Source organism: Microcaecilia unicolor, chromosome 9, assembly GCF_901765095.1.
Source record: "Microcaecilia unicolor chromosome 9, aMicUni1.1, whole genome shotgun sequence".
In the NCBI taxonomy this organism is placed as follows: Eukaryota; Metazoa; Chordata; class Amphibia; order Gymnophiona; family Siphonopidae; genus Microcaecilia; species Microcaecilia unicolor.
Genome location: NC_044039.1, coordinates 7321412 through 7380576, shown reverse-complemented (window position 1 = coordinate 7380576; position 59165 = coordinate 7321412). Strand labels below are relative to the sequence as shown.

Sequence of the window (59165 nt, the reverse complement as noted above, 5' to 3'; positions counted from 1 at the left end):
TGCATGAGATAAATTTGCATACAGTTTGGACTGAGAAATTTAAAACCATTATAGAGTTGGAAAAATTGATTGATAAACGTAAGGGGAGATATAATCCAGAGGCTCCTGAATGGATTCATCTAACAGATATTGAGGGGGTTTACGGGGGTTTGGGCTGTTGGGGGAATAAGTTGTTGAGGGGTTCGTGAGGGGGGGGGAGGGTGAGAGGGGGACTCTGTAACTTGGAGGGGGGGGCGGACTCTGGAACTTGGAAGGCGGGCCAGGCAACTGGGAGGGAGGGGGAGAGGGGGGGGCAACGACCCAGGAACTGGATGGGTGGGTGGGTGGGGTGGGAGGGAGGACGGACTCTTGAACTTGGAAGGGGGGCTGGCCGGACACTGAAACTGGGAGGCAGGGAGGGAGGGGGCCCCTGGCACACACTCTCATTCTCACACACACTCGCATACAGTCTCACTCTCTCTGTCACACACACTCACACATTCACTCTCTCTCTATCACACACTCACTCTCACACACACTCCGAGGAAAACCTTGCTAGCGCCCGTTTCATTGGTGTCAGAAACGGGCCTTTTTTCCTAGTGTTAAAATAAAAATTCATTTGTTGCAATGTCATATGCTGGAGCCAATGGCTCATTATTATGTTTGAAATGTTATTTCAATAAAAATTCAAAGTTAAAAAAAAAATTTGCATACAGTGGAGGCAGTGCATGCAAATTTATCTCATCAACGTTCATCGTGGATATCTTGAAAACCAGGTGCCCAAGGACTGGGTTGAGAACCCCTAGTCTAGACCAGTGTTTCCCCAAAGTCCGGTTTTGGACTACCCCCTTGCCAGTCAGGTTTTCAGGATATCCACAATAATATGCATGAAAGAGATTTGCATATAATGGAGGTAGCGTATGTAAATCAAGTTCGTGCATATTCGTTGTGGACATCTTGAAACCCGACTGGCAAGGGACTTGGGGAAACACTGGTCTACAGCCAACAGAGGTCTGCCAAATTACTCTGGTCCAGGAGTGACGTGCTTGGCCAGTCCTGGCTTCAGACTTACATCCCACTGCCCTGTGGTGTTTGCAGTGCCTGACTGTATCCATGGACATCAGAGCTGCAAGTCTTATGGTTTATTGTGTAGGTTTTAAAAAAAAACAACCCTGCACCCTTCCTATAACTGTTACCAGTAGGCTGGATGAGTTGTAATCAATTGGCATTAAATTAGATTCTCACAGGGATGGGTGGAGACGGTTAGATTTTCTCAGGAATGAGTTAGATTTCTGTCCCGTGCAACTCTCTACCCTAGAGTAGAGGGGGTGGAGGAAGGGTGCAGATTTGACTGCATTCCCCCCCCCCCCCCCCAGTACCCAATTGCTGAGTTAGACTGTTGAGTTAAAAAAAGGGTGTTAAGTACAGAGTGAACAGAATAAACTCCCTCAATTGTGATACTTCTTCCTGGGGAACTAAACTGTTTTTTCTTTTTAGTCGGCATGTTTATGGACAGGAAATACTGTCTAATGAGCATGACGGGCCTGGAATCCCAGGTCCTAAGAAAGAAATGCAAACAGTAAAGAATACTTCCTTATTCTTCACTGCAGCCTCTTTGTACTTTATGAAATAATACAAAAATCCAACACATTTACAAATGGAGGGGGATGAATTTGTAGAGGATACCTGATCTGTTGTGCTCCCTAAAGACTGGGGCTGGAATACCTATGCATAAAGATATTTGACCTCCAGTTCAGATATCCACCTAAGTGTCCCTCTGGTGACAGTCACAGTGTAAAACAGTCAGTGAAGCCTGAAAAGAGAATGTGAGTCTTGGGCTGTTTATTTCTAGCTGATTACCAAAACACATCCTGAGCTTTTCATGCTGTATTCGCTGTGCAGCACTAGTGGGAAAAAAAATGGACAAAATTTTCCCAGTGTTAACTGAGTAGGTATGAATGACACAGGACTTGCATATCCCCTGGATAGGGCCTTCTGCATTTCCTAAAATACGCTTTCCCTTTGTAAATGTATATATAAGTTTGTTCTCAGAGCCAGACCTGGGCTCCTGGACGTATCCAGGCACTGCTCAAATTTTGAGCACTGCAGTCTGTTGGCCTCATTCACCATAAAACACGTGGGCCTCAGAGTCCCACAAAAAAACACAGTTGTAAAAACTTTGAAACAATCCATTCTGCAAGGGGAAAGGGGGGGATATTAACAGAATTATTTCAGCATTGAGAGAGAGACAGCTTGTTGCATGGTGCTTATCTACAAATCTTCATCATCAAAAGTTTCTGTACAACGCAGCATCACTGTCTCATAATCAAACTGAAGTCCCATGTCCTGTAAAACATCAGAAATGCATGTTATTTTGCACAGCTTCCTTTCTTTCCCGCTGTCCTGAGCCAAGAGCATTCTGGGGTCTGTAGTCTGTAACGCTTCCAGGGCCAGATTAAGACAGGCAAACTACGCATGTGTCTAGGACCCAAAGGTTTTGTGGGAAGGGGGGGGGGGGGGGGCTGTCAGATGTGCTCAGGACTCAGGAGGCTACGATTGACAATGTGTGAGTTTTTCAGATTTATAAATTAACTGACTCAAAACCAGAAGGATAGTTAAAAGTGTCTGGATATTTTTCAGAGTTTAGCCCTCTACAGCTGTCCAATCCTCTCCCTTCCAATGCAGAGACTGTGATAGGATAATGAAGGAGGGACTGAGCTACAAGTGTTGTTGGCGGGGAGGGGGAGTTCTGCTTGGGGCCCAGAGTGTCTTGGGGGAGAAGGAGGGGAGAGGGGAAGTTGAGAAGGAATAGGAATGTAAGCAGAGTGAGGAAAGATGCGAAGGGGCTGCTGCTGGCTGAGCAAAAGCTGGCAACCAATGCAAGAACTTTTATATGATGGTGGGCAGAGCTGGTTGGTTGGGTGGGGGGCACTGACCGAGGCACCGATGCACAATGAGCTGCAAGGATCCCCCTTTGTGCATTGCTAACTGTTTGAGAGTTCAAGCTGTCAAATAAATTTGACAGTTACAATGCACCGGACCCCAACCTCCCCCCCCCCCCCAGCACACCGACAAAATTCCCTGGTGGTCTAGTGGACCCCAATGCCTCCTGCCCCCCCCCCCCACCTTCTAATCCCCTCCGACAAATTTCCCTGGTGGGCCAGTGGACCGCACATCCCCCCGATGCCTCCCAAAACCCCCCTGACAAAACTTCCTGGTGGTCCAGTGGATCGCCCCCCCCCCCCCTAAAAAAGCAACTGACTCTGGTGGTCTAGCGACCCCCCCTCCCACCCCCGGTACCTTAAAATAGTTGGGCAGGAGAGCAGGAGCAACAGCTCCTCCCTCCTGCCTTGGTGCCCCCGCTTTCAAAATGGCGGCACCCAGTCCCTGCCCAGTGCATTCTGGGATGCAGCATGCAGGGATAATTAGTGTGTGGCCATTATTGCAAAAAAAAAAAAAAAATGGAAAATGCCTGCCATTTTACAGCCGTGCTCAAAGTGGCCTTAGTGTGTGGGAAACCCACGTTCTAGTCATAGCACAGGTAGGGTTACCATATTTGGTCCCCCAAAAAAGAGGACACATGCCCTGCCCCACCCCACCCCCTTTCACACCCTCGCACAGCCCCCTGTCATATAGTCCCCTCCCCCTGTCACACACCCTGTCACCTCCACTCCCCTCCCCGTCACCCCCGTTCCCTTACTCTACTGCCCTGGTGGTCTAGTGACCTCTTTGGGGCAGGAAAGAGCCCCCTCTTTGCTGCCCGGAGCGCTGCCCTGCACCCAAGCACCAAAGGGGATGTGGCCATGGGAGGGGCGTGGGCGGGTCAGGGGGGGCGTTCCAATGAATTACACACAGCTTTACAGAATTTGGAGGCCGTGCGCCCAAGTTGGGTGCCAGGACTTACATCAGGTTATCAGCTGGCATAAGTCCTCGCGGCCAAAACTGGGCACGCGAATGCCCCACTAGGCGCTATTCTAGAAAGGTGGCTCATAGAACAGCCCTGAGCGCTGACTTTTCCTGGAGCCATTCGCTGAATCCGGCGCTAAGTGCTTCCACACTAACGCAAGCCGAGTACAGCACGCGAATGGGCATTTCAATGTGGTAACTTAGGGTTTTAATTTCATGTTTCTCTATTTTATGATGATGTGATAGTTGTATGATTATTATGCTGTTTGTATGTGATTTCATTTGATTATTGTGTTTGTTTTTTTTGTAACCCGCCTATTAATGTTTTAAATAAATAAATAATTGCAGGTTACATGCTGGGCACCCCCCCCCCCCCCACCCAGGTACTGCATTAGTTTTTCCCTTGACATGCATTAATTTCCTGAATTAAAGCATGTTAAGTGCACAATCAAACTTGCTTTAGTAAAAGGGCCTTTGAGGGCAAAGCAATTTGTTTATGTGCCTTAAAGAAATGATAAAATGGTCATGGCTAGAAGATCTCTCTATATAAAAGGCAACACCAACGTTCTATGAAGCCTCCAGCCGGAAGTGTGAAGGGGGTGAGATATCCGGTTTCCCTATGAGTGTCTGCCCCGCCCTCTCTGTAACACAGTCAGTGAAGGAAAACAGCAGAGCAGGAAATCAAATCGCTGGCTCTGTAACAGTGAAGGACTCAGAGGGGGGAGAGGAGAGAGGCCAGAGGGCAGGGACACACACACTCCCACTTGCACACAGAAGAAAACATTGCTAGCCCCCCGTTTCATTTGCATCAGAAACGGGGCTTTTTTTACTAGTATTAAATAAAACCTCATGTAGCTAATTCAATCAATTCGACTGCCAATTACAAGTGATAGCCAAATAAAATTCCTCCCTGGTCACGACTAACCTGAGGAACTGCACAGAGGTGCGTGCTTAGGAAAGTGACGATCTGCCTGTACATGAAGCAGCCTTCCTTATGCATCTCCCACGTACAACCTTCGCACGCCGAGCTGGCAAAAGGATAGAAAACAATACACTCGCTAAAAAAATCCTTCCTGGTCCGTTTTCTGCTTTGACTTCTTACATTTCACAGTGTTATACGGTTGGCTGAATGCTAATGTTTTGAAAAATGAGGCTGACAAAATTAACAATTAATACCTTTTGCTAATTCACCCAGTCCTGACTTCCATCGCCTCTCGTCTTCCAGTAATGAGACCAACACAGGCCCCGATGTAATCAAGTTCAGAGCATACAAGACGTCATGCTGAGTCAGACCCAGGGTCCACTGTACCCAGCATCCTGCCTCCTACAGTAGCTATTGTGGATTGCAAGTACCCAGTGGATCCCAAAAACTAGAATTTCTTATAACTCATTTCTGAGAGTAAGAAATGGCTCTCCTGCATCTAAGCTAGTAATTCTTAAATAACTTTTCCTCCAGGAACTTGGCCAAACCTCTTTTGAACAAAGGGAAGGAGAAAGCACCTGGAATGAAAGTAGGGAAGGACCAAAGAACATCCAGTAATAAAAGGATCCAACAAGGGACTTATGTTCTTAAGGGACCGTGTTTCGGAGGAGAACCACCTGCCTCAGAGGTCACAAATGCTCTAAAACCAAACCAAATACTTAGAATTAAAAACAAATGAAACAACAATAAATATACAAAATTAAAAACAAATACACGTACATTCTATGATGCAAACATATACTATTTCAAAACAGGACAAAGTATAATTTATCCAAAAAAAAAATTTTAATATACAGAATTAAAAACAAATGAAACAACAATAAATATACAAAATTAAAAACAAATACACATACATTCTATGATGCAAACATATACTATTTGAAAACAGGACAAAGTATAATTTATCCAAAAAAATTTTTTAAATAAATACATAGAATTAAAAACAAATGAAACAACAATAAATATACAAAATTACAAACAATAGATACACAAAATTTAAAAAAAATACACGTACATTCTATGATGCAAACATATACTATTTGAAAACAGGACAAAGTATAATTTATCCAAAAAAATTTTTTAAATAAATACATAGAATTAAAAACAAATGAAACAACAATAAATATACAAAATTACAAACAATAGATACACAAAATTTAAAAAAAATACAAGTACATTCTATGATGCAAACATATACTATTTCAAAAAAGGACAAAGTATAATTTATCCACATTTTTTTTTAAGGGGGATAGATACATGCTAAACATGTGACAATATTTCATTAATACTAAAGGACCTTTGTGTCCCATGTAACTTTACGTGATGAGTTTCTGATTATACAAAAGTCTTTTATAAATACATTTAATTATTCACTCATGTATACATTCACATTATTTTAACGTGTCTTGTTTCCCTTGTAACATATTTATAGAAAAACTTGATTCATGCCTTGTCTTAAACATCCTTGAGAGCTATATTTAGCATGGCTTACAAGAAACAGTATAGAATACATAACAAAGAATAATGCATAAGAAAGTAATTTGTTGTAAAATTCTAATTTTACAATACAGTATCATAAACATACTGGGATAACTATGGATGTTTAACATTTAGAAAATGTGTTATGAATGAGAAATTGTACATGAAGCAAAGAGAAAGTTAATGGTAAATAGAGTAATAACCAATCCAGCATGTATGTTTTGTCCCCCTTAAAAAAAACAACAACTTTTGGATAAATTATACTTTGTCCTGTTTTGAAATTGTATACGTTTGCATCATAAAATGTACATCCCATGTCAGGTCCTTTTATTATTGGTGTTTTTGTCAATTATCAAGTTTTCTGGTCCTCCCCTACTTTCATTTCAGGAGATCAAAGCCCATAACAGAGTTTACTCCTGCCACACTCTTCCACTAATGCACAGACATTACCTGCTCTGAGCAGTGAAAACAGAACACATGCCCTATGCTCAAAATCCTATATTTTATTCAGCCAGGCTAGAGAGCATATAAAGGTGCTTATCTCTACTCAAATATCGAGACGCACTTGCCATTTCACTATCACTGCTGAACACAACTGTGACTGGCGACTGCTACAGCACTATCCATTCAAGAGTCGATACTTGAAAGTGATTTAACTGGGCAGGAGAAGTTCCAGTCCGGTTAAATCCCCTGGCAATATTGTGCAGTACTTAACCAGATAGCGTCAAATATCCCCTCCAACCAACTATGTTGTGAGCGGTCTGGGGACAGACTCAGCACTCTTATGTTTCAGTAACTGGACAAATTGGACTGCATAAAACAGCAGTCCTATCTTTGTCCAGTTGCAATTATCCAGTTAAGGGCAGTGTCGTAGCTAGGTGGGGTCACGGGGGCCTGGGCCCCCCCAAAAAAATTTCCCCTGGGCCCCTGGCTGGCTAGCGGGGGTCCCCAACCCCCACCAGCTGAAGACTTCGTCCAGCGCTGGTCTGTGGCGCCGACACATTGTCTACGTCGGGAACCCTCCTTTTAGTGAAATTGAGTGTGTTCAGTTTCACTAACAGGAACGTGCTGGGCATGAGGGGAAGAGAGAGCAGGGCAGGCAATGTGGCAGCGCCAGAGACCAGCGCTGGACGAAGTCTTCAGCTGGCAGGGACTGGGGACCCCCACCAGGCAAGGTATTTGCAGCGGCAGTAGGGGCAGCAGGGCAGTGACCGAAATGTGCCCCCCCCCCCACCTTGGGCTCTGGCCCCTTCCCACCTCGTGGTGTGGCTACGACCCTGGCTAACGGTTGAATATTGGCACGGATAGGTGCCGGCTAGTAATACCCAAATATTCGATGCCAGCACCTGGATATTGCCCTGCTAGTGGCTAAAACATCGTTCACCACCATCTGCCAGAAAAATGCATAATTTGATTTGAGTATCTGGCCCAATAGTTTCTACAAAATGGTTCAGGTTACACACCTGCTATCATTTTCCTCTTAACATTTGCTCTACTAGCGGAATTCTTAAAGCTCTGCACAGACAGTGGGTTGGTGGGTGTTTCAGAGCACCTGTGGGCCGGAAATAAAATACAACACTTCCTATGAGAATTACCTGGGACAGGACATTCCTTGCATCTCACCCCTGTCCAGGAAACCAGAAGCCAAATCAAAGGCATCCTCAAAAAGGATCTGCAACAGCAAAATGAAGCCAATGAAATGCAGGCAGGCGTCGCTAACAGGAGTTTATTGATAGCGCAGGGAGACTCTGAGAAACCTCAGACTTTAAACTAGAGAGCTCCCCTCTTCCTCAGAAATCAGAGACTTTCCCCCCTTCTCACAGGGCTATGACTTACCTCTTCAGAGGTAGAAGAGACCAGAGACCCACTGGCCTCCTGACTGTCAGCACCACTGTCTCTTACGCTTCCCTCGGCGCATTCTCCTTTTTGGTAAGACAGCAGGGGGCACGTCAGGGAGTTCTCCCTCTGGCTGCAGTACTGCAAGATGCTGGCTCTCCGCTCCTCGGGAAGTTCTTGCCACAGGTAAGAAATGGCTTTGGAGACAACAGGAAGGGTGACTTCTTCAGGAGACACGATGCGGTTCTCAACTAGCAGGTCCACTGTTTGTTTATAAAAATACAGGTATCTGTAACAGCAGAGCAAGATTAGACATTTAGTAAAGGCATCTCTTATCACTCATAAATATTGCCACACTGGGACAGACCAAAGGTCCATCAAGCCCAGCATCTCCAACAGTGGCCAATCCAGGTCACAAGCACCTGGCAAGATCCCAGAAAAGCTTAATGTTTCTAGGATAAGCATCATAAAATGTAAGCAGTGGATTTTCCCCAAGTCAATTTAATAATGGTCTATGGATTTTTCCTTAAGGAAGTCATCCAGACACCTATTTTAAACCCCGCTAAGCTAACCGCCTTTACCACATTCTCTGGCAACGAATTCCAGAGTTTAATTACACATTGAGTGAAGAAATTTTTTCTCCGATTTGTATTAAATTTACTACTTTGTCGCTTCATCGCATGCCCCCTAGTCCTAGTATTTTTGGAAGGAGTAAACAAACAATTCACGTCTACCCGTTCCACTCCACTCATTATTTTATAGAACTCTATCATACCTCTCCTCAGCCGTCTCTTCTCCAAGCTGAAGAGCCCTAGACGCTTCAGCCTCTCCTCATAGGGAAGTCGTCCCATCCCCTTTATCATTTTCGTCGCCCTTCTCTGTACCTTTTCTAATTCCACTATATCATCATGTGTCATTTGAATTGCCTTTTATAGGAAGTCAGTGACCACTTTGCTTGTTCCCCCATTCAATCAGAGAATCCTTCGTAAGGAGAGGCATGACCGCTTTAAACGTACCGTTCAAATTCCATCAGATCCGGAGAGGAAGTGACGGGAGACTGGACGGGTTCTGGTTTTGCATCCTCTTCCACCGAACCTCTCTCATATTCTTTAATCAAGTACCAGACTGCGGCATTGTTCTCACTCACAGGCTCCAAGGAGGGCACAGCACTAAAACAGACAGCAACACAGGACACCAAAACCAAGCAGAGGAGGAAAGACCAGTCAAGTTTCTCAGCATTAGCTCAGCTGTAACACCGAGCAGGTCAGCTTGGCCCTCATTTACTAAGCCGCTGAATCACAGTAACACATGTGATAGATCGATTAATTTGATTTACGTGGCTGTAACGCACATTTGGCTGGATTCAATAAATGCCAGCCAAAATTAGGTACCAATATGTGATCCTTTATAGAACAAAGCAGGGGCTTAGCCAGACCTCGCTGGGAGGCAGGGCCAGAACCTGAGGTGAGGGGGCACTGTTTAGCCGCCGACCTCCCCCCCCCCCCGCCACTGCTGCCACTTTGGACCCCCCTGCCAACGACCCTCTTGAACTCCCCTCCCGCCACCAACCCTCCCTCGCCGTCGCTGCCAGCCCCGCCGCCGCATCAGATACCTTGTTTTCTGGTGGGGGTCCCCAAACCCCGCCAGCTACATGCACGGTGCAGGACGTAAGGCGTCAGAAACAGCTGATCACACAACGAACTTCGTTGAACGAAGGCGCCGGAGTCTCTCTCCAGCGCTGAAGAAGACTCTTCGGCTGGCGGGGTTTGGGGACCCCCGCCAGCAAACAAGGTACCTGATGCGGCGGCGGGGCGGGTGGCGACGGCGGGTTGGTGGCGGGAGGGGTGTTCAAGAGGGTCATCAGCAGGGGGCCAGGGACGAATCTACGGGGGGCCAGGCCCCCCCAGGCCCCACGTACCTACGCCACTGGAACAAAGCTCAGAGCGGATTCCTGCATCCAAATTTGGGCAGGACGACCCTACACCTGCCACGATAGCAGCTGGGTGCGCAACAAGTATCCTATAACATGGCGCATAATTTCTGACAATGCCCCCTGACCTCGTTTGACTATGCCCCTCCCATGGCCACATCCCCTTTTGATTTGCACGCTATAATAGAATTCAGGCACAGATTTTTAAAATAGTGAACTAGGCCAAATGCGTGTGCAAATCTAAAGCGATACCAGTTAACTCCAATTATTGATTATTGACACTGTTCCCACTAAGCTGAGTTGGGAGACGTCCACTTCCAGTTTCTGCCAGTGGGGGGTGCTGTTTCACTATCTCATTTTAAATAGTGAGAGGGGACAGGCAAAGCTCTGCAGGACTCCAGGGAACCTGCCTGTCCCTAGCAAGATTGAAAACACAATATTGAAGCACTGTCCCTCCCCCCCCCCCCCCCCCCCGTCCCCCCACCAAACCCCCCACTGTTGGAAATAGGATACTGGGCTAGATGGACCATCAGTCTAACCCAGTATGGCTATTCTTATATTCAATATTATCTTCGCTCAGTTTTGACTCCTTATCAGCCATCTCGAGCACTGCGCTCTTCACAGGTTAACTTGCTGGTGGTCCCCTCAACTTCAAAGTCATGTCTAGATAGTTCTTACCATACTGCTTTCAGCTATGTAGCTCCTGTGTTCTGGAACACTCTCCCATTAGAACTTAGATTTGAGATCATAAAAAATACATGTAAGGTAGACCTTAAGACATGGGGGTCCTTTTATCAAGGGCGTAGCCAGACTTCGGCAGAAGGGGGATCCAGAGCCCGAGGTGAGGGGGCACATTTTAGCCCCCCCCCGGTGCCGCCGACCCCCCCCCCCACCATTGCCACCACACACCCCCCCCCCACGCCATTGCCGACCCCGCCGCCACCATCAATTTTGCCCCCCTCCCGCCATTGCCTACCTTTGCTGGTGGGGGACCCCAACCCCCGCCAGCCGAGGTCCTCTTCTTCCCGTGCAAGGCTTTCTTCTGCTTCTGACGTCCTGCACGTTGTACATGCAGGACGTCAGAAACAGAAGGAAGCCTTGCGCGGGAAGAAGAGGACTTCGGCTGGCGGGGGTTGGGGTCCCCCGCCGGCAAAGGTAGGCGATGGCGGGTTGGCGGGAGGGGAGGGTCGAGAGGGTCGTCGGCAGGGGGTCCAGGGCCAAATCTACGGGGGCCCAAGCCCCACGTATACAACAAAATAAACACATACATGGCTGGGGTTTGAGCGCTGAGGACAGGAAAGAGGTACTGCTAGAGGGCAAATGTATAGGCCTAGAAAGAAAGCAGAGCTTATGGGGGATGGGTAAATTGTGGGGAGGGTGAGAAAATTTGGAAGAGTATTCACTACCAGGTAAGACTGCTGCAGATTGGAGTTCTGGAAAGAGCCTTCTCACCACCATGGATTTCTTACCCCAGGGGAAGAAGGGAGATCTTTTTTGTTCAAGCCAAGTCCTTAAAAACCTAGGGCCCTGTTTACTAAGCTGCGTTATAGGCGCGTTAGCGTTTTTAACGAACGTTAACCGTGTATGCGCCTACAGTATCCATAAAGATGACTACATGGTTAGCGTGCGCTAATTGTAGGTACGTTAAAAACGCTAACGCTCCTTAGTAAACATCGCGACAGGAGCAGGAGGAAAAAAAACTCCGGCGCCGGGCCGCCCCCCCCCCCCCCCTTGGAGGCTGGGGAGGATCCGGAGATCCCTCCAGCGATGCTCTTCTGCACATTGCTGTGCGGCTGCTTTTCCTCTCAGGCGCACATGCTCGCTTTTGAAACCGAGCATGCCCCCAGAGAAAAAGCAGCCGCAGGGGCAGGCAGTCAGCGCTGGAGGAAGAAGACGTCTTCTGCTGACAGGGCCTCGGGATCCCCGCCAGCCAAGGTACTTCAACTCTGTTCCGGTGGCAGCTGCGATCAGGGAGAGGGGGGAGAGCGGACGACAATTTAGAGGGGGGCGGTAGCGGCCCTACCCCAGGCCCGGTTCAGTCTCTCAGCGGCCCTGCACATATTACTGTCCACATTTTACCACTCAGTGTCTCAATTTATCCAGCTGTTTTTTAAGCTAACGATATGGTTCCCTGATTCTCCAAGTCTTGCTTTACAAATCATATGTCACCTTTATTTTATATACTGCAATACAAACGTCTATGTGGATAAACACTGCTAATATACAAGTAGTCACCCCAGAGAGGGTTGCAGTAGATTTATAAATTATAATACACTAATATCCTACATATTCTAAACTCCTGATAAATAAACAAAGAGGGCAAATTTGAAATCTGCCCAGGGAAACTGCAGGTCCTTTGTAGCCACAGACCTAAAAGCTCATTTTCAGAGCGGCCAGAGAGCTGCTCCAGTCACTGATATGTCTTACTAACAGCATATTACCCATGACTGTTGCTGAACATGCTGATGTATTCCTCTTTCACTTCCTGTAAACTGGATGGGTTTCCATCATCTAGGTGAAAGGACTCTGAGTGGAGAAAGACGAATCATCAGAAAAGCAGTTACGCTCCATTTTGCTTCTATTCTGAACCTCTAGAGATGGGGGTTCCAATAAAGGAATGAGGAGCTTTACTGTAGGGATCTTTAAAACATTAAATTGCTGGTACCCCTTTAACCTTCAAGATGTACTGTTGCATGACCCCCCCCCCCCCCCCTATAGCTGTTAGCCATGTGCATTAATTTTTAACCCGAAAAGACGTGGAAAAAAAGTTTTCAGGATTTTTTCTTGTGTTGTCACTAATGTGCACCATAACTCACTAGCGTCAACCGCCAATAAGCACACAATTACAGAATAGTGCACACTGCTGCACAACAGAGAGCGGGTGTTGGGCAATAGGGCACATTACTGATCACAATGCCCTGAAATTAAAACAATTTTTTTAAACCTGCATGAAACACAAAATCCCATTAAAGACATGGAAAACTAAACAAAATTAAATTTTGGTCCTGCACATCCCTAATAGTTATAGTGGCTATTTCAGAAGCTCTGTTCCTGTTTTGGACATATGAAAAATGGCATTTAAACGCCCATATTGCGTGGACGTCAAAATCCCAATTTTAAAAAGCCAGAATATGGACATCTAAAACTTCTGTACGTCTGTATGGCAAGGGGTGTGGTCTGGCCAAAAGATGGATGTTCAACTTTGCACAGCAGAAGGGGAAGGGACATCCATGTCTGAAAATATGGATGTCTGTATTTAAGCCTGGTATTTGGCAAGTCCAGGTTACAGAAAGGCGTTTCGATTCTACTGGAGGGAGTAAGCAAAGTCTCAGCAGGTATTTTTCTGTCCCTGGAAGGCTCGCAATATAAAAAAGAAAAGAACAATACAAACTTCTACAGTGGGATCTGATTTGACCCTGTGACCTCCAGATGTTTGCTCCGGTTCCCAGCTGGTTGAACTAACCATTAGGCTATTCCTCCAACATAGATGTCTGCATGGTCATTTTATAACAGGGAGGTTTTATCCGCTGCCACACAGACGTCCATGTCCCTTGGTTTGCCCCGTTTGTAGTTTGGACATTTCAATTTGCAAAACGGATCTTCACACTGGACGTAACCACTGCTCTCTCTGACCTGAGCAGGAGTACTCCAACTGCATTGCTGCCAGTGGGGGGCGCTGCTTCGATATTGTGTTTTCAATTGCTAAGGACAGGAAGGTTCCTTGGAGTCCTGCAGAGTTTGCCTATTCCTCGCTAGAGAATGACGCGGAGACGGGGAACCGCAGTAACCGCAGGGATGGGGACAGGGACAGAGCTCGCAGGGACAGGGAACAAACTTTGTCCCCGTGTCATTTTCTACTTTGAAGCCTGTTAATGAACTGGACTGTTATTTATGTTTGAGTGATGCAGACAATGATATTTTGATTTTTTTGAAACACAAGCAAACATGCTGGCCACAACTAGCAATATTTGCATGGAGGATCCTGTACATCCTGCTACCAGAACATCTTCTGAGAAGACATCTTCTATTGCAGGAAGGACTGTGGAAGACAGGAGAGCTAGACTGAATCCTGAGATTCTTGATGACTTCGTATTCATCCACAGATTAAAAAATCATAACAGTGCTTCATAGGGCATATTTCTCCCCTCTAGGGCATACAGAAGGGGTTGTATTTTAAAACCCTGGACATTTTGTGAATTAGGATTCCTTGGTATAGAAGAAATCACCTATTGTTGGGGTTGGAAGGGTAGAGGGTGGTGGTGGGAAAGAGGGTTATTATAGCTGCTCATTGTTATTATTGTTCTCTATTTGTAATTTATACACAACAGTTTCACAGCATGACTTTAATAAAAAGATTTAAATATAAAATCTTAAGTGTTCGAGGCTTCTGCAGATGAGAACAGAGCCCACGGGGATGGGCCGAGGATGGAGACAGGGCCTGCGGGGACAGGGTGAGGACGGAGAAAGAACCTGCGGGGACGGAGACAGAACCCATGGGGATGGGGCGGGGACGGAGACAAACTTTATTCCCGTGTCATTCTCTATCCCTCACCATTGAAAATGCGATAGTGAAACAGCACCCCCCCCCCCCCCACCATGGGCATGATCGTAGTTGGAGGACTCCCACTCTTAGAAGGAACAATGGACGTGGCCAGCACTTGGAGGTCCATTTCTCATGTATTTTAGAACAGGTCGCACGTCAGCAGATCCTGTGTTAAAATACAGCAGACATGGATGTCTATATTCAGAATTGGACTTCCCTTCTAAAATGCCACCCGCCACGTGTGATATCAATGCTACCAATCCAGTGCCAAGCTGTATTACAAGCAAAGATCAATTAATCTGCTGTGACCGGCAAACCCCATCCCATACCTTTCATCTTCAACAAGCTGTCCAGCGTCTGCTCCAGTTCCTGAATGTACTGCTTCGCTTTACGCAGAATCTGCCACTGTATGGGGAAATTGTCAAAGGTCAATGAACACAGCACCAAAAGGAGGACTGAAAGAACCCAAGCACTAATTCAGCATTTTCAAACACAAAAGCTCCACATCACAACTTATCTAATTCCTAATGAATCTATGAGCTCCGGCAGTAAGAGAAGTCAAAAACTGAGGCAGCCAGTATCTTGGGCAAGTCCCATCTGTAAGCATTCTGCTGGTTGACGTTCAAAATGATTTAACCGGCCAGAAATGGTCGCTGACTGGTTAAGTCACTAGTTTGGGGCTATCCGCTAATTTTCAGCAGAACTTAACCGGTTATTGCTGTTGAAAGTTAGTAGTTAGTTGCCTAAGTGAAAACCGGCTATTTTGGGGATGGTCCAGGGGCACAGTCAACACTTGGATAAGTGACGACATTCATCACTTAAATGGCCAGGGTAACCGTAAAATTATTTTTTACACCTTTCAAAAAGTACAAAGACCAGGGGACACTCAAGGAAGTTACATGGAAATACTTTTATAACGAACAGGAGGAAATATTTTTTTTTTCACTCAACGAATAGTCCACGGTCTGCTAGTCAGACAGGCATAGGGAAGCCGCTGCTTGCCCCGGGATTGATAGAATAGAATTTTGCTACTGTTTGGGTTTCTGCCAGGTACTTCTGACCTGGATTGGCCACTGTTGAAAACAGGATACTGGACTAGGTGGACCACCGGTGTGACCCAGTTTGGCTATTCTTATGTTCTTATGGCCTTGGGGCACCTAAATGAAGGCACCCAGTTACAGAATTGAAAAATTAACTTGCAGAACTATTGTTGGTAATAAGTATTTTATCTTTAAAATCAAGCATGGTACCGGAAGATTGGAGGGTGGCCAATGTAACACTGATTTTTAAAAAAGGTTCCAGAGGTGATCCTGGAAATTATAGACCAGTGAGCCTCACGTCGGTGCGGGCAAAAAGGTAGAGACTATTATAAAGAACAAAATTACAGAGCATATACATAAACATGGATTAATGAGACAGAGCCAACATGGATTCAGTGAAGGGAAATCTTGCCTCGCCAATCAATTACATTTCTTCAAAGGGATGAACAAGCATGTGGATAAAGATGAGCCGGTCGATATTGTGTATCAGGATTTTCAAAAGGCATTTGACAAAGTACCTCATGAAAGTCTCCAGAGGAAATTGGACAGTCATGGGATAGGAGGTAGTGTCCTATTGTGGATTAAAAACTGGTTAAAAGATAGAAAACAGAGAGTAGGGTTAAATGGTCAGTATTCTCAATGGAGAAGGGTAGTTAGTGGGGTTCCCCAGGGGTCTATGCTGGGACCGCTGCTTTTTAACATATTTATAAATGACTTAGAGATGGGAGTAACTAGTGAGTTAACTAAATTTGCTGATGACACAAAGTTATTCAAAGTCGTTAAATTGTGGGAGGATTGTGAAAAATTACAAGAGGACCTTACGAGACTGGGCGTCTAAATGGCAGATGAAGTTTAATGTGAGCAAGTGCAAAGTGATGCATGTGGGAAAGAGGAACCGGAATTATAGCTCTGTCATGCAAGGTTCCACGTTAGGAGTCACAGACCAAGAAAGGGATCTAGGTGTCGTCGTTGATGATACGTTGAAACCTTCTGCTCAGTGTGCTGCTGCGGCTAAGAAAGCAAATAGAATGTTAGGTATTATTAGGAAAGGAATGGAAAACAAAAATGAGGATGTTATAATGCCTTTGCATCGCTCCATGGTGTGACCGCACCTCAAATACTGTGTGCAATTCTGGTCACCGCATCTAAAAAATATATATAGTGGAATAAGAAAAGGTACAGAGAAGGGCGACAAAAATGATAAAAGGGATGAGACGACTTCACTATGAGGGAAGGCTAAAGCTGCTAGGGCTCTTCAGCTTGGAGAAAAGACAGCTGAGGGGAGATATGATAGAGGTCTATAAAATAATGAGTGGAGTGGAATGGGTAGACATGAACTATTTCTTCACTCAACGTGTAATTAAACTCTGGAATTTGTTGCCAGAGAATGTGATAAAAGCAGTTAGCTTAGTGGGGTTTAAAAAAGGTTTGGACAGCTTCCTAAATGTCCATAAGCCATTATTAAGATGGACTTGGGGAAAATCCACTGCTTATTTCTAGAATAAGCAGCATAAAATGTATTGTACTGTTTTGGGATCTTGCCAGGTGGTTGTGACCTGGATTGGTCACTGTTGGAAACAGGATGCTGGGCTTGATGGACCTTAAGTCAGTCCCAGTATGACAACACTCATGTTCTTACGTTAGAATCGCCTCTGTAATGCTCAGATACTAGAATGTTGGCATGAACAATATATCTAGCCTTTGAAGCCAACCTCCACATAAGGGGGGGGAGGTAATTTTATAACACTTTTTTCAAGCGTAAAGCATGTTGGACTCATGAAAAGAGACAAAAATGGTACATTGGTAGACACATAAAAATAAGGCATATATAGCAATATACTGACTCCTTTTACTGTTCATAGACATTCCTGGGGCGAGGGGTAGTTTAGGCATTGCTGGGGCAGAGTTGTGATGGAAGTCCATATAGATAACTATTTTATAGTACTGTGCATGCACGCACACATTTATACTTTTGTCTAAGCAATCGTAAATGAGTGCGAGAAACACGGTGCTCTACTGGAGGTCACTGTAGGAGCACCTTTTTGGACCTTTTCAGATAGGTGCTAACCACTGCTCACTTGCCCTGTCCTTTTATCCTCACCTCTTTATTCCCTTACCCTTAATTGTTCTGTCTGCCTGCCTTATCTAGATTGTAAGCTCTTTGTGCAGGGACTGTCTTTTTTTGTATATTATTATTTGTTGCATTTGTATCCCACATTATCCCACCTTTTTTTGCAGGCTCAGTGTGGCTTACAATACATCATGAATAGTGAGAATACATGCGAAAGTATACATTTAGTATAACAGAAGGATTTTGGGTAACATGAATGGTAGAATACGATAGTACATTAGCAAGCAATCATAGTAAGAAATATTTAAGAATTGTATAAGAATTTGTTAGAAAATGTGCATTTTGTAATAGTGAAAAAACATGATAGTGGTTTGACAGTCAGATATTGTGTATGGTGTACAGCGCTGCTTATGCCTTGTAGCGCTATAGACAGTGGCGTACCAAGGGGGGAGCGGTGGGGGCGGTCCGCCCCAGGTGCACGCCGCTGGGGAGGGGTGCCGCGCGCCGGTCAGCGTCGTTCGATTCCACGCTCCCTCTGCCCCGGAACAGGTTACTTCCTGTTCCGGGGCAGAGGGAGCATGGAAACGAATGACGCTGACCGGCGCGCGGCACCCCCCCTCCCCAGTGGCATGCACCCGGGGGTGAGGGGGTTCTTTCGCCTGGTGTGGGGGGTGTCGCGCTGCACCCGGGGGCGGGGCGCATCGGCGATCCGTCCCGTGTGTCAGCGCCCCTAGGAACGCCACTGGCTATAGAAATGATAAGTAGTAGTAGGTGCCCAGGTAATAAAATTCTCTCTGTGCCGATCTCTTCAAATGCAGCTTTGGCAGACTAGTGCTCACAAGTTGCTTCCTATATCCACTTCACTGTGGCAGTCTCATCTAGATTGTAAGCTCTTTGAGCAGGGACTGGCTTTTTTTGTGTATGGTGTACAGCGCTGCGTACGCCTTGTAGCGCTATAGAAATGATAAATAGTAGTAAACATGGGATCTGGGGAAGCAGATCCCTTTTCCTCTTTTATGCACACTTGAAAGAAGACGCTCCCGGCCTACCTTGGACATTGGGTTGTCTGAGCCAGCGCACACGGCCTCTCGCAGGTGGCCGTACAGTCCGGCCAGAGTGACCCGCTGACGACCCCCGCGAGCCCGGGGCTGCGGGGCGTCCTGCTGTCCTGGGCTCACTCCGGAGCGGGAGCTGCTGCTGCCGCCACTGCGGGCTCCAGAGGCCTCCATGGACGGGGACCGCAGCAGCAACAGCAGCCGCCGCTTCCATACAAAATGCAAAGCCTGAAGCCCGGGGAGGAGCAGCAACCGGCGCGCGGCGGCCACTGTCTCCAGACAGAATCTTCCTGCGCGAGACAGACGCGCACCTGCTGCATAGACGCCGACTCCGGGTCCCCCAGGCAACAGCCGTCGCTCGGGGCCGCGATTGGCCGGGGAGCTCAGCCAATGAGCGCTCGAGGAGCGGCAGATACAATTTAACCGAGGAGGTCGGATGAGGCGGGACCGGGGAAATGTGGGCGGAGAAGTAGAAACGTAGGGGCGGAGTTCTGCCCTTTTCGGGTGGTGGCAGAGATGGAAGGGGCGTGATATAATCCTTTAGCAGGCTGCTTTGCTACTGTGCATGCATAGTGCATTCTTGCTGGGTCACTATCCAGCGACAATCTCTCCTTCCACTACTAGGCACCTTTTTCACTAGTAGCTCAAGGTGAGTTACGTTCAGGTACATTAGACGTACAGTAAGGGTCAGCTAAGTAAAAGGCAAATAGCGTTTATAAGGAAGAACGGTAGCTCAAGGTGAGTTACTGTCAGCTATATACTAGGTTTTTTTTCCTGTCCCCATTATAATCTAAGGGGCCCTTTCACTAAGCTCCATGAGTAAATTCACTTAGCCTTTTTTTTTTTAAGTTATTTCACTTTTTGGCTGTGCATCCACTGAAAAAAAAAAAAGAATAACAACACTGGAGCCCTGTCTGCCTCCTATTTAGGAGGTGCTAAGGGCTCCTAGTCTTTGTACTCTTTGGAAAAATAGAAAATTGATTCACTTCTACTCGTCCTACACCACTCAGGATTTTGCAGGCCTCAATCATTTCTCCCATCGTCCGTCTCTTTTCCAAGCTGAAGAGCCCTAACCTCTTTAGCCTTTCCTCATATGAGAGGAGTTCTACCCTCTTTAACATTTTGGTCGCACTTCTTTTAACCTTTCTAATTCCGCTATATCTTTTTTCAGATAAGGCAACTAGAACTGAACACAATACTCAAGGTGAGGTCACATCATGAAGCGATACAGAGGCATTATAGTATTCTTGACCTTATTTACCATCCCTTTCCTAATCATTCCTAGCATCATGTTTGCTTTTTTGGCCACTGCCACACACTGGGCAGAAGATTTCAGCATATTGTCTACAATTTTAGATACTGACCCCCAAGATGGATCCTAGCATCAGGTAACTATGATTCGGGTTATTCTTCCCAATGTGCATCACCTTGCATTTGTCCACATTAAAATTGATCTGCCATTTGGATGCCCAGTCTTCCAGTTTCCTAAGTCTTCCTGCAATTTTTCACAGTCTGCATGTGTTCAGTGGCGTAGGAAGGGGGGGGGGCAGTGGGGCAGTCCGCCCCGGGTGCACGCTGCTGGGGGGAGTGTCGGCTCCGCTGGTTCCCTGCTCCCTCTGCCCCAGAACAGGTTACTTCCTGTTCCGGGGCAGAGAGAGCAGGGAACCAGCGGAGCTGACGCAGCTCCCAGTGACGTGCACTCGGGTGCGGATTGGCTCTCTTGCCCGCCCCTCACTTCCTAATTGCAGTAAGAATGCGCTCTGGGGGGGAGGGTGCGCGCTGAGGGGGGGCACCGTGCTGCACCCGGGGGGGGGGTGCGCAGCGGCGACCCACCCCAGGTGTCAGCCGCCCTCGCTACGGCCCTGCATGTGTTTTAACAACTTTGAATAGTTTTGTGTCACCGCATGGTAGTATCAACACAGCCCATGCTGTGTCAGCATTACTGCACTGGCAGCTGCTAGCACAATTTTGTAAAAGAGGGAGGGAGGTTAATCACCTCACTTGTTCCAATTTTCAGATCATTTATAAATCTGTTCAATAGCACTGGTCCCAGTGCAGATCCCTGCAGCACTCCACTGAGAAAAATGGCCATTTAACCCTACTTTCTGTTTTCTATCCATTAACTAGTCCCTAATTGCCTCCTATCCCATAATTTTAATTTTCTCAGAAGTCTCTCATAAGGGACTATCAAAAGCTTTCTGAAAATCCAGATACACTACATCAACCAGCTCACCTTTATCCACGTGTTTATTCATGCCTTCAAACAGATGAAGAAAATTGGTGAGGCAAGGTGTCCCTTGGCTGGATTCTTGTAGATTTTGTCCCATTAAACCATATTTGTCTATGTGTTCAGTACTTTTATTCTTTATAATAGTTTCCACTATTTTGCCCGGTACTGACGTCAGGCTTACTGATCTGTAATTTCTCACTTTTTGCCTCAGCTTACTAAAAGGACCCCTTCATTCTTGAGTGACTGGTGGGGTGAGGGTGCTATATGAAGAAAACAGTTAATTATTTGTGCAGTATGTTTGCAAAATACTGACTCAGCATCACAGGTTTTGTGGATTTCATGTTTAAAAGTTCTGATTCATTGGCTATTCTGATTCCTTGGCATCACGCCTAGGCTTCTGATCTTTTGCTGACAGCAGCCAGTTTCCATGGATAGGGAAGTCCTGCTGATCACAGTGGTTTTGCTGATTTGTCAAAACAACATCCTTTTACACAAATAATTTTTATTTCTAGTTACTTATTATTTGGATTTGGTTCACAACTTTTTCAGTAGTACCTTAAGGAAGTCTTGCGAGGCCACTGCTTTAAATCTCAGCAGCCATTTTAAAGAAGTGGCCTCAGAGGTCAGGAAAGAGTAGGGTTCTTTCCTGCCCTGAAGAGGTCCCTAGATCACTAGGGCTGTAAGGTAAGCCAGGGCAGGGGGGGGGGGGGGGAGTTCATATGCTGCTCATGGATGGGAGGGAGAAGGGGGCAAGCTGCACAAGTATAGGAGGGGGTGATATGCTGCACATGGATGGGATGGAAAGGGAAAAGGTGCATGTGGATGGAAATGGAGGGAGAGGAGAGGGGGACATGCTGTACATGGAGGGGAGAGGGGGAAGGGAAATACAGCAAATGGATAGGATGGGGAGGAGAGAGGGACGTTCAGCTCGTGGATGGGAGGAAAAGGAAAAAGGGACTCATGGATGCTTTTTTTTATTATTTTTTTTTTTGAAATGTACATGTTTTCTCATTTTGATTTTAGCAGAGTATAGGTCAGAAGAAAATGCTTTTGTTACTTTTACTAGTATTTTCAGAGCTTATGGAATCTTTCTTGGGGGGAGGGGGGGGGGGGGGGTCAAGGTACCATATGGCTCCAGAAAAAGGAGGACGGATTGAGCCAGCCGGGTTTTACTTCCATTGCTTAAACCAATGGAATTAAAACCCGGCTGGCTCAATTACTTCCATTGAAAGCAATGGAACTAAAACCCGGCTGGCTCAATCCGTCCTCCTTTTTCTGGAGCCATATGGTAACCCTAACTGTGAAGCAAGTTGGGGTGAGGGCCGGGGCAGCATTTTATTTTTTGTTGTTGTTTCTGCAAATATGTTAACCATAGGCCCAGTATGACTCATCTTATGTATATTCATATGCAATTATGAACTTAGTGTATTTACATATACCTAATATATTGTTTATTTTTAGAATTTTTTGTGTTAATTTAGGAATTGCCCACTGCTACGTCTGTTTTTCAGACATTTGGCGCTAGTAGCAACGCTGATGACTAACGAATCGATCACGAGCCTCACAACACGCACCGCATAAGTCACTCCGGCAGTATCTTATAGCTACCGCTTCCCGAGCGCTCATTGGTTGAGGCCAGGTCGCAGGATGTTGACGTAAGCCCGCCCTCCTATCTGTGTATAGGTCGCTTGTGACGTCTTGCTGAGTGCGCCGGAAGCTGCTTCTGGTCCGGGCCGACAGGGTTTGGAGAGTGAGCTAAAAAAGAAAAAAAAAAATCCCGCGAATTTAAACACACGAAAAAAGTGCCCGACGCCGTTCTCGGACCGCGCAGGAGCATGAAATCTTGGGCAAGATCTTGTGCAGGTAGTTGACCTCCGTCCGTGTGTTGCAGCCTTGTCTGATTTTACTGCAAAATCTTAAAACTGCTCTGGCTTTCTCGATCTCGGGAAGTTTGGGGTAAAAGAAGCCATTGGATTAATCAGCATCCCTTCCTGCTCACTGTATCAAGGAGTGTATTGTGACCATAGGAGCCAATTCTGTGGGTGCTTGAGCACCCCCAATATTTATTGGGGGAGTGGCCTAGTGGTTAGGGTGGTGGACTTTGGTCCTGAGGAATTGAGGAACTGAGTGCGATTCCCACTTCAGGCACAGGCAGCTCCTTGTGACTCTGGGCAATTCACTTAACCCTCCATTGCCCCAGGTACAAATAGGTACCTGTATATAATATGTAAGCTGCATTGAGCCTGCCATGAGTGGGAAAGTGCAGGGTACAAATGTAACAAAAATAAAATAGATACTATTGGAGATTCTACATGGAATGTTGCTATTCCACTAAAACATTCCATGTAGAAGGCTGCGCAGGCATCCGTTTCTGTGAGTCTGACATCCTGCATGTAGACTCACAGAAGCAGAAGCCTGCGCGGCCACATTGGTGATCTGCAAGGGCCGCCGACTTCTACATGGAATGTTGCTAGTGGAATAGCAACATTCCATGTAGAGTCTCAAATAGCAACAGTGGAGGAGTGGCCTAGTGGTTAGGGTGGTGGACTTTGGTCCTGAGGAACTGAGTTGGATTCCCACTTCAGGCACAGGCAGCTCCTTGTGACTCTGGGCAAGTCACTTAACCCTCCATTGCCCCATGTAAGCCGCATTGAGCCTGCCATGAGTGGGAAAGTGCAGGGTACAAATGTAACAAAAATAAAATAGATACTATTGGAGATTCTACATGGAATGTTGCTACTATTGGAGATTCTACATGGAATGTTGCTATTCCACTAGCAACATTCCATGTAGAAGGCTGCGCAGGCTTCTGTTTCTGTGAGTCTGACGTCCTGCACATTGGTGATCTGCAAGGGCCAGCTTCTACATGGAATGTTGCTAGTGGAATAGCAACATTCCATGTAGAATCTCAAAGAGTAGCAACAGTGGAGGAGTGGCCTAGTGGTTGGGGTGGTGGACTTCGGTCCTGGGGAACTGAGGAACTGAGTGCGATTCCCACTTCAGGCACAGGCAGCTCGTTGTGACTCTGGGCAAGTCACTTAACCCTCCATTGCCCCATGTAAGCCGCATTGAGCCTGCCATGAGTGGGAAAGCGCAGGGTACAAATGTAACAAAAATAAAATAGATACTATTGGAGATTCTACATGGAATGTTGCTACTATTGGAGATTCTACATGGAATGTTGCTATTCCACTAGCAACATTCCATGTAGAAGGCTGCGCAGGCTTCTGTTTCTGTGAGTCTGACGTCCTGCACGTACGTGCAGGACGTCAGACTCACAGAAGCAGAAGCCTGCGCGGCCACATTGGTGATCTGCAAGGGCCGACTTCTACATGGAATGTTGCTAGTGGAATACCAACATTCCATGTAGAATCTCAAATAGTAGCAACAGTGGAGGAGTGGCCTAGTGTTTAGGGTGGTGGACTTTGGTCCTGGGGAACTGAGGAACTGAGTTGGATTCCCACTTCAGGCACAGGCAGCTCCTTGTGACTCTGGGCAAGTCACTTAACCCTCCATTGCCCCATGTAAGCCGCATTGAGCCTGCCATGAGTGGGAAAGCGCGGGGTACAAATGTAACAAAAATAAAATAGATACTATTGGAGATTCTACATGGAATGTTGCTACTATTGGAGATTCTACATGGAATGTTGCTATTCCACTAGCAACATTCCATGTAGAAGGCTGCGCAGGCTTCTGTTTCTGTGAGTCTGACGTCAGACTCACAGAAGCAGAAGCCTGCGCGACCACATTGGTGATCTGCAAGGGCTGACTTCTACATGGAATAGCAACATTCCATGTAGGATCTCAAATAGTAGCAACAGTGGAGGAGTGGCCTAGTGGTTAGAGTGGTGGACTTTGGTCCTGGGGAACTGAGGAACCAAGTTCGATTCCCACTTCAGGCACAGGCAGCTCCTTGTGACTCTGGGCAAGTCACTTAACCCTCCATTGCCCGCCGCATTGAGCCTGCCATGAGTGGGAAAGCGCGGGGTACAAATAACAAAACAAAAAAAAAATTATTTATTTATTGCATTTGTATCCCACATTTTCCCACCTTTTTGCGGGTTCAGTGTGGCTTACAATATGAGTTGAATGTTGGAAATATAATTTGTTACAGATAGTTATGGATTACATTTTGCAGAGTTATGCGAAACAATTGAGGTGTCGTTAAGGAATGTAACAGTGGAACATAGACATTGAAACTTTGGAAGGAAATAATGGGAGCTTAGAGGGCAATAAAAAGGCATGAAGGCGTATGGTATATAACTTTCTGTGAGTAAAGGTATGAGTGATGTGATATTACGGGAATGAGAGTTCTGAGGTGAATGTATGATGCATTACTGAACAGTGAGTGTGGACTTTATGTGTTTTGTTTCTTTCCGTAAATTTTTTTCAAAAAGAATTCCTTGTATGTGTCCAAGGAGGGATTATTTCCATTGGGCTTAGCACCCCTAATCATTCTGAAAAGTTGGTTCCTATGATTGTGACTTGTTCTTTTGCCTTTGCAGCACATACGGGAAGAGTGGGACATCATGACATCGGCTGTGGAGCAGACAGACGAGCTGGTCAGAGAGTATCTCATCTTCAGAGGATTCATCAACACGCTCAAACACTTTGATGCTGATGTTAAAGCGGACAAGGACAAAGGATTTAGGGTGAGTACTCACCCGGAGGCCATTGCGTGTTTGGGAAGACCATATAGTTTTAGAGACTTAACCAACATGTTAAGAACATTGTGCACAGCTGTCTGACTTGTGCTTCTGCAGTATCAGAGTTGTCTACTGTATAAGCTTTTTCAAAAGAGAATTACACATGCCCCTGAAAAGGAGAAAATTAAAAGCAACTATGAGTAGTACTGGTGGAAGGGTATTAGGTGCCCTAAGAATATTTTATTTATTTATTTATTGCATTTGTATCCCACATTATCCCACCTATTTGCAGGCTCAATGTGGCTTACTTAGTTGTGTTATGACATTGTCATTCCGGAATATCAGATACAGTTAGTAGTGTGCAGAGATTAAGTAAGGGGAAAAAAAGAGGACGTGATTAGGCGGGTAATTGTAGAAGTGGACTTTCATAACTGGTTGGGCTGGTAAAGTGGATCAGTGAAGCTGTTGGTTCTCCTTGTAGGCTTTGTTGAAGAAGTGTGTCTTCAGAGATTTGCGAAAGTTATTTGTTTCGACAGTTGATTTCAGGTCTGTGGGTAGAGCGTTCCATATCTGCGTGCGCGTGTAAGAGAAGGTGGTGGCATGCATCAGTTTGTATTTTAGTCCTTTGCAGCTGGGGAAGTGCAAATTGAGAAATTTGCGGGATGTTCTTGTGGCGTTTCTGGGAGGTAGGTCCACTAGGTTCAGCATGTAGATCGGGGCGTCTGCGTGAATGATTTTGTGTACAATCGTACATATCTTGAACGCAATGCGTTCCTTAAGTGGGAGCCAGTGCAGTTTCTCTCTTAGGGGTTTTGCACTTCCATATTTAGTTTTTCCAAATATGAGTCTGGCGGCAGTATTCTGGGCTGTTTGGAGTTTTTTGATAGTCTGTTCTTTGCAGCCCGCATATAGTGCGTTGCAGTAATCCAAATGGCTTATTACCATTGACTGTACCAGGGTGCGGAAGATGTATCTCGGGAAGAATGGTTTTACTCTTTTGAGTTTCCACATGGTGTGGAACATCTTTTTCGTCGTGTTCTTCACGTGGGTATCAAGAGTGAGGTTTCGATCAATAGTAACGCCGAGAATTTTCAGGTTTTGTGAGACAGGAAGAGAACAGTATGGTGTGATTATGGTAGAGAAGTTTTTTGTGTTATGTTGGGAGGTGAGTACAAGACATTGTGTTTTTTTCTGCATTAAGTTTTAGTTGGAATGCATCTGCCCAGGTGTGCATGATTTGGAGGCTTTGGTTGATCTCATTGGTGATTTCATTTAGATCATGTTTGAACGGGATGTAGATTGCGACATCGTCTGCGTATATGTAAGGATTGAGGTTTTGATTTTCAGCATTGCACCCCCGCAATTCACTTTTAAGACCCCCTAGGCAACCCCCTTCCTTGAGATTCTGATGAAAACTCAAGTCATGATTACCTTAATGCCATGCCTCCCACCCAGAACAATCTTGTAAAACTGCATAATTGGCATCATACATGCAAGTATTAAACTTTATTTAGCATATTCCTAATGAGGACAATTTCCAAAAGATATATACATAGGTAAAAGAGCTTTTTGGAAATTCCCACACTCTCTGCATGTATAAATAGGTATCTCTTTCTGGGGCTGTCTGAACTATTGCTTTGCTTTGATTGCAGCTGCTCTTGGCTGGCCTCCTTCAAGCTACTGTCCTAAGCAACTGCCTATTTTTGCCTAGTGGTTGGGCCAGCCCTGCGTGTGAGAAAAAAATGCACTCGCCCTTCGAGCAAATATTTTCTCCATTCCACTGGGGTAAATTGCTGAAATGTATCGATGCTCCCTGTAAAGGTTGATGGGATTTAATATTCCGCTTTTCTGTGTTACAATCAGTTTACATTTATGCAGGTACTGTATAGTGGATGGATAAGATATCTGAACTGATCAGAAACCACATGTGTTGCGATGATAGGTTACAGATTAATGACGCAAGGTATTTGCTGGAACTGTCTGAACTACTCGTGCCCTCTCTGCATTTCTTTTGCTTATTCCTTAGTTTTGCTCTGCATAGTTCTTGCCTGAGGAGTAAGGTTTGGTTTTGAGCTTGCCACTACTTCTATAAGGTTTGATACTGGGCATGCTGTGGGCTATCTTTCGGCACTGAGTATTGTCAACTGGGACTTTTAAAGCTGATATCCTACCGAACGTGGATACATGTTTGAAAGGATGCCCTAGAGGAATTGCTCCTTTGGAACCTGTTCAGAGCACCTGAAGAGCAGGAGAGCATCTGTAACAAGTGTGATGGAAAACAAAAAGCAGTGGAGCAAGAAGTTTTGTTTTACTAACTTTGAGTGGACTTATGGAGAATCATGTAAGACGCATAATAGATAATCTCACAGATAGGCTGCAGAGAATACCTTCTCCTGCTTTAGACTTAGCCTGGCCTCAGAATGACATCCTATAGTATATCTCCTATCAAACTGAGCTCTCTTTTTCATCAAGCACTGCCATTTCCTCCCCTCACCCTCCCCACTGACAGTTTGAACTTCGTGGGTGTGGCTTGGATCTCTTTCAGGGAGAGAAAACTAACAACTTATAGCCAGTGTTGCCAGGTGGGCGGTTTTACCGCCCGCGGCGGGTCGCGGTTTTTTGGGCTTCTTTTTTGTTTTTTGGGCGTTTCTTTTGGCGGTTTTTTCGGCCGCGGGGGGCGGGGTTAGTGACGTTCTGGGTGGGCCGATGATGTGGGAGGCGGGGCCGATGACGGCGGGGGGTGGGGTTGATGACGGCGGGGGCGGGGATGATGATGCGGGGGTGTCGGGGGTGGGGTTTGAGTTTGGGCGGGTTTTGGGCTGGATTTAGGCTGGTTTGGGTGGGAAAAAAATTTTCCACCTGGCAACATTGCTTATAGCAGCAGCTTCAGAGAGCATTTTCCATCTCACAGATAGGCTGCAGAGAATACATTCTCCTGCTTTAGACTTAGTCCCACCCACCCCTAGAGTGACATGTCTTATATAACCTCCCTATCAACCCACTCATTACTTTTACATCACCCATTTCTATTCTTCTATCACCTTCTCCCACTACTCCAACCAGAGTTACACCTAATCACACTGACCACCCTTCAACATCTTCAGTCCTTCTGTGACTGTTCTCTTGTGCTTGACTGCTTAAATATTTTAAATTTAAATGCTTTACTTTTTTGTCTATTTAGATTGTAAGCTCTTTGAGCAGGGACTGTCTTTCTTCTATGTTTGTACAGCGCTGCGTATGCCTTGTAGCGCTATAGAAATGCTAAATAGTAGTAGTAGTAGTAACCAGAGCTAATATTGTGATGTCATAATGCCTCAGGCCACCAATAAGAGCCAACCTGATCAGTGATGTCACAATGGCTTGATTGTCCTATACTTGGCTCACTTTTATTACATAGCTCTTTGAGCAGGGACTGTCTTTCTTCTGTGTTTGTACAGCGCTGCGTACGCCTTGTAGCGCTATAGAAATGCTAAATAGTAGTAGTAGTTCACTGGCAGTCAGCAGTGATTTAATAATATGTTAACTTATTGCTTTGTTGGTGAACAAGCATCAAACCTATAAATGGCAAGTGACCGACTCACCTGCAAATGCGCAGTAGAGACTTCCCTCTCTGTCCCGCCCCCGCGTCAAGACGTGATGACGGGGGGAGGGGGGCGGGACAGAGAGGGAAACCGCGGAAGGGGAGGGAGGGAACAGCTGACGTCGCTACCGCTCCCCCCCCCAAGGTAGCCGCTACCGCGCCCCCCCCCCCCCCCCCCCCCCGGAGTCGCCACCACCCCCCCTTCACCCGGCCCGGGCCCTCTCTTCGTTATTCAACTTACAGCAGCGCCGAAACAGCAGCAAGCAGCTCAGCTTCAGCTCCCGTCGGCCTTCCTTCCCTGCCTGTGCCCCGCCCTCGCCGACGTGACGTCACACGAGGGCGAGGCACAGGCAGTGAAGGAAGGCCAACGGGAGCTGCTGCTTGCTGCTGTTTTGGCGCTGCTGTAAGTTGAATAACGAAGAGAGGGCCCGGGCCGGGTGAAGGGGGGGCGGGGGCGACTCCGGGGTGGGGGGGCGGTAGCGGCTACCTTGGGGGGGAGGGGACATGGGAGGTCTCAGAAGGAGGGGGGCCTTGGAGCTGGGAGGGCTGGACTGAAGGGGGCCTTCCAGCTGGCTGGGAAGAAGGCACGGGGGGGCAGGGGGCCCCTTACAGTTATGAGGGAGAGCAGGGGGAACTGGGAGGGAGGGAAGGGGGCCTTGGGAGCTGGGGGGAGGGCCTGGGGCCTTGGAACTGGGAGGGAGGGAGGGCGGGCGGGCAGGGGGCCTTGCAGCTGGGAAGGGGGAGGACTGGAGCCTTGGAGCTGGGAGGGAGGGACAGAGAGGGGTCCTTGGAGCTGGCAGGGAAGGAGGATGGCAGGGGGCCTTGCAGCTGCAACGGGAGGGGGGCCTTGGGAAAAAAAACATTCCAATACGCGCCCGTTTTAACGGGCTTAACGGCTAGTCCAACTAATAGATCGGTTGCTTCAGAATATAGTTAGCCACTCCCAGATGAGGGTAAAAGAGCAAAGAGGCAATTAACCAAATGAATAATTTACTATGTTGTTAGCAACTGAAAGAAACCTGGGAGAATGTCATAATTTCTTTCCTCTCCTGCTTTTGTTCTCTTTCCTCAGGTGGATAAGATTGTGGATCAGATGCAGCAATTCGTTCTGAATTATGACTTGGGTAGCCTTCGAGATTACTGGGGTTACTTGGACCGCCGTTTGTTCTGCCGTCTAGAGGATGTGTACCGACCTACTGTCATCAAACTGAAAACCAGCTTATTCCGTTACTACCTTATTTACACTGTCCAGGTGTGAATGCTTGCTGGACTCTGCAGAGATTGGCTAAAACATTCCATTACTGGTTGACCCGCAAGGCCTTTGTGTGCTGTAGGGAGACTACAAAAATGACCCGAGTAAGGGTTTCTATTCCTGGAGAAACATAATTTTTGCCAGCCTTGAAAACTCAGAAGAGTGAGATTTGGGGCATAAAAAGGAGAAATGCTTCTCTGCCTTTAGGTTAAAGAAAAAGAGGGAGACCGTGGGGAGAGCAATGTCAGCTGTGTACTAGGGAAAGGTTTTCTGTGTTTCAGAGCAACCGACCGGATAAGGCGCAGGAGTTTTTCCAGAAGCAAGCGGCGGAGCTCCAGAATCAGGCAGAGTGGAAGGACTGGTTCATGCTGCCTTTCCTTCCTAACCCAGAAGTGAACCCCACCTTTGCAACCTACTTCTCCAGGCAGTGGGCAGACTTTTTCCTTGTGTCCCTGCACAACTTCCTCAGCATCCTCTTCCAGTGTATGCATATCCTTTTCTGTAGTAGACAAAGGCAGGGTTTCTCACAGAAGAGGAGGGTATTTACCTGGGAGTTGGGCACACAAAACTGGGGTTAGCTCTGCGATTTGCAACTCCAGGTTTGTATCAAGGTTTTTTGATAACCTAATTTAATCCCATTTGTAGAGCAGTTGTAGGCTGTTTTCATTATGGGTAAAATGAAAACTTGTTGGGGGTGAGGCTCTAGGAGCAGAGTTTAGGAATTAATTTAGTTAACAGCTGTATGATGTAGTAATTGCTCCCTTATATGTTTATTGGGATGATGTATGTAATTCTACAACTGGGCACCTCTGTTTTAAGTGTCCCAAAGTCATTGGTGTGCCTAACGTTTATGTGCTTGCAGTTACAGCAGCCATGGAAGTGGCATAACTGGGCGTGTGTAACAGAGAGAATTTACATGTGCTCCTGGGAGCCCCGCCCATTCTTCACCATAGACGCCTTTGCAGTTTTGTACTGTGGTACAGTATAGCGCTTAGGCCCCCTGCTGGCACTCGAGGGTAAGTGTACCATTACGTACATAAGTGTTCCTATTCTGTACATTAACGCACTCAAGATGTGCGTAAATTCTGGTGCCTAGATTATGGAATTGCCCTTATCTTTTTTTTTAATTTTTTTATTAAAAGGCAAGTTATTGCAGAAGTTGGATTTTTCTAAAGGGGAGTTGTTCTTCCATTTTCACGTTGGACCCAAAACCAACACTCTCTTGGATTTTTTTTTTTTTGCTTGTTGTGACAAATAGTCTCAGCAAACTAACCTGTCTCCCGTTTGTCAGAGAACCAAAGATAGGTATAAGGTATCTGGTTCCTGAGCTCTCTGCAATATCCCACTTTGGTTCCTTAACTGCAGGTTTCTGATCTCTCTTAGAGATACCACACTATCATTTTATTTTTTACTTCAGGCCTCTGAGCTGTGTTGGAGACACTCCACCTCAGCCCCCCTGGACTGCTCATTTCTGAGCTCTCACGGACGCAATTTCAGCCATTACTCCAGACGTTGAGCTACTCCTCCATCCCTGTTAACAAAATACAAACATTATCTCTGGTTTTGCACTAATTTCTTAAAGAATCCTCTGTTTTTATCCAAACCCTCTTACCTTCTACCAATTTTCACCCTTCTAATTCCACTGGGAGGCCATTGTATGCATGCCACATCTTTTCTATAAAGGAATATTTCTCGACGTTACTGCCAAGTCTACCCATTTCAGTCTCATTCGGTGACCCTGTTTCTGGAAATTTACTTTCCATTGAATTAAAAGTGGTTCTTTGTAGAAAACTAAGCAGATCTGATGTAGGAGTCACATAGCGCAGTCCCTCACAACTTTCCCCAGGCCTAAGACTAATTTTCTCACACTGCGCACTTAACTGCTTCAGACACAAGATAAACTGGGGTAAACCAGCAAAGTTCAGTGACAAACATAAAGGAATCCTATTCAGAAGGAATGTATCCTAAGGAGCTTAGCCGAGATTGGGTGGCAGAGCCAGCCGGTGGTGGGAGGCGAGGATAGTGCTGGGCAGACTTATACGGTTTGTGCCAGAGCCGGTGGTGGGAGGCGGGGCTGGTGGTTGGAAGGCGGGGATAGTGCTGGACAGACTTGTACGGTCTGTGCCAGAGCCAGTGGTTGGGAGGCGGGGCTGGTGGTTGGAAGGCGAGGATAGAGCTGGGCAGACTTATACGGTCTGTGCCAGAGCCGGTGGTTGGGAGGCGGGGATAGTGCTGGGCAGACTTATACGGTCTGTGCCCTGAAGAGCACAGGTACAAATCAAAGTAGGGTATACACAAAAAGTAGCACATATGAGTTTATCTTGTTGGGCAGACTGGATGGACCATGCAGGTCTTTTTCTGCCGTCATTTACTATGTTACTGTACTTCTTCTTTCCTCTCACTGACTCATACTGTACTGGCCGGCTGTGATTACAGAAGGGCATCATTTAGTGCTTTAGGGATGGAGTTGCGAGACTGTATCGCAGTGCCAGCTATTTTTCTTATGAAACTTAACGGCTATTCCTCCTTAATGTGCAACACCAGTTCCAACACTTTTGAATTTTGATGCCGAGTGTCAGAAGATTTCTCTTTTGCAAGAAGAGAATGAACTTTTTCGACAAAAGGTGAGCACTGAGTTTTATTCATGTGGTGTTTTTACCTATTTTCTGAGCTACAGGATACAGCCAAGGCCTGGGGATAGTCCCATGAGGAAATAGGAAGAGAGGGAGCTTGCAAAGCACATGCACTACCCACATAGTGATGGCTTGGTTATGAAGGAGAGGCAGGATGGGGACTAACCTCAGGTAGTTGCAATGAAGGCTTGTGTTTACTCTTTTTCCAAAAATACTAGGACTAGGGGGCTTGTGATGAAGCTACAAAGTAGTACATTTAATGTGACTCAATGTGTAATTAAACTCTGGAATTCGTTGCCATAGAATATGGTAAAGGCAGTTAGCAGGGTTTAAAAAGGGTCTGCATGGCTTACATAAGTATTTCCATACTGGGAAAGACCAAAGGTCCATCAAGCCCAGCATCCTGTTTCCAACAGTGGCCAATCCAGGTCACAAATACCTGGCAAGATCCCAAATATGTACAAAACATTTTATACTGTGTCATGCTCAGCCGCCAGATCCGCACCACTCTTTCTCAGTCTCTTCCTTTCTTTACCAAGCACGCCCTTCACTCCCGAGTCGACAGTCGGGTCAATTCACCAAGGCTTCATTCACTCTCTGCAGTTCAGCTCATAACTCACGTTAAGAGTCCTCCACCAGCACTTCCCTTTCCTCCTCATTCTCCCCTCCTTTCTCCTCCTCCAGTTCCATTCTCTCCTCCCCTTCCTCCCGGTCTAGGGGCTCCTCCCTTCCCCCATCTGATTCCATCTCCCAATCACACCCCGGCTCCTCCATCCCTTGCATAGATTCTTCTCCCTTCACCTGATCTGTCTGCTGGTGCTGCACTGCCTTCTGGGGCTTGTAGTTTCTTAGCTCCTGGCTTCTCTGACGTTGCCCTGCCTTCTGGGCTTTGTAGTTCCTTGGTTCTGAATCTCTCTGGTGCTGCACTGCCTTCTGGGGCTTGTAGTTTCTTTGCTCTTCACAACTGCTTATCCCAGAAATAGTGGATTTTCCCCAAGTCCATTTAATAATGGTCTATGGACTTTTCCTTTAGGAAGCCGTCCAAACCTTTTTTACCAACTCCGCTAAGTTAACTGCCTGTACCACATTCTCTGGCAACGAATTCCAGAGTTTAATTACACCTTGAGTGAAGAAACATTTTCTCAGATTCATTTTTTTTTTAAACATCTGTTTATTTAGTGAAGCTTTACAATATACAACAACCATGCATTCTCCGATTCATTTTAAATTTACTACATTGTAGCTTCATCGCATGCCCCCTAGGATACTGTGCTTGATGGACCTTTGGTCTGTCCCAGTGTGGCAATACTTACGTACTTATGGCTGGTAGCCCAAGAAGCAGGAGAAACTGGGCACACATCTGCAAATAAACCTGTAAAACGGAATAAAGCATTTGCTACTTTCCATGCATCGTGTAGAAAAACCTTCCATCTCTTCCTCTGTATATATTTATTTGATGGCCCCTGTGTTGTAGTTGTTTGCAGTGCAAGCGGAGATGCATCGGCTGAGGAAGGATGATGAGGAGGAATGTCCCCTTCACAAACTGCCTGCTTATGTCTCCAACATGGACCGACTGGGGGACTCAGAGCTGTGAGTGCCAGACCCTCCTGCCAATGAAGAACTGAGAAGCATAAGAAATAGGGAAAGCATGCAGAGCGCAGCTCATGGACTTCTTTCCACCCCCTCTGCATATCAATGCATGTGTGTGTGTTTGGGGGGTGGGGGTTGATTGTGCATGTGCCTTCTGTGTTTCTGTAATCTGGAGATGAGAGGGGAAGGCAGTTTGAACAGCACAATTATTTAATCACTATGAATCGGTTGTTGGAACTGCTTCTCCCATAAAAATGTACTGGGACATTTTTTGGGGGAGGGGGTTAACCTCTTTTCCACCTTCACCGCATGCAGAAACTTCACTTACACAGCACAACCTTCCTCCCTATGACTAGAGCTGCCATCTGGTGCTCTGCTCCCCCTTCCCATGGATCCTACCTGTAATCCCTGCTGCTACTTGCAGGGGAGGAGGAGAATCCCTAACCTCCTGAGCCCCCCTGCCCATGTGCAAAGTTTGCCAATTGCTTTGGCTCCGCCCACAGTAAGGTATGTTGTGACCCTGGGCTAGTCACTTAACTCTCCATTTCCCTGGGTACAAAAAAACTTAGATTGTGAGACTACTATGGACGGAGAAAGTGGTTTGTATATAATATGTAAATCATTTTGGTTGTACCACAGAAAAGAAGTATAGCAAGGATCTAATATGTTACTTGGCAATACAGAATAGCAAGCAAGAAGAAAGCTGTATGATTCCTGAAATAGTTTTCACAATAGAATTAGCAACAAAGAAAATAAGAGAGAGAAAAGCATAGGGAACTATTTGTATTGCCTGTGAGAATATCTTGGGGTGGGGGAGGGATGTGTATTTATATCTGTTCTGTATTGTGGATGCGCTGCGCATATGTTTTTTTTTTTTCTGTGGGAGAGGTAGCTGAGGAGGGAGGAGGAGGCACTTGTGGGGTGGGTAGTTAAGGGGGACTAGATTTGGGAGGGGGGTAGTTTTTGACACTATGGGGTGTTATCAGTTTTGGGTAGGGTAGTTTTTGGGTGCAGCATAGTTTACAGGATGATGGGGAAGTTGCAGGGGGTTAGTTTTCGGTGGGTAGGGTAGTTGCGGGGAGGTAGTTTTTGGGGATGGGGTACTTTTCAGGGTAGGGGTAAGTTTTTGTGGAGTGGGGCTGTTTGAAGGTGGCACGGCAGTTGCAGGGGATATTTCTTGGGTGTGGGAGTAGTATCTGTATGGATGTGGGGTGATGTGGCAATTGCAGGGGGGTAGATGTTTGTAGTGGGGAGCTTGAAAGGTAGTTTTTGTGGCTTGAGCAGTTAGTGGGGTGGGGTGGCAGTTGTGGGGGTATAGTTTTTTGGCTGTGTAAAGAGTTTTTCTTGCAGTGCTCTTGAGGGTTTCTAAGTTGAGTTCCCACGTTGTTAAATGCAGGACATGCTTAATCCTAGCATTGTGGCCTGCCCCCACCCTGTTCTGTGGCTCTGTTCCTACATCGATCTCTTTCAGGCTCATGCTAGCTTTGTTTATTTTTCCCCTAGTGCTATGATACCCAGCCAGCGAAACGCTTCACAATTTTCCCAGCCTCGAGGGAGCTCATTCCTGTCCTCCCTGCTCTCCCAGACTAAGAAGGGCCCCACAAGGTCTCCGCAGTCTGCAGGAGCCTCCCCAACACAGAGCGGGGCACTGCTGGTAGCAAAGAAGGAGCTGGCAAACAATCAGGTATCCATCGGGAGCTACGGTATCCAGAATGGGTGGGAGGTAGGGACATGACGGTCGCCATACTTACATGCGCGCGATCTCTGGAGCCGAGTCGCAGTGCTCGCATTGGGAAGAGAGGATACATTGAGTCTACCTAGGATAGAGGACTTCTCACTGGAGTGCATGGGGGAGGGGGGGAACACATGTTGAATCAAAATTCTCACACAAGTAGTGGGGGCACTGATTTGAGGTCTCTGATCTTTATAGAAGTGTCCTACTCCGATTCCTAGCTCCGACCCTGTCCCCGAGTGCTGCTGTACCTAATTGGGGCAGCAATCCTCACCCTCATGTAGCCAGGCTCTAAAAAGGAATACGAGTATTTGATTCTAAGGCAGGCCAAGGTTTGTGAATTTTACCATTCACATTATTTGCGTTTCAGAGCACCAAAGCGAAAGAGGTACCGACAAGCACCAAAGATGGAAAGAATGCAGCCCCGAGTGAGCACAGCGCAGCCCAGCGGCAGCGGCGACTACAGGATCACGGCAAGGAGAGGAAGGAGCTCCTTTCTAAATCAGTGTCCCAGGTGGGGATGTCTGTATACGAGGAGAGACCCTGTTTCTCGGAGGACTGAGGCAGATGGAGCTTTGAGCATGTTTAGAGATTTTTGTATTGTTGTCTTGGAGGTGTGCTTTAATTTTTATTTTTATTTATTTATTTTATTGCATTTGTATCCCACATTATCCCACCTTTTTGCAGGCTCAATGTGGCTTACAATTCATCGTGGAAACTGGAAATAGAAAAGAATATACATTTGGTTTTACAGCAAGTATTAGGTACATGATGGTGAAATACATAGTACTGGAAATAGAAAAGAGTATACATTTGTGTTAGCAGAAGTTTTGGGTGCATGATGGTGAGATACATGAGAGTATTAAAGCAAAAGACATTAGAGATTGTGTATGTGAATTTTGTAATCCGCCAATAACGTAGGATTGTGTGGAATACACATTTGGCTAAATAAGGAAGTATGAGCACAAGGCTGCTTGACTACGGTCAGCCTGCTGGTGGCTAACTAAGGGACACTTTTACTAAAGCTTAGCGGGCGCTAATGAACATTAAGCATTCGCTAAGCGTCACACGGCCCATAGTCATAAAATAGGACGCTCGGCGTTTAGTGCGTGCTAATGTCAGTCCACGTGAAGTGTTGCTATAATTTTAGAGCTGAATTAATGAAAATAGGAATCTCACTTCTTCCATTATGATTGTACCACTCACTGTGGGCTTAGATTTATCTTTTCCCATAAACAGGGAATGGAAAAATAGCTTCAAGTATTTGAGCAAGTCACATAGTGCTGACTTTATATAATTCTTCCCGAATGTTATTTGCAAAAATGATTAGCATAATGGCATATATATGCTTGTGTGTTCACATGTACAATTCTGAAAATATGCACATTTATTTATTTGTGACATTTATATCCCACATTATCCCAAACATGGCTTACAAAGAATAATACAGAAAAAAGTAATTTGTTGTATAAATCCAATTTTACAATACAATATCATAAACATACTGGCACAGCTATGGATGTTTAACATTTAGAAAATCTGTAATGAATGAGAAATTGTACACGAAGCATAGAGAAAGTTAATGGTGCGGAGGAGTGGCCTAGTGGTTAGGGTGGTGGACTTTGGTCCTGAAGAACTGAGTTTGATTCCCACTTCAGGCACAGGCAGCTCCTTGTGACTCTGGGCAAGTCACTTAACCCTCCATTGCCCCATGTAAGCCGCATTGAGCCTGCCATGAGTGGGAAAGCGCAGGGTACAAATGTAACAAAAAAAAAAAAAAAATAGAGTAATAACCAATTCAGGTAATAATTAGTTGTTTGAGATATGGTTGTTCTTTGTGAGGGTTTGTTTGAATAGGAGCGATTTGAAGATTTTGTAGAATCTAGTATATTCCTGGCTATTTAGTACGTATTTTAGAAGTAAGTGTACACATGGGTGGAGCGCGAGCGGGACTCATACGCCTGTAACTTATGGAATACTGGGAGTTACGTGTGTATGTTGTGGGCACTTGAACCAGCTCTACGGCTGGCACTGGACTCGCAGGTCTGTGATTCACCTGCTACAGTAGAATTCTGTAATGGAATATGGGCACCTGCTTTCCTTTATAGGATGTAGCCTGCATTGTTAAAGGGGCAATTCAGTAACTTCCAGTCTGTGGTCTACCCTCTTAGGGGTAAGAAGCAGCATCGCTGTGTGAAAGCTGGGTGCTCTCCGCTTTACTTCTGTGTCTTACTACTACTACTATTTAGCATTTCTATAGCGCTACAAGGCGTACGCAGCGCTGCACAAACATAGAAGAAAGACAGTCCCTGCTCAAAGAGCTTACAATCTAATAGACAAAAAATAAATAAAGTAATCAAATCAATTAATGTGAACGGGAAGGAAGAGAGGAGGGTAGGTGGAGGCGAGTGGTTACAAGTGGTTACGAGTCAAAAGCAATGTGGGCTTTCAGTCTAGATTTAAAGGTGGCCAAGGATGGGGCAAGACGTAGGGGCTCAGGAAGTTTATTCCAGGCGTAGGGTGCAGCGAGACAGAAGGCGCGAAGTCTGGAGTTGGCAGTAGTGGAGAAGGGTACAGATAAGAAGGATTTATCCATGGAGCGGAGTGCACGGGAAAGGGTGTAGGGAAGGACGAGTGCGGAGAGATACTGGGGAGCAGCAGAGTGAGTACATTTATAGGTTAGTAGAAGAAGCTTGAACAGGATGCGAAAACGGATAGGGAGCCAGTGAAGGGTCTTGAGGAGAGGGATAGTATGAGTAAAGCGACCCTGGCGGAAGATTTTAACAGCACCCTGCACTCAGACAGGTAAAAGGTAAATCCAATTCAGGCCCCTTCCCTAACTCTGCTTTACAGAGAAATGGAGGATTTCAATTTCTATTTGTATCACTCCAGAATAAAGACCACTAGAAAGAAAAAAAGGCTTTAGCGCTTTATAGGGCAATATTACTTCACTGGGCTGGGCGTGTATGTACAGTTCTCTGCGGTTGTCTGTCTCACTGTTTTGATGTTGGTCTGGGAACAGAGCGGCGAGAGGAAAGCTGAGAGCGCTGTGGCGGAGGCAGAAGCTGTGGCGGATCTACATGCGGACCAGATGCAGACAAAGGTTTCCGATGCGAGGTCAAAGCCAGAGCAGTCCTTCATTGTACTGAGCCAAGAGGAGTATGCAGAACACCACTCGTCCATCGTGCATTGCAGGTACTGGAAGGGAAAGGGGAGGAGTGGCAATTTCTAAAATCTGTTGCGCGGTTCCACTACTTGGGGGGGCCGGGAGCATCTCTTGGCTGTTGTGTCTGTCCTCTAACTGGGTGGGGGGCTGGGAGCACCTCTCGGCCGTTGTGCGCGTCCTCTAACTGGATTGGGGGGGGGGGTTGGGAGCACCTCTCGGCTCTTGTGTCTGTCCTCTAACTGGGTGGGGGGCTAGGAGCACCTCTCGGCCGTTGTGCGCGTCGTCTAACTGGGTGGGGGGGGCTGGGAGCACCTCTCGGCTGTTGTGTGCGTCCTCTAACTGGGTGGGGGGCTGGGAGCACCTCTCGGCCGTTGTGCGCGTCGTCTAACTGGGTGGGGGGGGGCTGGGAGCACCTCTCGGCCATTGTGCGCGTCCTCTAACTGGATGGGGGGGGGCCGGGAGCACCTCTCGGCCATTGTGCGCGTCCTCTAACTGGATGGGGGGGGGCCAGGATCACCTCTTGGCCGTTGTGCGCGTCGTTTAACGGGGGGGGGGGGCGGGAACATCTCTCGGCCATTGTTCACTGTCTCCAACTGAGGGGGCGGAGGTTGTTGATAGTGTCTCTTATCCATTGTGCAGTTCCACCATTGGGGGACTGGGAGCATCTTTCAACAGTTGCACACTGCTGTTAATGGGGTAGGGGGCAAGGTGTGCACTGAAGTTGTTGAGGGTGAAGGGACTGGAGAGAAGGTGCCACTCTTGCATCCTGCACTGGAGGAGCCCAGAAAGCAGTGTCATGTTGCCAGCCAGGTCTGAGGTGTTCTCATGTCTTCCTCTGTGCCTAGGGTGGATTCCTCAGGACGGAGAGTTGCCAGTTTGGATGTAGATGGGGTTATCAAGGTGTGGTCATTTAACCCCTTGATGCAGACGAAGGCCTCATCCATTTCGAAATCTCCTCTGCTTTCTTTAGAGTGGGCAGCAAAACGTGACAGACTGGTGAGTGATAATCACATGCTTCTGCTGTATTCCCCATGGAAATCCATTCGTGCGGGCCTTACGTTTCACAGAAAGATTAATTCTGCACCTGCGTTTACGTATGTTTCATTGAAGGAGGACATGTTATTATTATTATTACATTTGTATCCCACATTATCCCACCTTTTTGCAGGCTCAATGTGGCTTACAATTCATTGTGGATACTGGAAATAGAAAAGAATGTACATTTGGTTTTACAGCAAGTTTTGGGTACATGATGGTGAAATACATAATACTGGAAATAGAAAAGTGTATACATTTGTGTTAGCAGAAGTTTTGGGTGCATGATGGTGAGATACATGATAGTATTAAAGTCATAGACGTTAGGTACATGATAGTGTCAAAGCAAAAGACATTAAAGAACATTCCTGGATATCTTAAAGAAAGTAGAGTTACGCGTGTTGTTCTTTATGATATATTTTGTCGAAGAGATAAGTTTTCAGGAGTTTGCGGAAACTGGTCATTTCGTAGACAGTTTTCAGGTTACGTGGCAGTGAGTTCCAGACCTGTGTGCTTGTATAGGAAAAGGTTGACGCATGCATTGATTTATATTTCAAGCCTTTACATTTGGGAGGATGAAGATTGAGGAATGTGCGGGAGGATTTTTTTGCATTTCTGGGTGGTAGTTCTATTAGGTCCGACATGTAGGCTGGGGCGTCGCCATGAATGATTTTATGGACCAAGGTACAGAGTTTGAACGTGATGCGTTCTTTGAGTGGGAGCCAGTGTAGTTTTTCGCGAAGGGGTGTTGCGCTTTCGTATTTTGGTTTGCCGAATATAAGTCTGGCTGCCGTGTTCTGGGCTGTCTGGAGTTTTTTGAGTATTTGTTTTAGCAGTAGTCCAGTTTACTGGTCCACAGATTCTGCGTATGTTGCAGGGTGCTGGCTGTAGTACTCCATGACTGACTAATAACACATGACCTACAGTACTGAGGAAGTTTGTGAACCCCCAGTGTAATAGCGAGAATTACAAGTACTTAACCCTGATACCATTCTTTAATTGAGACCAGCCTTTTCTTTTGCAATAAGAGGTATAAATTAAACTATTACATATTTAGTGAGACATAGAGACATATTTTCAAAGCACTTGTAATCTATGGAACTTTGTAAGTCTTAACTGCTTAGAAAACGAACCCCGTAGTGTACAACAGGGGTTTCCAACCTTGGCCCTTGCCAGGCCGGGCTTTCAGGATTTCCCCAATGAATATGCATGAGATCTATTTGTGCTGCCTCCATTGTATTTATATAGATCTCATTGGGGAAATCCTGAAAACCCAACTGGACAGTGACCCACGAGGACCGAGATTGGACAACCCTGGTGTACGAGACAAAAAAAACAAAGGAGGAGCACGCCGCACGGAACCGTGAGCAGTGCAACAACAATGGTGAGGTGGGTGCAAAGAGGATATTGAAGAATCTTTATTGAAAATAAACCTGAAAAACGACCCTACATGGTCATGTTTCGGCACAAAGGCCTGCCTCAGGGGTCTAGTCAATCTCTAATGTTATGATAAAACATCTAACAAAAGAGTATTGTCAACATCCAGTCCGTTGAATCCTCAAAGTTGCGAAAGTGCTGAGCTGCAATAGCCGTCCGACTGGCTGGGGTTTTGTAGCACAACATAGGAGCCATTCAGAATTGGTGTGTGAAATGGTAAGCGAATTATGTAGGTAATTTAGAATGAGATGGTTAAATAAGTGAGCAGCACCCTGTAGAGTAAATCTGCACGACTGCGTTTGGACATCCTGTCCTACATAAAGACATGGTAGTGCTATACTAAAGTTGAACGCAAGTGACCTTTTCCTGGCTGCAGTGAAGAAATTTATTCAATACTGGGAGTGTTCTAGAACCCATACATAGAGGCACAAAAAGGGTTTCCGTTTAGTCTGCAACCATCAAAAGTCAGTGGGAGCTAACGTAGTAGATGACGGCACGTAAAAGACCTGTAGGGTCCATCCAGTCTGCCCAGCAAGGTACGATGTGATACTACAAATGCATACTTGATCTTGATTTGCCCTTGCCATTTTCAGGGCCAAAGTCCACCACCCTAACCACTAGGCCACTCCTCCACTGTTGCTACTATTTGAAATTCTATTCCATGTAGAAGTCGGCCCTTGCAGATCACCAATGTGGCCGCGCAGGCTTCTGCTTCTGTGAGTCTGACGTCCTGCACGTACGTGCAGGACGTCAGACTCACAGAAACAGAAGCCTGCGCAGCCTTCTACATGGAATGTTGCTAGTGGAATAGCAACATTCCATGTAGAATCTCCAATAGTAGCAACATTCCATGTAGAATCTCCAATAGTATCTATTTTATTTTTGTTACATTTGTACCCCGCGCTTTCCCACTCATGGCAGGCTCAATGCGGCTTACATGGGGCAATGGAGGGTTAAGTGACTTGCCCAGAGTCACAAGGAGCTGCCTGTGCCTGAAGTGGGAATCAAACTCAGTTCCTCAGGACCAAAGTCCACCACCCTAACCACTGCGCAGAAACAGAAGCCTGCGCATTCTACATGGAATGTTGCTAGTGGAATAGCAACATTCCATGTAGAATCTCCAATAGTAGCAACATTCCATGTAGAATCTCCAAGAGTAGCAACATTCCATGTAGAATCTCCAAGAGTAGCAACATTCCATGTAGAATCTCCAATAGTATCTATTTTATTTTTTTTACATTTGTACCCTGCGCTTTCCCACTCATGGCAGGCTCAATGCGGCTTATATGGGGCAATGGAGGGTTAAGTGACTTGCCCAGAGTCACAAGGAGCTGCCTGTGCCTGAAGTGGGAATCAAACTCAGTTCCTCAGTTCCCCAGGACCAAAGTCCACCACCCTAACCACTAGGCCACTCCTCCACTTTGGTTCTGAATCTGGTAGGCCGGGAAACCTAGAAATAATATGTGGAATTGGCTTGCGTTGATGCTTATCCTTTCTCTTTTCCTGTGCCCAGCGATTCTTCGGAGCAGTATTGTTGTAGAACATTGAGGATAATTCTGCTCACATTAAGGGTGAGCAGTGAAAACTGCTGTACATCAATGTTTGTTAAAAGAAAAATCCTCATATGATGATTTGTTTTTTTTCCCCCTTCCCCAAATAGCTCTTACTTGGTAGTGGAGTTGGGACAGTTCGTCTCTATGATACCGAGGCCAAGAAGAACCTTTGTGAAATCAGCATTGATGAAAACATGCCCAGGTAACCAGCTTTCCCTCCCCCACACTTCCTGCTTGTTTTCTTGTATAGAACATAGGTTGGAATACTGACAAATAGCATTCACGGCTTCCTAGTGGTTGTGAGTGTTGATTCTTTTGATGGCTGTGATTTGCTTAGCGGGTGGTCAACCCTAAAGCCATATGGCATCATTCCTTTACAGGAACTTTATCATCCTAGGTTTTGTGTCAATCCTTTAAGAGTCGACAGGACTTCTTGGACTCTAGAAGAGTGCTAGATGAACATTTGTGAATGCAAGCAGAGGAGGGTGTGTGTGTGTGTGTGTGTTGCTCTGCATGTTCTTATGTCTTAGATTGATTGTCCAGTATCTGCTGGTATCCCTGAACTCCAACATTAAAGAATAATGCATATTAGGTTATTAAATTGAGGTTTTCTATTATAAAGACCTTAGGGGATGAAGCCTCCAGGCACAGACCTGGAGCGTCGATGCTGCGGCTTAAGTACCGTTTCGCACATTGTGGTATTCCACATCCAGTGTGGATGAAAGATGCAGAAAAATCTCTTATTCTGCTAGGGAGGGAGGGTTTGGATGATGAAAAAGCTTTCCAGTCACAGCTCAGACTGCTGGAGTCAAATGTCCTTCCTAAAATTATAGAACGAGTGAAAACGCCCAATTCTCAGGCCAGACGCCCAAGGATTCTGGGATAACCGAGGGGGATCTAGGACTTGGGTCTAATAATCGGATCCCTGATCTACAAGCCTCACAGTCAGAAGCGTAGCCAGGTGGGGCGCAGGGGGAGCGGTCGCTCCCCCCAAGCAGCTGTTTTAAAAAGTGGTGCCTATGCGCGTCAACCCAATAAATCTTTTTTTTCTGCTCCCTCTTCTTCTGCCGGCGCTCTCCCGTCGGCGCGGTCACTTTTACTTCCCGATGCGTTCTCCCTCCTGCGCCGGCGATTATCAGTCAGCCTGCCAGCGTCGGGGCTTCTGCTGCTTCTCCTCAGGCGTGCGACCCGCCTACTCTAAGCAACTTCCTGTTTTGCGCAGAGGTGGGATTTGTGCCTGAGGAGGAGAAGCAGCAGAAGCCCCGGCGCTGGCAGGCTGACTGATAATCGCCGGCACAGGAGGGAGAACGCATCGGGAAGTAAAAGTGACCACAGACGGGAGAGCGCCGGCAGAAGAGAGGGTGAAGCCAATTTGTAATCTAGCTGCAACACTTCCTCCAAGATGTAGGAGTAACACTGCTGCATCTTTCCTCATCCCAAGAAGAGCTTTTCCTAGTGTGCAGAAATGTGCTATCAAGCCATTTACCCCAGATATGGCTGCGTTCATTTTTCCAAAGCATCTAACTGTAAAGCCTAGATGAAATTTGCAGAATAAATCTGAAGTGTTACGTAAATATAGTGGGATTATTTGAGAGAGAACATGCCCTACCAATCCTCAAGGTGCTGGGTATACCAGGAAAAATAGATCTACTTGTTGGGATCCTGTTGGTCAGGGATGGGCAACAACGGTCCTTGATGGCCACAACCCAGTCAAGTTTTCCACAATGAATATGCATGAGACTATTTGCATACAATGGAACGTGCAAATCAATCTCATGCATATTCATTGTAGAAACCTTGAAAACCCGACCAGGTTGTGGCCTATGGTTGCCCACCCCTGCTCTAAGTTACTTGTGACTAACTGGCCACCATCAGAGACGGAGTGCGGGGCTTGATGAATCTTGCTTTTTTTCTTACGTTCTTATATTGAAACCCATGCTTGGAGAGCACATACAGGTAGTGTGAGCTTGAGTTCTCTTAGTGAAGGTGGTTTCTCTCTTTCTATTCTGAGTTTGAGTTCTATGTAAAGGATTTCTGTTCCAGAATTCTGTCGCTGGCGTGCAGCCCGAGTGGCATTTCCTTTGTCTGCTCTGCCGCCGCGCTGAGCCTCGCCACTCAGTTGGACTCTACAGCACCAAGTACTGCGGAGAAGGGCGTAAACCAGGTTCCTGGCAAGTTGCTCCTCTGGGATACGAAGACCATGAAGCAGCAGGTAGAGTTCTAGTATTGGTAATCAATTTCTTTCTGTCTCTGAAAATGGACCTTGGTGTCATTGACGGGGGGGGGGGGGGGGGGGGGGGGGGGGTCATACTGCATGCTCAAACTGTGATTTCATTGTGTTCTACCACTTTTTCTTTGGGGGAGGGGGGGGGGAATTGCAGAGTTTTGGTGTTTAGTTTGACTAGACTGTAGGTTCTACAGAGAAGGGGACTGTGTGTATGTTTAATAGTGCTATAGAAATAAGCAGTAGCTTTAATTTATTTTGAAAATTGAAACAGGATTTTATTGGCCTGTAAGAGATGGGTAGACGTGTGGTTGAGTAGACTGCAGTACTCAAAAAAAAAAAAAAAAAAAAAAAAAAGTGGGAACAGAGGAAGGCTTGACAAAACTCAGGAACAATACAATTAAAATATATATAAATAGCATAAAACAAGTACACACAAAATATATACAATACACAATAATGTAAATGTACATTAAAAGATAATATCAAAACAAGACTTGACACAGCATCGTGTTTCGGCATATAGTGTGCCTGTCTCAGGAGTCCTAGTAGTATGTCAAAGAAACAAGGGGATCTTTAAAGAGACCGTGCATGTGTGGAACTGATGCACAAAATAGGAAACAGCAGTATTAAAAAAAACAAAGGCAATCGTACCAAAGAAGACGAGGTAGCAGCATCTCATGGTAACTTGCTATGTTTGGGGGGGAAAAGGCACCTTTTTCTGTGCTTTTGCACGTTAAATAACGGTCGGCACAGACGCCGTCTCTTTTCTGAACATAACGAGTTAGCCTGAGATGCGGCTACCTTGTCTTCTTTGGTACGATTGCCTTTGTTTTTTTAATACTGCTGTTTCCTATTTTGTGCATCAGTTCTACACATGCACGGTCTTTTTAAAGACACCCCCCCCCTTTTTTTTTTTGACATACTACGAAGACTCCTGAGGCAGGAATACTATATGCCAAAACATGATGCCGTGTCAAGTCTTGAGTTTTGATGGTATTTTTTAATGTACATTTACATCATTTGTGTGTTGTATATATTTTTTGTGTACTTGTTTTATGCTATTTATATATATTTTAAGTCATACATTTTTATTGTATTGTTCCTGAGTTTTGTGAAACCTTCCTCTGTTCCCACTTTTATATGTATTGCTACTTGACCTGTGGGACTTCTGTTGTTCAGTTACCTTCTGGTTTTTGAGTAGACTGCAGTACATTTTAACAGAGGAGACCTGAAAGGATTTTTCATTTAGACTCTGAGCTAGCTCATTCTTTTGAAAAGGGTGACGCACCCTGCACTATTGTAGACAGCTCTGTGTTCATGTTTGCAATGAGTAGTTAGTAAATATCCCCTTCCTTGCTATTTGCAGTGTAGAGATCTTTAGGAGGAATGTTCCATTAGCTGAGAAATGCGGAGAGTCCATCGATATCGCCAGAGATGCTCTTAGACATGAATCCCATGTGTGAAAGGGACCTCCTTTGTGTGCTTCAGAAAGCCCATGTACCTTCTCTTTGAATTCTTCTTATAAATGGTCTAGTGAGAGATGTTGGGACCTCTGTATTCTGGGGCTGAGGGATGCTGAGCAGAAAGTATCTCCTGTTGGCAGAGGTGATGTTTCCTAAGGAGAATCAGGCAGAGACGAGCTGTTCTGTAACGGAGACAGCCGTGTAAGAGAGAGCGAGATCTTTCCTCCCCTTAACCATAGGCACATAGTGACCGAGTAGGGGCTTAAGCCCCAATTATGCCTGCAAAAAAAAAAAAAAGTTGCAGCACACTAAGAATACCAATTTTTCCCTCAGCTTCAGTTTTCACTTGAGCCAGAGCCTATCGCCATAAACTGCACAGCATTCAACCACAACGGCAATTTACTGGTGACTGGGGCAGCTGACGGCATTATTCGGCTTTTCGGTAAGACTGCAGCTCCTGCAGGGGTGCATAAAGTGTGGATAGTTGCAGATTGTGCCGAAAGTGTGGTGGTGATGGTACTCGGAGAGCAGTGCTTCCATATGTTTTCCTTTTATAACCATTTTTGAAGTAAATATTTGTCACCTATTTTCAAAAAGACTCAGCACAATGTACAGAATACACACACACAGAATAAATACATGTATACAGTAATCGCATAAATCAAAATTTAATACATTAAACGCACGCAAATGTACAGTAGATAAAAATAGACATGCACACAATGTATTCTTCAAAGTCTATACAGCACAGTATTTGTAAATGAAATCAAAATGTAGCTCAGCGGAGGGGACCCCAATTGTGCAAGGAGCAGATTATATACAACTGATTATTCCTAGAATAAAATGACACTAATTAGGTGTTGGGATTTCCGTCAGAAACAAAAGCTGTGTATCGCTTCTGTAGAATTATTATTTTACTAGTAAAAAAGGCCCGTTTCTGACACAAATGAAACGGGCGCTAGCAAGGTTTTCCTCGGCTCCCCTGCAGCCACCCATGTCCAGCGACCCTACTCTCCCCCTGCGCCCGCTGCAGCCACCCATGTCCAGCGAACCTCCTCTCTTCCCTGCCCCCCCTCATGTCCAGCGACCCTCTTCTCTCCCCTGCCCCCCCTCCAGCCACCCATGTGCAGCGACCCTCCTCTCTCCCCTGCCCCCCCCCCCCTCCAGCAACCCATGTCCAGCGACCCTCCTCTGGACATGGATCAGTTGTGAGGCATTCCCCCCCCCCCCCCCCCCCCCGGGTTCTGAAGTTGACATCATAATGGCTACGGTGATGTCAGCCTGATCTACGGAACCTAGCAGACCAACTTGGAATGAGCCACGGTCCCAGGCAAGTCAGAACGTTGGAGGTGAGAATTATTATATAGGATGGTCTAGAACGGGTCTGAACATTCAAGCATTTTGATTTCTCACAGAGAATCATCTGATTGCATTTAGCTGCTTCTGAGAGCCCTCTTTCTCTCTGCAAAGAAGGGCTTTATTGTTTTTTGCTAATGTTAGTCAATGACTTACATTAATACCACCAAATCCATGTGTGCTAGGCTGTCTGGAGCATGATGCCTTGAGCAGAGTCTGTACTTTTGCATCATGGATCAGTGTGCAGCAGAAACATTGACTTCATTCATTTTTGGTCCAAGGTTAGGGAAGATCAGTTTGATACCTGCTGCATTTGAAAGCAGCGAGAGAGTGAGCCTACAAAATGATCAGAGGCCGTACTGTTTATTACCAGATTTCAGTCGGCTTTATTACCGGGCTGTAGGATCAAGATCTGATCAATTCCCATTCTTGGGGAAATCCCCAGGTTGTGGGAGGGATAAAGGCTTGCAATCCTAAATCATAGTTGTTTCCGCCCCCATCTTTAATTACCAGCTGGCTACAGGTCACGATGGAGGGGAGGAACCAGTTTAGGTTCTGTACTATTACAGACGGGTTTACAGCCCTGATTCTCTCTTAGAAACGCAGTGGTACAGATCTGTAGACTTGAGAAACAGGACTTATTTAGCCTGTCCCTGATGGCTGGAACTCTCTGATATTACTGTAGGATCCTGTGGACCAAATCTAGAGCCACCTATTTTCATAGCATTCAGATGCCCACAAACACTACTGATGCCTGACTCTAGTCAAATGCGGATGATGAGAAGAGAGCTTTAATTGGAGTTGCTTACAGTACTGATAATTTGCCTCCCTCCTCCATGCCCCCTCTTTTCTCTGCATTTGTCTTCCAGATATGCAGCAACACCAGTGTGCAATGAGCTGGAAGGCCCACGGTGGCGAGGTCTATTCTGTCGAGTTCAGCTATGATGAAAATGCTGTTTATAGCATTGGAGAAGATGGAAAGGTACAAGTAAATTTTGAGAGGGTAGAGAGTACAGGATGACACATGATATGTTGCATGAAAATAAAGGGGATGAGGAGAAGGGATGACGTGCATGCTGAATGGATTATTGGGTGATTCACTACCGGTATATGGACGATCCACTCATTTGGTCAGACCAGTAAATTGTACAGGAGATGTATTGAAAACAAACTGTTTTAGACGGTCTCCTAAGGAGTCCCCATATCAACTGGATACATCCTAGATGCTAATAACATCTGGCCATTCCTTGTCTAGCTGCTAGGGAACTCATTAACCCAACGTTTATCAAACATTTTATGGCTATAGAAAGCATGTGACCCCCCCCCACCCCAAGAAGCGTGGGCTCATGCCTCTGTAGAAGGCCCACCCAAGTCATGACCCCAAACATGGGTTTTGTGATCCACAATTTTGGAAGCCCTGCATTAACCTACCCATGAAAAGCCCTGTATCTTTGAGTTACTGGCCCATTACCCCTTCATAGCTCTCATCTATTGTCCCATTAACAGAATGACACTGAACATACCAACACTGAGAGCACCTTAAACAGAATTTGAGTTAAGTCAGATATGTTTTCTCTATCTGCCTGTTCTTTCAGTTTATTCAGTGGAACATTCACAAAAGTGGGCAGAAGGTGTATGAGTATTTCCTGCCCTCAGATGCCACAGGTCCCTTTGTGCTTTCGGGATACAGTGGGTACAAACAGGTTCAGGCTCCACGTGGAAAACTCTTCGCGTTTGACTCTGAGGGAAACTACATGCTGACGTGTTCTTCCGCTGGTGGGATTATCTACAAGGTAAGCTGAGAGCGAAAGGTTGGGGGGGGGGGGGGGGGGGAGGCAATGGAAAGTGCCAGCGCCCCCTCCCCCCCCCCCCCCCCCCCCCCACTGTCTTATACGCTTTATTTCCTGATATATTCAGAAGCTTTTTTTTTTTCCCCCCTTCTAATAGTGACTTAGAAACAAAGGTTTAAGCTCTGTCAGGAGCAAGTGGTGGTCAGAAAACTTTTTTCTATTTTCAGATGCTCCTGTTCCTTTGATAAAACACTAACCCACTACACATTCCATGTAGAAGCATGAGGTGAAGTGTATGAGAACTAGAATTGTACATGGGGACATAATTCGGTCCCCATCCTTGCCCGTATCCAGTCAATTCTTTTCCATACCCTTACCTTCTCCACAGTCTTCTTTCCCATCCCCATACTCAACCCGTATTTAAGATTTGTAAATTCAAACAAAACATGAAATGCGTCCTAAAAAAAATAGGCATTATAACTTTGTGTTTTTCCTGCATATTTAACATCTTTATTATTAACATGGATTCCTTTTTTGATGTATTTTTTAATTTTTTTAGCTGAGGTGTTGGTGTTTCAAGCTTCCGCATGGAGGTGGTCACAGGGATATAATCTGGTATCCATCCCCTTCTGTCCCTATTCACTTCCAATCCATCCCCTCCCATCCCAGTGGTATTAATGGCCGTTTTGTTTCCAACACCACAGGCTCCCATTGACCCCATCTCCATGCACTTCTCTAATGGGAATCATTCACCTTCAGAAGTCTCATAGTAAATGATGTCGGAGAAGGATCACCATGGTCCATCCGCTCTGCCCAACCAGGCAGCCAGAGCTACACCCACCACAACAGCCAGGTTACAGCCCTCTAAGCCTTGATAGAAGCGTGAAGGTCCTTTTAAGATCTGTTTTGGTTGCCAGAGTTGTACCTGCTGTACCCCTGCTAATCATTTCTATAGTGCTACTAGACGTATGCAGCGCTGTACACATTATATGCAGGTACTTTCTCTGTTCCTAGAGGGCTCACAATCTAATTGTTTGTACCTGGGGCAATGGAGGGTTAAGTAACTTGCCCAAGGTCACAAGAAGCTGCAGTAGGAATTGAACCCAGGTTCAAAGCCCATTGCACTAGCCATTAGGCTACTCCTCCACTTGCTGTACCAGCATGGTTACAGCCCTTTAAGTATTTTTTTCTCTCAAGTATATAAAATATACAGTGATTGATTGTTTCTTCCATCCTTTTACATTTTGCCTGTCTGGGTTCCTTTTTCTGTAGCTAAACAATGAAGAGAAGACCCTGGAGAACTGTCTTGCCCTTGGAGGTCACCGAGCCCCAGTAGTCACAGTGGACTGGTGTACAGCTATGGACTGCGGGACCTGTCTCACTGCTTCCATGGATGGCAAGATCAAGCTGACTACGTTGCTGGCACAGAAATCCTGAGGCCGTAGAAATTCCCTGTAGCAGCAGCAGCAGCTATGACTAATCCAGTGTTACTTCAGCCACGGATTGCTGGCTCACAGGAGGGAGGGAAGCAGGCAATTCCGTACTCTAACAGACATGAACCTTTGTCTGCTCTGAGAGGTCGACTTGTTCTCTGTTTTCATTCTGGCCATTTTGCATTTACTTAAGTGCAGGTTTTTTCCACTCCTTATTGAATCTGTGACCCACTCGGTACCTGCCTCATACAAGTTGCTCTCCGCCATTGAATAGGAAAATGAAAATCCAGGGCCTTTAGAAAGCTGGGGACCACAATTAACTTTGAGTATTTCTTGTCTGTGAGATACTCCATTACCACCCTAGCCGTGACTTCCTTTGCTTGTAGCAGCCTCAGTAAGGGTAAAGGAGTTGGGAAAAATGGTATCGGGACACACCAGAGAACAACCACCAAGGCCCTCCACATCCTGGATGGCATTCCCTTTTTTTTTTTTTTGAGAGCATCTGGCATTTATGCCTAAGCTGTTGGGCAAGCTGGATTTTTTTTTTTTTTTTTTGGTAGCCTTAAGCATCACACAGCACAACCAGAGGCCTGCAGGAAACGAGCATGGCTAATAGTTTAAGAAGGGCAGATATCACTGTAGCTGTGTGTGCGTGTGCTCTTCCAGGGGGTTAGAACTGGTGCAGTTTTGTTAGCTGAAGAGTCTGTGGACATGGGGAAGAAACATTTAAAATATTGCTTTCCAAATCTGTCCTATAAACCCCAATGTCTAGTATATACATGTTGATTGTGGCTCTTCTGAAAACCCAAGGGCAGTGAAGGTGGGAAGGAAAGGGGCGTGCAGCAGGACAAGATTGAGAAGCCCAGGTTTGAAAGGTTCTTATCTTCTGTGGCTGCAGACTTAAGTAAAGCTTAGTCAACATCACACAGAAAATTACATCGGAGACGGCTTCTGCGACTGGAGATGTTAAATTGCAGTTGAGGCCACTGTTTGTGGCATGATTGTTTCGAGGGTTAAAGGGGAGACCAGTTTAACAGAAAGCCATCACTCTATGCACTTCATCTTGGTTCTGTGGTCAGTGTGGCAGGTAGGAGAACAATATGTGCTTTCAATTTATTTTCTTTTAAGGTGCTCATCTGCTATCCCCCGAGTTTTGTGGGTGCCCAGAAAAACTGCAAACGTAAGCTTCATGCCGGGAGGGTAGGCTGCTGCCTCTTGTTTTACCCCCCTTGCCCGAAGGGAGATGTAGTTGCATCAGGACTGAATTAGCCTGGCCCTTTCCCAGGGGCATGCCTAAAACAGATTTGATGTGCACAGTTATCACTGCTGCACTTCTAACGTTACAGCTGAAAATAAAATCCTTAAGAGGAGAGGTCAAAAGGCTCCTTTTATATGCTAAAAACCCTCACGATAAATGTGATAGAGACCTTCGGTATGACTTGAATGGAGCAATTTTGTTATGACTGCTTCTCTAATACGCAAACGTAGGTGTTGACCGAAGCCACTGTGCCCTGTAAGCATTACTTTGCAGCAGCTGCAATGCTGCTTACATCATAGGTCTCTCTTTTGCGTTTGTGCTAGTGAAAGAATTTCAACTCAAAGTATCCTTACCGTGACAGATGCGTGTGCTCTAAATCCCCATTACACTTAGCTCCAGTGCGGCTTCCTCGAAGGCTTGTTCATCAGGTCTGATGAGGATCCTCGTTTTGCAACTTGCTTCAGGGACCTATCTTGGTTCTGTCAAGCCGATTGCTAGCTGGAAATTTTAATAATGTGTAATTTCAGTGTATGTAGAGGAGCTCTTTTACCTATAGCAGGGCCTGGGGATTCAGGTGAATTAAGAGGCACTGCTGAAAAAAAGGTTTGCAGATGAGTTAAAAGTGCTATGGGCCACTACAGGTTTTGGAGTATTCTAGTGCTGAGAATGCTGAAAAATGCAGTAAGCAAGGGGGGGGGGGGGGGGAGGCATAAATCGGATCAAATAACAGAGTATTTATGTTTCTCAGAAGTTGCAACTAGTATGTTTATAAAAGAGTCTTAAGTATAGTAAAAGCAAATGAATGTGGACCTTCTGGGAAAAGTTCCACTTTAGCTATAATTTAACCTTCAGGAAGTCTGATGCTTGACCTCGGTGAAAAGACAGAGGCAGAAGACAGAAACAAAGTCCTCATACTTGTGGTCCTGTTAAGGCAAATGCTGGTTTTCCACCATACCGATGAAACCTGGTTGCACAATGGATACCAATGCAGGGCTGTGTAGCAGCAGAGGACTGACATGTCACAGGAGTTCTGCCGTGGCAGGTCAGCACATTCTAGAGAGGTGACGTCAATGATGTCATCAGCCAGAACAATGGCCAAGTAGCCAGTGGGGACCATAACGTTATTAGTTGGCACCCACTGATTTCTGTAGGTGACCAAAGACATTTCAGGAAGATATTATGCCTTGCTTGGGTATGATCAAGTTTTTTGATATAACCTTTCCTCATCATCTGCAAACCCAGGAAAATATTTAATTTTTAATAAATGAATCTGAACTTCGCTTCTTGTTTCTGCTTGCTTTTTATTATAAATTGAGTCCCAGCACTCGCCAGTTCATCATTGGATGCTAGTTCAGGCCTGGTTTTGCTCTGTTGCATGCAGGGCGATGTAGTTCAGAGACTCCTAAAAGATTATACATAGACAGGGAGGGGGATATGCAGAATTCGGGCGGTCTCTAAGTTAACAAGGTTATGGGTAAACACCTTTTCCATCTGTAGGGTGATATGTTGATGAATGTTCATTAACTTCAGTGTTGTGTGCGGAGATCTAAAAATTCAGAGACATGAAAACTGATTCACTAAACTCAGAGCTTCCAAGTTACCCAGTTACAGGATGCAGACTATATAGGCCAGTCCTAGATTTCTGCTGATCTCATCCTGGTGTATTATGGGACCTGCAGCATTGATTTCAGTGGGTAGAAACAGGCACTACAAATCCAACACTGCATTGGGATGTAAGTTTAAAACCAGGACTAGCCAAAAAGTCTTCCTCCCGGAAATGGGTAACTTGGCAGCTCTGTAAACTGGAGCCTGAAAGCAAGGCCTAATGGATTGGAGGGACCTTGGTAGTTGTAAAAACAAAATACATGAGTGGTTGGTTTGGAATTAAGTATCCTCTGTTGTGCTTCTAACTCTGGGCCATGGATCTGGTGGCATGAGGCTTCAGTTGCAGTTACCTGGCATCTTTGTCTCCTCTTTTTATAATCTCCAATCATTCTTTGGCCAGAGTCCGTGCACCAGAGCCCTTTTAGGATTCCTGCAAACATAACTCTAAATCTGGTCTCTAGGTGTCACCATTGTACAATAATTGGGACTCCCTTTCCTTACACCAGAAGTAGAGAATGACATGAGGATAAAGTCGTCCCCCCCCCCCCCCCGCCCCGTGGGTTCTGTCTCTATCCCGTCCGTCCCCTCAGGCCCTGTCTCTGCCCCACCCTGTCCCTGCAGGCTCTGTCCTCAACTGAAAAAGCCTTGAACACATGCTCTTTTTATTAAAGTATAGAAAGGAACAATATGCTGTGCAACTGTTTATAAATCACAAATAGAAAATAATAACAATGAGCAACTATAATAACTCCACCACCATTCTCTACCCTTCCAGTCCCAACAATAGCTGACTTCTACTACCCCAAGGAATCCTAATCCACCCTGTTTGTCCAGGGTTACAAAATACAACACGTTCTGTATGCCCTAGCGGGGGAGAAATATGCCGTATAAACCATCCACAAGTCATCAACAGTCTCAGGATTCAGTCTAGCTCTCCTGTCTTCCACAGTCCTTCCTGCAATAGAAGATGTCTTCTCAGAAGATGTGCTGGTAGCAGGATGTACAGGATCCTCCATGCAAATTTTGCTAGTTGTGGCCAGCATGTTTGCTTGTTTTTCCAAAAAAATCAAAATATCTTTGTAGACATCACTTAAACATAAATAACAGTCCAGTTCATTAACAGGCTTCAAAGTAGAAAATGACACGGGGACAAAGTTTGTCCCCATCCCCGCAGGCTCTGTCCCAGTACTGTCCTCGTGTCATTACCCAGAACCTGATAGAAAGCCAGAACTTGAAATTAAATTCAAGTCCTGCTAGTGTACAACGCTTGCTAAATCACGGCTGGCCACCTTGTGGAGGTTTAAAGAAATAAAAATGTACCAGGAGCAGCAGCGACGTGCCTACCTTATATGGCACCTGGGGCGGAGCACACCCACCTCCTCTAAGCAAGGTCCAGCAGAGCCATCAGCCACGTACCTGCTCTGCGCACCCCCTTGCTGCTAGCACCTGGGGCAGACCGCTCACACCATCCCGTCCTACAGGGGGTATACACTAGTATGGGTATAGTTAAAGGGTTCTCAGCCTTCAGAACACACCCAGTCAATCGGGTTTACAGAATATCCAAGATGAATATGTATGAGATAAATTTGCATATACTACCTCCATTGTATGCATATTCATTGTGTGTATCCTGAAAACCTGACTGGCTGGGCAAGCCTCGACAACCAAGTTGAGAACTCCTGACTAGATGAGATTTTCTTACTCTAGCTCCTTGGTCTAACGCCCAGTCCCTTGGGGGCTGCCAGTAGGTCAGGTTTTCAGGATATATCTAATGAATATACATGAGAAGTAGTAGGCATGCAAACCTCCCTCATGCATCTTCAAACCTGAATACAGACAAAACAAATTTGGGGGTAATTTCTAGTTCACATTCAGGCTTATTTTCGAAAGAGAAGGGCGCCCATCTTTTGACACAAATCGGAAGATGGGTGTCCTCCCAGGGTCGCCCAAATTGGCATAATCGAAAGCCGATTTTGGCCGTCCTCAACTGCTTTCCGTTGTGGGGATGACCAAAGTTCACAGGGGCGTGCTTAACACATGGGCATCCTCGGCCGATATTGGAAAAAACAAGGGCGTCCCTGATGAACACGGTCCTTTTTTTTTTTACGACCAAGCCATAAAAATATGCCCTAAATGACCAGATGACCACCGGAGGGAATCAGGGATGACCTCCCCTTACTCCCCCAGTGGTCACTAACCCCCTCCCACCCTAAAAACGTTTTAAAATATTTTTTTCCAGCCTCTGTCAGCCTCAAATATCATACCCAGCTCCATGACAGCAATATGCAGGTCCCTGGAGCAGTTTTAGTGGGTACTGCAGTGCACTTCAGGCAGGTGGATACAGGCCCATCCCCCCCTACCTGTTACACTTGTGGTGGTAAATGTGAGCCCTTCAAATCTCACCAGAAACTCATTGTACCCACATCTAGGTGCCCCCTTCATCCCTAAGGGCTATGATAGTGGTGTACAGTTGTGGGGAGTGGGTTTTGCAGGGGGTTTGGGGGGCTCAGCACACAAGGTAAGGGAGCTATGCACCTGGGAGCTTTTTGTGAAGTCCACTGCAGTGCCCCCTAGGGTGCCTGGTTGGTGTCCTGGCATGTGAGGGGGACCAGTGCACTATGAATGCTGGTGCCTCCCACGACCAAATGGCTTGGATTTGAAAACCGGGGATGACCATCTCTAAGGTCGACCTAAGTAAGTACATAAGCACCGCCACGCTGGGAAAAGACCAAAGGTCCACCAAGCCCAGCACTCTGTCTCCGACAGCGGCCAATCCAGGCCCCAAGAACCTAGCAAAAACCCAAAATTTAATATTGATCAATGGACTTTTACTTCAGGAATCTATCCAGACTCCTTTTAAACTCAGCAATGTTGAGATTTGGGTGTCCCCAACCATATCATCGAAACGAAAGATGGACGCCCATCTTGTTTTGATAATATGGGTTTCCCCACCCCTTCGTGGGGACGGCCTCAGGAAAACTTGGGCGGGGCGTTCGATTATGCCCCTCGTAAAATTTCTTATCCTAATTTCAAAATCAACCAAATTATATATCTGGCACGGTTGGAAATCTTAGGAATAAACTTTGACCAGCATTTGTCTGGAGGAGTAACCTAGTGGTTAGTGCAGTGGACTTTGATCCTGGGGAACTGAGTTCAATTCCCACTGCAGCTCCTTGTGACTCTGGGCAAGTCACTTAACTCTCCATTGCCCCTGGTACAAAATAAGTAGGTGAATATATGTAAACCTCAGAAAAGCAGTATATATATATATTTTTTTTTTGTTACATTTGTACCCTGTGCTTTCCCACTCATGGCAGGCTCAATGTGGCTTACATGGGGCAATGGAGGGTTAAGTGACTTGCCCAGAGTCACAAGGAGCTGCCTGTGCCTGAAGTGGGAATCAAACTCAGGACCAAAGTCCACCACCCTAACCACTAGGCCACTCCCCTTTTGAAAATCAAGTGTCTGCTGTAATAGCTAACATTTTTAAGATTCTTAGAAAATTAAAAAGAATCATTATTTTACTAACATTCATTCTGATTATTAGTACAAACAATGGTACTATCACAGATTAATTATTGCAATGTAGTATATGTGGGGACTGGGGAGTAAGGAATCTGTGATCAAAATGTTAGCTCAAAACACAGCAACTCGCTTGATTTTCAGGGTATCAAAGTGTGATAGGGTAATACCGTTATTCCTTACATTGCACTGACCCTCAATCAGGGAATGATTAATGTTTAAAACCTGTACCTTTATTTTTAAAATGTTGTTTAGAATGACACCAGACTATATGATGGACTAAATCAATCTATCAAGGAGGAATGCAGATCCAATAAACAAGACACTATTTGCTTATCCATCTCCCTAGCTGCAAAACCATGGTTTATGTCACTGCACATGGCAAATCTAAGCCATCTGGGGTCCAAATAGTGGAACCTAATTCATAAGGAAATATGAGGTATCAATTATCTACTATGTTGTAAAAACCTAAAAACATATTTTAAATAAAGTTTTAACTAAGAATGAGTTCAAGAAATTAAGGTTATATCTTTGTGAATGAATTTGTTTTATTACACATAAGCTACTTAGAATTTTTGTGAATGTAATCCTGCTTAACTGTAAGCCACATCAAACTGAAATTAATTTTTGGAAAAGTGTGAGATATAAGAACAAATAAATATCCTGAAAACCTGACCTATTTGCAGCCCTCAAATAGGGGGGTGAAGACGAATCCACTAGCTGGTTTTGATGAGGGAGGCCTCCTGCTTCAGGACATTTAAACAGATTAAACGGTGGTATTCGTCCATTCTCAGCTCCTGCCATGATCTCTCAGTTCAAGTGGCAAGGGTACATGG

The 59165-nt window shown here is 45.9% G+C and overlaps 2 protein-coding genes across 5 annotated transcripts; one reads left to right on the top strand and one right to left on the bottom strand.

The window, feature by feature from the left end:
* Positions 1-906: 906 nt before the first annotated feature.
* STRA8 (stimulated by retinoic acid 8) lies at positions 907-19142 on the bottom strand. Its single transcript, XM_030215450.1, has 8 exons — positions 18816-19142; positions 14985-15060; positions 12554-12638; positions 9199-9351; positions 8183-8471; positions 7942-8018; positions 4811-4913; positions 907-2325 (listed from the first exon to the last, which is right to left on the bottom strand). Exons 1-8 carry the CDS (start codon positions 18993-18995, stop codon positions 2251-2253), a joined length of 1038 nt encoding a protein of 345 aa, XP_030071310.1. The 5' UTR covers positions 18996-19142; the 3' UTR covers positions 907-2250.
* A 275-nt stretch (positions 19143-19417) lies between these two features.
* WDR91 (WD repeat domain 91) lies at positions 19418-54482 on the top strand. Of its 4 annotated transcripts, none has more exons than XM_030215433.1 (16): positions 19418-19470; positions 25557-25703; positions 30350-30529; positions 30811-31018; positions 33071-33153; positions 34637-34752; positions 36256-36436; positions 36855-36998; positions 39507-39679; positions 40496-40646; positions 43783-43877; positions 45719-45887; positions 47699-47807; positions 49591-49703; positions 50317-50514; positions 51784-54482. In XM_030215433.1, exons 2-16 carry the CDS (start codon positions 25581-25583, stop codon positions 51946-51948), a joined length of 2208 nt encoding a protein of 735 aa, XP_030071293.1. In that variant the 5' UTR covers positions 19418-19470; positions 25557-25580; the 3' UTR covers positions 51949-54482. The 4 variants fall into 4 exon arrangements, with proteins under 4 accessions (XP_030071293.1, XP_030071292.1, XP_030071291.1 ...); XM_030215432.1 differs by lacking the exon at positions 19418-19470 and adding an exon at positions 21674-21735; XM_030215431.1 differs by lacking the exon at positions 19418-19470 and adding an exon at positions 22769-22914.
* The last annotated feature ends 4683 nt before the right edge of the window (positions 54483-59165 follow it).

Bases quoted from the DNA above. Each gene is read 5' to 3' on its own strand.
- WDR91 (XM_030215433.1), top strand. From the start codon at position 25,581: ATGACATCGGCTGTGGAGCAGACAGACGAGCTGGTCAGAGAGTATCTC. The intron at 30,530-30,810 runs GTGTGAATGCTT...TCTGTGTTTCAG, and splicing joins ACCTTATTTACACTGTCCAG to AGCAACCGACCGGATAAGGC. The intron at 40,647-43,782 runs GTGAGTGATAAT...TTCCCCAAATAG, and splicing joins CAGCAAAACGTGACAGACTG to CTCTTACTTGGTAGTGGAGT.
- STRA8 (XM_030215450.1), bottom strand. From the start codon at position 18,995: ATGGAGGCCTCTGGAGCCCGCAGTGGCGGCAGCAGCAGCTCCCGCTCC. The intron at 15,061-18,815 runs GTAGGCCGGGAG...TTCCCCATACAG, and splicing joins CAGACAACCCAATGTCCAAG to TGGCAGATTCTGCGTAAAGC. The intron at 4,914-7,941 runs GTAATTCTCATA...TCCTTTTGCCAG, and splicing joins CAAGGAATGTCCTGTCCCAG to CTCGGCGTGCGAAGGTTGTA.